This window comes from Nilaparvata lugens, chromosome 8 (genome assembly GCF_014356525.2).
Source record: "Nilaparvata lugens isolate BPH chromosome 8, ASM1435652v1, whole genome shotgun sequence".
NCBI classification, from domain to species: domain Eukaryota; kingdom Metazoa; phylum Arthropoda; class Insecta; order Hemiptera; family Delphacidae; genus Nilaparvata; species Nilaparvata lugens.
This window is the reverse complement of record NC_052511.1, coordinates 43727343-43799431: the sequence shown is the minus strand read 5'-3', so window position 1 is coordinate 43799431 and position 72089 is coordinate 43727343. Positions and strand designations below refer to the sequence as shown.

Here is a 72089-nt window from a genome sequence, read left to right as displayed (position 1 = left end):
ATTATAATATTATTATAATATTGTACCGTACAGATTATGAGTGTTTGTAGAAGACAAGAATGGACTTTCAAATATTTGTAGTCTACTGACTCATGATGTATGGAGAATACAAACATGATCTCTAGAATAGCAATATAGAATAACATAATTTATTCATTCATTAATTTATTAGAGCAAACAATACTATAGTCGGAAAAGAAAAACAGGCTATTGCCCAAAACTTCTTCAATTTCCTAATTTGTCTTAAATTGTCCAAATATTATGTAGGTTATGTCCATTTCAATTTATACACATTTCAAATCATGTTATAATGATAGCATTTGAAGTAGATGAGATAGTTGAATGCAGTTTTCAACGTTTGTCTAACAATCTTTACATTCCAACAATCGTTTATATGTTATTCCAACGACTCTTTTATTCAAAACGATCAGTTTAAAAATCGGGGATCTGACTCATTCATATCACAGATTTCTACACGAAAGTACGAATGAAATATTCAAATATTGCAAAAAACGGAATACCTACAAGTAAACGAGGTTTACCGAGGTTTACCTGTACCGATAGTAAAATAAATAACAGTTACCGAAAAACACAGTTTCTTCGTGATACCTTTTGTGGACTCTATATTACCAAGTTTTGACGGGTTCAAACCCCGGCCCAAGCAAGACATTATTGTCGGGCCACTCCCGGGCAAGACATTTTCTTGGATCACTCCCGTGTTTCGGATTGGAACGTCAAGCCGTCGTTCCCGGCTGTCTAGAAACAGTCTTTAGGTCATGTCGGAGGCCCTGAAATTGATCAGGTGCGACCGGAAAACTCAGACACCAAACCTGAGCCAGCCAGGTCACAAGATATTATTGTTATTATGAGCAGTAACTTGTTCACGAGGAATGACGTACAAACAACAAAGGAATAACAGGACAACGAGAATAATATCATGTTTCAGAGAGTAGAATGCTCGCTAAAATTTCATGGGACTCTTTGAATTTAGACAGAACAAATCCCATCGACAAAAATAGGAGGACCAGTAGAAGATGCTTCAGCTCTGAAGAACCAATGGAAGAATGATTTATGTAGATACATTTATTGATACACATAAATTAATATAGTAAAATCAAATTCAAAGTGAATGGTTGGACACATCTTCCACAACTTTTTCACACGAGTCACGATTATTGGAAAATGTCTTTTGGAGAACACTTCTATTGAATAAAAAAAATCTTTCTGACAATCGGAACTTCAACCGGAACACCCTCTGCATCCACAGTGTATGCATTCCACTATACGACCCTGTCAACAAATAAGAAATATTATCAACTTTGGAAAATGCAATTATAACAGAAGCAATTGAGATGTTACAATAGAAACTGTAAGAAGAGGAAGAGTGGCCTTAGACTGGCCCTTAGACTGGCTAAGTTGACTATCATTCTTTAAATTATCATTATAATTATTAGAATTCAAATATAATCATTTGAATTATCATTATAAGTTGTTGATTTCTGGCAGTATTGTGGAATTGTGACAGCATTATAGACTGTTATTATTTTATGTGTTCTAACTTTATATATAGCACCTATCTATCTAAGTTATCAGAGATTATGATAAAAAATGAAATGACAGAAGTTTTATGCACAAAAATTCTTTGGTTTTGTAAACGATGATGATTTGATGAGATTTAAAGTATTTCAGTATCATTAAGGGGGTGAGTAGCCAACTTAATTCAACTAATCATCATTTGGGTAAATTCAAAAAAGTGTTCTACTTCATGCAAAATTTGCTTGTTCTAGATACAGAGTACGATACTTATGGCTCTATATGAATGTACTGCATGGAGGAGAGATCACTCTGCCCTTCCAGATAAAATCATGTGTTGGTCAGGGTTGTGTGCTATCACTAGTTTTTTCCTTCTGGTATTGGACCGAGTTATGAGTCGAGTTCAAGCAGAGAGAAGGAGAGGACTGCAGTGGGGTGAGGACGGAGGTTGGAAGACCTGGACTTTACTGAAGATATTCGTTTATTAGCCCAATGTTTATGCAGCAACACATCTTCTTTCAATGTAATTTGAAGTGGGTGGTTCTCGTATCCAGACTGTAAGTTCCTTTGTTTATTTGGGGAGTGCAGTGACCAAGACTGGAGGTGCGGATCAAGATATTGGAAGCCGGATTAGAAAAGCGAATGGCACCTTTATTCAAATGAGCAAGCTCTGGAAAAATAGAAGTGTATATACAACAAAAATTCGGATCTATAATACAAATGTCAAGTCAGTGCTGTTATATGGGTGTGAAACATGGAAGATCACTGGGCGACTTGTGGGGCAGTTGCAGACCTTTATAAATAGATCTCCCATTCTTTGAAAAAAGAATAGGGATCTGTATGATATGTACGGCCACACTAATGCACTGGCTATTATCAGAGTAGGGAGACTTATGTGGGCAGGCCATGTTGAAAGAGCTGATGACTCATATCCGGCTAAAAGAATCATGAATTACAACATGGAAGGAAGAAGACCAAGACTGAGATGGAGGGACTCAGTCACTGAAGATGCAAGGAGGCTTGGTGTAAGAAATTGGAGACGAGCTGCCATGGACAGAGTAGAATGGAGGCGATTGCTGGAGGAGGCCAAGATCCGTGGATGATGATGATGATGATAAATAGATATCTACGTCGCATCACTAGTATCTACTGGCCAGAGGTAAACAACAATGAAAATCTCTACCAGTTAACAAATCCATATCCAGTCCAAGAGGAGTTGAGAAGAAGAAAGTGGTGGAGATGGATTGAGGAAAGAAGAGTGGTGCAATAGAGAAGGCTGCATTGAGCTGGAACCTCTAGGGACTGCGTAGATAAGGACACCCAGGATGACATGGGGAATGACACCCACGGTTGAGGTAGAGTGCAGGCAGCAGAGAAAGACTTGGACAGAGGTCAAGAGGCTTGCAGCCAACAGAGAGGAATGGCCAACATTTTCGGATGCCCGTCCTATGATTCTAAAGGTGCGAAAGGAACTAATTCAAGATACAGTGACCCAAAAACCTCTTATTTTCGGTTCATTTTCCAGTTTTCAGCTATTTCCGCCAAATCCAGTCAGCGGACAGAGAAATTCGCCCTCGATTTTTTGTAGATTATGAAATTCTGAAAAAATGAGATCATTCGGAACTCTCTATTTTCAATGAGTACTGAAGTACAATTTTTAAAAAATGAGTGACATTTCTCCTCGAAATGTAGCTTAATCATCTCAGCTCGTCAAGGCGTTTCAAAATCATGCATCATAAGTCAAATTTGGTCGAAAAATGGAGAAATCATCCTTGAGTAAACTTCAACCCATATTTCCGTACACAAAAAATGGCCAATTTATTTAATTCAAAGCTATGTATCTCGGTAACCCGTAATTATAAATAAATCACCTGATCATGAATTGTAGAATAATCTTCTCTTCTATTAGCTGCTAGCGATTCATGAGAAAATATTTGCATATAGTAAGATTCGATTGTTATAAAAAACAAGAAATTGAATATATTTTCCTCATATTAACGTTATTGGCATATTTAAAAAAATGACCAATTTATACATTCAAAGCTGCATATCTTATGAAATTCTTCTGATAAAATATCAAAATCAAGTAAGTATGTGAGAAATCTTCTCCCTTTCTCACTCCAATGAACAATACTTTCGATTTTTATACCATTGGAAAGTTACATTGTTAAAATGGCGATTTTAGTTTTTCCATTTTCTCGCGTTTTTACTGTTAATCAAGAGTCTCTAAAACGAGTCTAATACATAATAGAAACTCATGATTGGTTCCAAAATGTTGAGAATTTTATCCTCTACAAGCTCAGTTGTCTAAAATTCATCTTGAATCACTGTTTCCTATCAGAGAACTGCCGAGACTGTTAATATGAGGAAAATATCTCAAATTTCTTCATTTTTATAACAATTGAATCTTACTTTACGAACATATTCTGTCATGAATCGCAAATGAAAGAGAAGATTCTATTCTACAGTTCAATATCAGGTAATTTTTTATAATAACCAGTTATCTAGATAAATAACTTTGAATATAGAGATTGGCCATTTTTTGTGTATGGAAATTTTGGTTGAAGTACACTCAAGGATGAATTTTCCATTTTTCGACCAAATTTGACGTATGATGCATGATTTGGAACCGCTTTGACGAGCCGAGAAGAATGAGCTGTAGTAGGAGGAGATTCGATCATTGTGTCAAAAGTTATGAGTGTTTGTCATTTTGAACCTTGAGATGTTCTTATGCATGCCTCTCCACTAGAAAATACTGAAATAAAATGTATCTAAAGGGTGATTCTCATAGAGCATGATCCTATGTCATTGTGCAAAATCTCAGTTTGAGGACAATGAAGTTAGTGACGATGGTTGAAGCTAAAAATTAGGTGTTTTTTCAAAATACAAGGAGTATTGTTATCGGGTGTACCTGGAAATATTCATGAGGTAGTACGCTCTACCTGGTCTCAGATTATAGAGCACAAAATTACGCCTAGAGGGATCTTGAATGGTACATTTTAATGGTAACAATAGGAAGATATTGTTGATCAAAAACTGAAATTCAACACAATGGATTTTTCTTCGAATTTTTCTCATTTTATAAAATTGTAACTCATTGGAGAAAGAGAGTGTTCCGAATGCGAATGATCTCATTTCATTCACAATTTCATAACTGAAAAAAGACGAGATCAAATTATTCTATCCTATTACTGGATTTGGCGAAAATACCTGAAAACTGGAAAATGAACCGAAATTTTCGGTCACTCTTTATTTAACACAAGGAAATTTTGCATGAAAAAATTGGTTTTGGACTTCTCTTATATATCCAAAAAGAATATAAGAAAATCAGAACTATAATATAAATAGCAAGCACCAATATATATATATAATATATATAATATATATATATATATATATATATATATATATTGGTGCTTGCTATTTATATCGTAAAGCTTGCTATTTTATACATAACAGAAGACACTTTAAAGTTTGTAATATAAATTAAAACAGGAGACACGATATAAATAGACTGAAAACACTTAAAAACTTACATCAGAAATGGGGGAAATTTTCAGAGACTGTGTCTCCTTTCTCAACCGAGAAGACTGCAGTTTTGAATCCAACGGTTGTGTGACCACCCCCCCCCATTTCTAATGTAAGTTTTTAAGTGTTTTCAATCTATTTATATCGTGTCTCCTGTTTTAATTTATATATATATATATATATATATATATATATATATATATATATATATATATATATAGGGTGATTCTTAATTATGGTAAAATAATTTAATACGTGATAGTAGAGGTAAAAATAAGAAAAAAAGTTCTCATAAACATATATCCATAAACGCTTCATTATCGAGCTATACAGAGTGAAAGATTTCGCCTGGAATTCAGTTCCTCTGGTGAAATACACCGATACTGAATTGTTTGGGGACTAGTTTTTGATAAACTTATGCTGGATTAATATGGAAAAATATCTGAAAAATTGAATAAAACTAGTCTGGAAGCTGTAGTGTGAGTAGTTTTTGAGAAAAAAATTGAAATATGCAAAAAATCCAAGTAGAAAAACACAGACTTGAAAACCTTAGTATACAATACCCGATTGATACCATTGAAGAACTCCAATTAAGGATTTTGAACGGAAAAAAAATGATAAAGCAGACTCCTGGAATATTTGAACGGGTCCGACAATCGATGAGAAGACGTCTGAACATATACATTAAGAACAACAGAGGTCACTTTGAACATCATCTTTAGTCTTTTGGTATAAGATTAATGTCATTTAGATATGTTACTTTCATATAAGAATAAAACTTTTCATAAAAAACCGAATATTTTATTTGCAATCAGCTACAACCTATGAGTTATTAGTTCTCTCCTCATAAAACAGCAAATTTTCGTGGTGTAATGTACTACATAAGAATACATTTTATTCAACTTTTATTTAAATTTAGTTTACACAACTTACATGATTCTTTTGAGAATTAAATTCTCTACAATTTTTATTGCAAAAAATTATTTGTTTACTGTTCATTATAGAAAGTTATTGGGCATCAAACGTAGAAGTCTGTTTTTCTACTTGGATTTTTTGCATATTTCAATTTTTTTCTCAAAAACTACTCACACTACAGCTTCCAGACTAGTTATATTCAATTTTTCAGATATTTTTCCATATTAATCCAGCATAAGTTTATCACAAACTAGTCCCCAAACAATTCAGTATCGGTGTATTTCACCAGAGGAACTGAATTCCGGGCGAAATCTTTCACCCTGTATAGCTCGATAATGAAGCGTTTATGGATATATGTTTATGAGTACTTTTTTTCTTATTTTTACCTCTACTATCACGTATTAAATTATTTTACCATAATTAAGAATCACCCTATATATATATATATAGTGAGGTCCACGTTATAATGGCAGTGTTTGATTAGCAACGGTATTGCTATCCTTGTCTATCATTCAACAAAGCGGATCGCGCTATCTCTTTCTCGCTTTGCTCAGTTGCCAGATCGTCTTTTAACAATGTAGAATTGATAATTAACATATTATTTCATCTTAAATATGAAAAGTCATTATTAAATAATTGAAAAATATAATTTCTTGTTTAATAAAATATAACTGATTATTTTAAACGAGAATGAACAGTTAATATTACATCAACAGACCTGTATCAGCTACCGTCTATAGAAGGCATTGCCAAGACAGAGGTTCGGCAACGTTGCTTTCCTATCTTTCTCCACTGCCAATATAACGTGCACCTCACTATAGTGACTGAACTGTTATTAACATTTCTTAAACAACGAGTACTCTTCAATTGAACCTAGTAAAAACGCCAAACCATCTACATTCAATTCAGATGAACTAACCATAGTTTATAAAGTATTATTGGCTATATTTAATAATAAGATGTTATTATTAACTGTACGGAATAAAATGGTCTTACCTCTTCCAATTTCGACTTGGGAACTCTGCATATGCAACTTGTAGCAAAATTTGTATCTCTTGTTTGAATGCAGCGCAGACAGCAAAGGTTTTCATAGCCTTGTTTCTTCCATTTTGCAATTAAATTCTTGTCCGCTATGTTCTCTTGGAGGCAGTAGTCGTAGAGTTCTGTAAAAAATGTTATAAGTAGTATAATACTATGATGGTAGATTACAAAATATTCATTCTGCATTACGTCTTTCTGATTCTGGAGAAACTTGACTAGGATTGTAAACAGAGTACGCCAAAATGATAAAAATCCAAATATTGAGAGTAAAAATGTGAAATTAATTTTAAATGGATCGACATGAAATAAATATAACACACGCAATATTAATGTCATCCTCAGCAATAACATATACGGTAGTCTGGTTCATGAACCTCTTACACAATAATTAATTTTTGAAAATACATAAACTTTTATGTTTTAATAAAGTGTCTGAAATTGATAAATAACTATAAAAAGTCTTCTGTGTGTAAACGATTAAAGCATGACTGAAGATGTGAATGATTATCTGAAATACACACGATCGAAGCTAAAGTTTATGCTTCTCCCATAAGTTATTAAATATTTATAATCTGATACTATTGTTGTATCGTTTGAATTATTCTACTGATTAAACTTGATGAATATAGTGGTATAGATTGATAGATAACCAATTCATAACCTGCAATGTTCCCCCTCAAACCCCGCTTCATCGCCCGTGGAGGAGAAGGAGCAGCTCGCTCCATCAGTTGTCGCTCGCCAGTGCATCATCAGACCCTCATATTCTAACGCAGTTGTCGTTTGTTTCCCACAAAAGTCTACACCACATAATACATACAAATCGCAAAGTGAATACCGCACGTAATTCACCCAGCTCACTAACTCTTATATGTCTAAACCTCGGCCCTTCAGAGTTCAAGTTACCACCCCCAATATTTTCTAAAACCGATTAAACAAGAATCATAAGTTGGAAATCGTTTAAATCATTATTCTCTGCTGTAATAAATTCAATAAAAATATAGGTTACCTAACATTAAATACGCGTATATTTGTAAAAATGTATAACATTTTCGAAACAGAGTGGAAAATAATAAAAATTAAATAATGAAATACCTATTTCTGTACATACCTCGACTGATCGCCTTCCTTCTGTAGAACAGGTCGTAGATGTATCTGGATCTCTGATGATGAATTTTAAAAATAGGCCACAGGGATTCCACTTTCCTCTTCCCTTCATGAGGTTCAGTCTCAGCTGAAATATTTACCATTTATAATTACACAATTGTATAGAGATATGAGAATTAGAATATATTAATGTTGTTCACAATAAGGATATCTACAACAACACCTTCAAAGGCGACGACTACTGAGAGTTTGATTACTATCATACAGGCTAGGAGAGGATATGACTATCATATACCATATACCCATACCTCTAATACCTTTTGTATTACCCACACTTGTGGGATCGATGGTGTCATAAAACTCAATTTCAATAGAATTAATTACATACACAACTATTCAGATGGCAGATCAAAACAGAGTCTACTTTTAATAAAAATTCAAATCATCACTCATAAATTCATTTACATTATAATATGCCTTGTCACAAAGCAGCTTCCTGACGGTTCACTTGAAGGAGGCCTTATCCAACTGCTTCACACCAGAAGGCAGCTTGTTTAAGAATTTCAAGACAGAAATTTTATAACTGGCCTGTGATCGGTCGAGGCTCCTGGGTATATCCAACAGCTGACGGTGCCTGGTGATGTGGTAGTGAATTTCACTGTACCCTCTTCACATACACCAAGCACAGGCCAGCCCCCCCCCCCTGGGATGAAGTGCTGCAGAACCCTGGTGACTCTGGTTCATTTGGGACTTTTTTTGAACTATTTCCAGAAAAGATTCAACTTTGTTTTCCTGAAAAACTAGAACCATATCGCTCTCAGCAGTCACAGCAGAGACAGAACCATATGAGAAGTCATCAAGAGTGGTACACTCTTGCCAGGGTAAAGGGACTCATGCTTGCTCTGGAGGATAGGTGTGAACATGGCAACGATAGCGACAGGGAGAGATACCGACGTGCCAAATCCATTTATAAAAATAACATAAGCAGAGCAGGCTAAGAAGCTTGCTTTATACCAAATTGCTTTATAGCAGGATGGGATGTATACACTCATATCGGTCCTTGCCGAGGAGACTGCTTGATTTTGCGACTCCTGATGCATTCAACAACCTTTTTGTCGAGTTGGTGAACAACATCGTGAGCGATCTGCCCACAGTTGCTAGTGATCCGGTTGAACTGCTAGCTGCACGAGTTCCACTAGTGCATGATCGTCTGTGTTTCTTCCGCCCCATCACTTCGCCTGGCCTGAGAAACATTGTCCGTTCTTTCAAGCCATATCGGAGCACTGATGTGTGTGGCATGTCTGTATTCATGCTTGGAGGTGGTGAATGCTATTGCGGACCCCTTGTTGCAGCAGTGAATGACTGCCTGAGGTCTGCCATCTTTCCTGACTTTCTGAAGACCTCAAAAACCGTTCTGTGTACAAGAGGGGTGATCACCAGAGCATAATCAGCTCCAGGCCAATATCCATGACTCCAATCTTTGGAAAGGTATTATAAGAGAGGTATATAAGGTATATAAGACAGGAAAAACACTGCTATGACCTTCGAAACAACAAGAATCTTGACTTGCCACAACATAGACTGAAGAAATACAGCTGCTCACCAACATATGCAGGATCATACTTTTTCAATTTACTGCCGCGTGACCTGAAGGATATGGATGACGAGGCAGCATTTGCCAGAGGCCTGAAGTCATACCTATTGGCACGACCCTACTATGCAGTATCAGAGTATGTTGAAGAGCATACATTTCAACATATACAACATGCTCATGGAGGAAATTTCCTGCCGTGAATAATGATGACGACTCCCCAGCCTTCAGACTGTCAGGAGGACAAATACAAGTAACAAGTAAGTAAGTAAGTATTTGTAGCCGTCATCAAACCCCAACTTGAGGAGTTCTTTGAGAGTAACAACCAACGAGTGGCGCCATGTTGTTGACGACTCGGTAGTGTGATTACAAACCGTGCTCACTAATAAAACTATTCACCATTCAGCTTTCAGTTTTGTTTCCGCAGCTGACCGGAGTAAACGTCGAAATGTTGTGTTATTTTTCATCAAGTTAGGAGCCGTTATAAAATAGTTATAGCGATTTATTAAATTAGTTTTAAAATAGTTATGTTATAGTGATTTTGTGGAATATCCTCCGTAGAACTAGCATTTTTACAATGTCACAGACTGGGGAAACTTCTCGCATAAAGAACAAAGTTGTACACAGTGAAGGTAGGGAAGTGATTCGAAGTGTGAATTCTGAGTTGAAAGTTGAACTTGAATCTTAAACTTTATTATTTTATGTAACGACTAAAAACGTTAGGATATAATTTTACTAGATCGCTGGTTAAATTACAAATTTGATGGGATGGAAATTGTTCAATTACATTTAGCGAAGGCAAATAGACCACAGCTTTTGTGTACTCGCTACCTGGCTCTCCAGTGCCATATGTCACGCCTAAAACTAGATCGACTGTATTCCTTCCAGAGGTCAAGTTACGAGCGGTGGACAGTACAGACATATGCGCCGCGAACATGAGCAATTCACTTTTAATCAGCTGATGCCAAGCTTTTCATATCTATATCTTATACCGTTTCTGTAAAAATACAGATATAATCAGCTGATTAAAAGTGCTCATGTTCGCGGCGCGTATATCTGTACGCACCTTTAAGTATGCAATTTGGTTTTCGTAGAGGGAGGTCAACTGTTGATGCAGTACAACAGTGAATCAAGTGGCTAAAAAATTCGTTGTGTTTGAGGATGGTGAGACCATGGCACTTACATTGTGTGATTAGAGCAAAGCATTTGATTGTGTTGACCATCAAATACTGATCAAGAAGTATCGCTATTATGGGGTTGTGGACTCGGCTCTGAACATCGTGGAATCATACCGTACCTAGCTGGGAGGACACAGGTGATATCATTGGGTGGAGCTGCTTCCTGTCCACTTCCTTGGGGTACCTCAGGAGTTTTGGGTTACCTCAGGGTTCAATTCTAGGGTCAACCATGTTCAACGTGATGATCAACGACCTGGATGACAATGGTGCAACTCTCCTGCTTGCTGATAATACATCGTTGCTGTCATCTGGCATTGACCTTCAGCGGGTGTTGGAGAGGTCGGCAGAGCATCTGCGGTCTTCAATCTTATGGTTTCTGGTAAATCAGTTCCAGCTAAATGAGAGCAAGACACAAAGAATCATCTGCAGTTTGTCGCAAAGTCTGCCTCATGATCAGGAATCTGTGAAGCTGTTGGACTTCATACTGGATTTAAAGCTCAGCTGGGCCAGCCACATCCAGCAAGTGACCAAGAAACCCGGTTTACTCATGTAGGGCCGTTTAGCCAATGTTATGGGTCCACATACTGGAGTTGCAAAACCGGGCTACCAAGATCATTACAGCGAGCAAAATAGGTTTTTGCAGTGGACAAGATAATCGCTGCCTGTTATGATTTTCCCTGACAGCCCTATTTGCAGCCACAGGACATCAGCAGCTACTACAGAGTGCCCAACAGGAGCAATTCACACGAATCGGTACCTAGTAGTCTTAAAGCTAAAAGAAGATTTTCAACACCATAATTATTACATATCGCACTCCTTTTAGAACAAAGTTGAATTCACTAGCATATATTCATGTTTGATAATATTCATGGCTATTTTTAAAAACATAATTTGTTTACTGATTGGAAAATGTTGGGAACCCCTACCAAAAGCAATAGCCGGCGTAAGATTACACTGATGGTGTCCTATTCTAAGAAATATTAGGCTACTTTCAACAATAAAAATCTAGTTGATATTCGGATTTCTTAAAAACAGATAATTCTCCAAGAATGATGTAAAGTTTTAAATAAGCAAGTTTATTGATTATTTAAGCAATAACTTATTAACATCTTATTGTTGATAAGTTAACAATAATACTTGACTTATAGTTGAGTATTGTAAGTTTACTTATTGTTAACTTAGTCGGGTTATTGCACGTTTTAGCAATGATCGAGTAGTAAGTAATCAAGTTATAACTCACTAAAATTTTTATAAGTTATAGTGAGTAGGTTAGGTAAGTTGGTATTTTGAAATTTTATTCAAATTTATAAACAATTAAGGCCAAATCAAGAAATGAGTTTTCAAGTATTTGGGTTTAATGAACATACCTTCTCTCATTTTCTGTTCCAATTCTTCTAGCGTAGGCTCTATTAATTCCCATCCTTCTGGAGGAGACTTCTTACTTCGCCGTACCTTGGGCATTGCAGCAGAGTATATCTAAAATCTGACTCGAACGGACACTACAAACTGAGAATTTTAATATGAATAAGCAATAGTAAAAAAATGGGTAAACTTATAATTAGTTCAAATAAAATTTTTACTACACAAATGTTTTGAGTTTTAATGTTTTCTCTGAGACGAAAACATAACCTATTTTACTGGTCAACAAGCTCAACTCCCATCCCCATGAGCCATGACCACGTTGATCGCATGATCGATAAGTTCATATCGATAAATGTAGTTTGATAAATTCATATAACAGAAATTGAGAAGTAATTAATTTTCTCTGTTATGATTCTTTTATAATAATTATTTAACCAATCAATCCAATATTTAATATTCTTCATGAACTTACGTCATTATTCACTGTCGCTGTCATAGATCAGCTGACCTGACACCTGAGAAATTCAAAAACCGAAATTGCGAAATGTTTAATTTTACTTTCTAGGTTATATTCACAAAAAATATTTGAGCTGGGCCTATTAGATCCATTGATTACTGATAAAATTAGTGCTTCTTTTATATTATTTCCATCATGTTAGATGGAGTGAAGCATATCATCCTTATTCTTTCTGGTAAAGGTGGTGTAGGTAAAAGTACAGTAAGCACTCAACTAGCATTAGGTTTAAAAGAAAGTGGTTTCAAGGTTTGTAAAACGTTGTTACATTCAGTCTTTAGACCTTACTAAACTTCTAAACTGCTAATTGAAGATGTAAATATCAAAAGTCATAATTTGGCATAAGTGCAATTGTTAGGCAACCGCTGTTATCTAAGTTATTTTTAAAGATATCGACTTAAACTTACATTGCAAGAATAATATTATTATAAGATTCAATCATGATTAAAATGTGATTAATATCATTAGAGTTGCTCTTTCTTTAAAATAAGGTTAGTTTTTAATCTGCTATTTATAGTATTAAAACTATCTTGAATTGTTACAAAATAAACTAGCGCACTTTATTTTTTCCTCCTCTTTCATTTAAACATTTTTTTCTAGCATTAAAAAGAGTCGGTATCTTTAATAATAACTGAAATAACAGCGGTCGCTCAACTATAACACTTGAGCCAAAAATTATTTTTAATGCAAAATTATTTTATAATTAACTTTTAGTATTTTCTCAGATTTTGCTCTATTGACACTAGGCCGCCAACGTGTGTCTTACTCGGATTGCCATCCCGGCCAACGCTGGGATACCAGCATTGGTTTCTTTGGCCACTAATTGTGGCTCTCTGATGTCCCACTGGCCACCTAGCTGTGTGTCCTAATGTAATACGGGCCTTGGACTCATACTAAAATCTAATTATCAAGCAACCACTCTACGATACGGCTAAACAATAAGTTCTCCACCAGCAATCTCCTCAGTGCGCCTTGAATTCTCTGGTCGACAGGTCTCTTGCTTGGACCCTGCTGGCCCAGGATGAGGACCCCCAAACTGCTGTTGAACAGTCTAATCTTCTTATAGAAGAGGCTTGCCAGTGGTTTAAATCAAACAAACTGTGTCTAAATGAGGGGAAAACACAGAACCTGTTGTGCACCTTAAGACGTGGTCAGGCTCATGGTGGGGCGGAGGTCAATCTCTTGGGTTTTGTGATAGACCCCACTCTATCGTGGGATCGACATATTGGCATGCTGTGCAATCGACTGGCCAGGGTGACGTTTTTTATGCGGAAGCTGAAGCAACATGTGCCTGCCAACTACTTAATTACAGCCTACCATGGGCTGTTCCATAGTCATATAAGCTACGGAATAGTACTATGGGGCCATGCGGGTAGCTGTAAAAGGATTCTCCTTCTACAGAAGAAAGTTCTTCGTGTCATCACGTCATCGCATTACCTGGAGCACTGCCAGCCAATCTTCAAACGCCTGAAAATACTGACAGTGTACAGTCAGTACATGTATAGCTCCCTACGGATCCTGAGGAGTGAGGTTCATGCCTACCAGGAGAGGGGCCAGCTGCACCACCACAATACCAGGAGACGAGGCAACATTGACCTGCCCTACACCAGACTACAGTAACTATATTAGCCACAGTATGGCCATTGGAATTTTTTTTCCCCGCCGCCGCCATGAAGATTCCAAATATTTGAATTTTACAATGGAGCTTATAGGCGATTATGAGTAAAATCGCTTGCCTTTACTTATTAAAGCATATTTTTGTGATTATTAACTTCGATATAATTTCTTTAATGTTTTTTCTATATTCCCAATATAGTTTTGGAACTTGAAATAGTGATTCGTAGATAATAGCGAGTAAAAATGAAAGGTAGGTAAAGTAACCTGAAACCTGAATCTCCAAAAAGCTTTTGAAATATGTCATGATATTGTAATACATTTTGTTCCATTGACAAAAAATAATGAAGTTCTCATATCTGTCTGTAGAAATATGATGGAATTCTCATCTCAATAGATTCCATAACATTAAAATATTTTGTTTTATTAGTTGACAGCCAATAAGTCTGACGAAAATATTGTAAACACAACATTGGATATAAACTGTGAAAAAGCCAATAGTTCTACTTAATGATTTTAATAAACATGTAAGCAATTGAAAAAGAAAACACTTAGCCCATTATTATACCATTATTATTCTCATTTAGTGATATTTCAAATCTTAAGCTCGTGGTAATGCAACTGTAAATCCATATTATATCAATAACTATTGACCAATTATTGAACATGTTTTGGGTAGGGTACTCAGTACTGAAGAGAATCAATAATAGAAGTCAAGATTTACTTAATCAGCACGGTTAAAAAATTCATAAAATGTTATATTTAATTGAGCCGCAAAAAGTATTTTGAAATTGAATTATTTGAAGTTCGATCCAATAAATTGGATGAGGAAATACAATAAAATTGAAATTTATCTTTCTGCATATTTATCTAGATCACTGGTTCCCAATAAGTTTTCCGCGAAAGCTCTAGAAGTGGTCTGCGATGAGTCCGAAGGAAGAGAAATTAATGTTTCAAGCTTTATTAGTGTTTTTAAAATTTTCTTTATTGCCTATATTGAAGTCCAATCAGTTTCCCTTCGAAAATGTTATATCAAACTCATCGTGAGTTCAAAATATGTTTACAATCAGTAAAAGAAGTGATAGGTTCCAAATTTCTAATGCTATAAGATAGGACTTGAAAGTTTGTTTGGAATCTTAATGGCGGATTTGTACCATGTGACCGGGCTAACCAATCAGAAGCGTGACAGTCAATGGCCATACTGTGGGTAATACAGTTACTGTACACCAGACTATCAAAAGCAAACGAATGCTACCCCTTACGGATGCTAAAAATGTTTAACAGACTGCCAATTTGTGTTCGTGAGCTGGAGTATGGGAAGTTTTGTAGGATGGTACGTGAAAAACTCATCAACTACCCTCTCTACTCATTGAGAGATGATGAGACCAGTAGACTTTTAGACCTGTTTGAGATTGTTTCATGAGTTACTATGGCAGTCCATCTACAGAGCCACACGAAACAACCTATCTGCAGCCATCTCTAGTTATTTGTGTATTGATTGTTTTATATTTTGACGAAGTCTGTCTGGCGACTGCCGGTCATGGACTGAATTACTGAATCACTCTTGCTGCTATTGGCAGCTTGTTGAAAATTCTTGTAGATAGGTGGCCAAGGCCAGTTCTTGTCCTGCTGAACCTCTGATATGGCACATCCAAACTATGTCTCCCTTTTGTATTATATGCATGAAAACTCTGCCTGGTGGCAAACTCATCTACATTCGCATGGGTCCTGCAAAGAGCATGAAAAATATAGAGAGAGACTACTGTAAGTATCCTCTCTCTAACAAAGAGAGGACGACAATGAGCCAGTCTGCCAGCTCCACAGATGACCCGCAAGGCGCATGCACAGCATACTTCCAACATCCGCAGCTCCACCCCAGAGTACAATAGAAGATGCTCTGAAAGAATGCGAAGTGACATACCTTGAAGTAGTGCATGGGAACACTACCTCTCAGACCTCTCAATAGGAAAACTACCCTGCACAGCCTACAGCAAAACTACATTTCAACTTATTTCGTACTTCGACGTTTGTATTGAAATTTGTTGACGATGTCTTATATTTTTGTAAATGTTCTTGAAAGATATTTTGGATACCTTTAGATATTTAGATTTGATATATTCTAGTATTTTAGGTATTAGATTCAGATATATAGATTTCAAAATTTAATTTTGGACATTCACAGTCATTATTTTTCAAATTGAAAATTTGTTCTTTTTTGTTTTGAACTGTAATTCTTTGAAAAAAATACACAGTACATAACCTTCATCTCTCTTCTCCATTAATGAAATCATTATAAATGAGAATGTTTGTATTATCATTGATCCCCTCTTCATCACATCTGCTTAAAATACTTCTAGAAACTTGCCTTTGTAGATGAATGAATAAAAGTATTAAAAAACGTACGTGTTTTAGCATTGTTAAAATAGGCTTATCCAAACAGCCAATACCGTTCTTGTGGCTTCTTTTTATTTGAATCATAATTTTTCAGGTAGGTCTACTAGATGTGGACATCTGTGGTCCAAGCATTCCTTACCTACTGAAACTCGAGGGACATGAAATACACAAATGCCCTGAAGGATGGGTGCCAGTTTACACTGACGAAGATAAAGCTTTGGCAGTCATGTCTATTGGTTTCTTGTTGAAAGATAGAAACGATGGAATAGTTTGGAGAGGGCCAAAGAAAACAGGTAACAGAAAACAGGTTCCGGATAAAACTCCATCTTACAGCGATCCTTCCTCTAGACTTTCTGATTGATGTTGTATAATGTTTAATGCTGTACATTTTTTTGCCTTATAAACGTAATGAAGAGAAATTCTGTACATTTTCCCACCTTATCAGAGTGACCAGTAGAATAGTCCCGTCACTTACTCTCATGAAGATACTTGGATTATTATTTCACTTGTATTCGCTTTTTCAATTAAATTAAAAAGTTCAACAACTTACTATGCATTTAAGAATTTTTTGGATAATTCCACTTCAAAATCATTTGAATACAGCTTTAAAATATCTTTTCATCATTGTTCAGAGTTTATTACGCCTTTTATAATGTGTGTATTTTCACAATTACACCTCAAACTACTCACCACCAATCAATCACTACTCACTGCTCAATCTACTCTAGAAACTCACCATTTTTATAAATAAAATTGATCGACAATGCTTATGTACAATCATATTTTGTATGAGAACGCATCCAATGTGAGTGCTGCTTTGGAGACGTTATATGTGTTCAGTGTAGTTTAAGACATCTTTACCAAGAGTTTAAACCATAGTCCGAGGAAAAATATCTTACCATTGTTAGGAATCCATCAACTACAATAATTGATTGAAAATCTAGATTAAATTTGCTAAAACTAGCATAACCATAAGTTATTAAAATGATAGCTTAAATAGTATTATCATTCATTTGAAAACAATTTTTCCTGTTGCAGCAATGATAAAAACATTCCTGTCAGACATTTACTGGCAGGACGTTGATTACCTTATTGTGGATACTCCACCTGGCACTTCTGACGAGCATATAACAGTCATGGAAAATGTCAAGTAAGATTACTCTAAATCAGTTTAGATAGTGTGTAATTAGACTCTCATTTTAGCACTACATTATTTATAATTAATTTTGGCCTCTGAAGGGGTTTTAGGAGTTCTTAGGGGTTTTACCGCTTACTCTCATTTTAGCACTACATTATTTATAATTAATTTTGGCCTCTGAAGGGGTTTTAGAATATATGTCTAAAGGTCCCGAGGTTACTGAAAGTTACTGAACCCCTACAAGGCAAATTATCAACTACATTGCCGTGCTAACTGTGTTATGATTACACCGCTGCCTGATTACTGAATCGTCAAGGAATTTTTGAAAAGCTTATTGTGTGATCATTGTCTGCTATCCTTGTCTACAATTAGACAAAGCAAATACAGTAGCTCTATCCTCTTCCAGCTCCGCAGAGTTTCCAAATTGTTTTTAGACTATGTAGAAAAATTATGGAACTACCAGAGAGTCCAACGTCTTTTTGTGAGTGTGGCGCTGTGCAAACCATAAGACACATTGTAGAAGAGTGCACAAGAACAGCTTATGAGGGCAGGCTGGATGACTTCCTGGTTCCTACGCCAGATGCAGTGGCATATTTAAATCGACTAGATATGTGTTTATAACTTTCAAAAATTATTTTTATTTGTATTCCACCTTTTTTTAAAAAAACTTGCTTCAATTCTTCCCATAATTTCCACTGACTTTATCATTTCAACTCAGATGTAGTGACCCAATTTAATTGATTTTTTCAAAACACAAGCAAATAAAACCTGTACATATAGTGTTGCTTACCGCTGTTTGGCTTTTGCTAAAATGTTTGGTTGATCAAACATCTTACACAATAAGGTGACGACAAATTTGAACGAAGCAAATTTTGTTGGCGCTTTGAGTTTAGAATATAAATATTATCATATTTACGCAGCCTAGTATATTCATATATTATAACTTAGCTGAATAGTATTCGATTGACCTGGCTGCGTGGCACAACCGGTCTTGTTCTGAAGTTTCTGTCATGTGTTATAATAGTCTACAATAATTTTTATTTTCCCTTGGAGTGAGTCAACACCAGATCGACGGAACAAACGACAATCTATTAATTCTAGATTCTAGTATTTTCATGTTTTGTTCAGATCATAAGAACTCTACTTTGGTAATATTAGTTTGACAATTTTGTGTTGATTAGGTCTCTTCCGTGCGATGGTGCCATATTGGTGACCACTCCTCAAGCCGTTGCCATTGAAGATGTGAGGAAGGAGCTGACATTCTGCCGTAAAACCGGCATACCTGTTCTAGGCATTGTGGAAAATATGAGCGGCTTTGTTTGTCCTTCTTGTCAGGTAAGAATTATTCTAAACTTATTCTACTCTAAATAATTATATATTTTATTAAAATGTATCATGTTCTAAATGAACAGGTATTGAGTGTAGCTATATTCTTAGCAATATGATAGATTTTTTATTGGCATTATGTTATGGTTCATATTTTGCAGTGTGTATGTTATTGACATTAAATAATTCTCAGTAAATTGCTTAAACAACACACTGATTAATCTATGAAGATAATGAAAGGAAGTATAAAAGTAATTCAAGAAATTAGAGTTTCACACTATGCACAGAAAAATAAAATAAACAAATACAATATTGATGAGAAACTTCTATTCCTTATTCTGAATAGTACCTTTTGTACTGTTAGTAGATTACTTATATTATCATTGTATGTATCAATTGATAGACATTGATCTGTTATTTTGTATCAATATTCCGTAGCTCAATGTGTGTTGAGGCAGGAAATTCCATGGGATTGGTGCTATGTTATTTAAGTAAAGCCTTTGATTGCTTATCACACACTTTGCTGCTATAGAAACTAGAGTGCTATGGAGTTGAAGGTGTAGTGCTCAGTACTCTACAGTCATACCTGCAGAACAGAAAGCAGATTTTAAAGGTGGAAAAGGCTCAGTCGGCTAACCTTGATGTGCTTCATGGAGTCCCACAAGGTTCAGTGCTTGGTCCTCTGTTATTTCTGATTCTTTCCAATGATTTGGACTTGGGAGCTCAGTCTCTCTTGTATGCCGATGACAACCCTGTTGACAAGGGAAAGAAGTTTAGAACAGGTTCAGGTGGAGTGTGAGAGACTCCTTGCTGTAGCTAAAGGCTGGTTCAGAGAAAATAGGCTTCAATTGAACGAGGACAAGACACAAAGTCTAATATGTACATTGAAAAATACTAGTCCTGTAAGTACAAGCTCAGTTAAATTACTTGGATTCTGGATAGATCCCAAGCTGACATGGAACGAGAATATATCACAGTTGTCACTTACCTTCTGAGAAAATTGAAGACATCTGTCCCATCAGACTATTTGGTTACCGCCTATCATCCCCTATTCCATAGTCATGTAACCTATGGAATTCTACTGTGGGGTCATGCGGCAGGGACGAGAAGAATATTGCTGCTGCAAAAAAAGGCAGTTAGGATTTTGTGCACTGCAGACCACTGTTCTCGGCTCTTAACATATTGACCGTCTACAGTCAGTATGTATTCGACTCCATTGTGTCACCTGGTCATATTCTCCTCTAGCTTACAATTGTGCATGAAAAGGATAACATTGGAAGATATGAACAAAGATGTGTGACTCACTATCACCACATCAGCTCAGCAAGGAACTTTGACATCCCAAGGTGTAGGCTTTCAGGGACTCGGGGATCATTTCCAATGTTGGCGCTGAAGCTCTTCAATCTTCTGCCTGAGGAGATAAGAAGCCTGGATCCACTGATTAAAAATAAGGCCTAAGCAACATTGGCACAGCCTATCCAGCGACAACTGGTCAACGGCAACGTAGCGGTAATAAGGTACTTCTTTCGACTTGTTGTCTGTATCGTATAATAAAAAATTACTCTTAATAATTTAATGCTAAGAGAATACTTGAATAGTTCAGATAGAAACATCATGCCAAAAACCCTAAGCTGAAAAATAATGTATAATTTGAAATTAGGATGCTATAAAGACAAGCCATTGCATATTAAGTTGCCAATAACCGCTATAAGTTTTTTTTTAATTGCAGGACTGTACAAATATATTCTCAAGCGGCGGAGGTAAATCTCTCAGTGAGCTTGCGAATGTGTCTTTCCTTGGAACGCTACCAATAGATCCAAATGTATCGAAAACGCCTGAACAGAGCATAATTAAAACAATGCCAGAGTCGCAAACATCTGCTGTCTTCAAATCGATCATCAACAATCTAACTGCACATAAACCAACGATTGCCGAATCTTGAATTTTGTACTAGTTTTATTATAAGTTGTTTGTTAATTGAAACTTTGTTTTTAATTTTAACGTCTATCGTATCCAAATACCAGATACCAGGTTAGACCTGGGCATTACAACATTCAGTCTGCTAGCAGCAAACTTTGCCTGGTTGCTTATAGGAATGGTTGATATATAAATTGAGATTTACGTTATAAAGTCATTAGGATTGATAAAAAGGTATTGTTGCCACTTCTCCTTTTCCATCGCCTTATTTTATTTATTCATACAACAAATGCACGTGGCAAAAGCAAAGCTTAAGATGTATGAAATGTTAACTTCATTCAATTGGAATATGTCTTAAATTACATATGAATTTTTTTCGCAAAACTTGTCGATTTTATATGGACAGATGTTTAAAAGAATAGATGCTGTGCTATTTTCAAATTGACTATGTTCAGATTAAATATGTAAGTAGGGTTTACAATTAGTCAAGTTTCCTTGAATTAAAGTTCTTTAACGTTTGTATTGAATGGGCGATTTTAAAAGCTTAAAGTCAATTTTACTTGATTTCAAGTATTCATAATTTTAAAAGTATTTAATTATCAAGTGAAAAATTTAATTAATCTCTCAGTTTTCTTCTTACTCTTCATACTTTCGGATTTACATTACGTTTCTACGGTTATTCAAGGCTTAGGCTCCGCCTTGGTTGCAGATTCTATTCTGAATATTTACTTGTTTTTATACATTGACTGACAACTGTTTTCATCTCATTTTTCCTATTTGTAGGTTGGTTTGTACCTTCAAGGTTCAAGTTCAATCCAAAAATCTGACATGTTCAGCATTCACTTGAATTTACAAAACTTGAAGAATGGTCTACAATTGGTACTGGTAGAGTGGAATTAAGTTTCTGTTCTTGTAAACTTGATTTCAAGTTTGCCAAATAAATTTATTTCACACAAAACATGAATTCAAGTAAAATTGACTAATGTAAACGTCCCTTGAGAGTGACACTATCCTGAATCCTCTATGGCAAGGCATTAAGTATTTTTATTCCTATGTAGTATGAACCCTTCTCGAAAAAAGAGAGTCCATGCTCCGCGTAAATGATACCTCTAAAAGTGTGTTATATGAATGTATCACCTGTCCATCCCCGAAGTGATACTTATTTCTAAAAACAAAAACAGCCAGCCCCAACTCATAAATATCTGGAGAAGGAGAAGTGAGAAGGCTTCCTTAAATATGGGTCTGCAAAAACACCTATGAGATAGGCCAAAGACCCGTCTCAAAGCCTTAAAGATAGCCTCAAACTCTGCTGCCATGCCCCATAAAATAATGCCAAAAATAAGTTTGGATAAAAAATAGGCATGATAAATTATTATACGATATCACCACACATGCATAGACTTGGAAAATTACAACATTTGTTGGTTTGAAAGTGGGATCTGAGTCAAATTGCACATTGAAATTTCCTTGAGCAACTATAGCTTGAAAAGGCTCTATAACTTGGGACTCTATGGAATTCAAATGGAACTTAAACTGGAATTCAAATTTAAGCGATAATAACTGAACCACTTATTCAGCTCAAACAGGTTTCTGCCTTCTCTATCAGAGAATCAAGACTGACTGTCACCCGTTAATAAATGAAGTTGTATCTCAGAAGAGAGTGAGATCATAATTCAGAAATCTTGAGATGTCATTGACATATATTAGATACTGCAATGGTCCCAAAATATATCCTTTTTGGATACCATGGTTCACCGGCAGCCAAGATGAGCTGAATACAATGCCATCAGCCATAAATTAAGACCCTATATGATATCTACAAAGCAACAAGGATCCGAGCTATGAAAACCCAACCCTCTTCACACTGTAGTAGATAGCTCTGATTCAAGTTATCCCTGTAAATCTAATATTATATTAATAAAGCGTTCAATTATTAAACCTTGAGAAGGGATAACAAAATATATAATTTAATATAGGAGGTCCACGTTATAAAGTGAAAGTCAGTGGAAAACATATAGAACAGCGTTGCCACTGCTTTCTGTACTGCTCAGTAAGCCTTTATACCTTCTCTACTGTTTTCAGTTTCTTCTTTGAACTCAATAATATAAGTTATGTACTTTTTCCTTTTCATGTATTGATTTTCAAATTGTACTGCTCAGTGTGTACGTTATGAGGCAATAATAAGATTGAGCTCCTGGTGCCCTCAAATATGTATATTTTCAAATAAATGATCTAGAAGATAGCTGATTCCGTTATATCTGTTGTAATATTAACTGTTCAGTCTTGTTAATGATAATAATCAATAAATTATATTCTATTCGTCAAGAAAATACATATCTTAATAATTTTATAATTAATTTTCATAATTATTGAGATGAATGTTTTAGTAACTAATCGTATTAGTACATTGTTCAAAAAAAATCTGGCAACGTTGCCGCGCTAGAAAAGGATAGGTCTATCTGCTTTGTTCAGAAAATGATACAGTATCTGATTTGTTTCTAGAAAAGGATAGCTCTCTGCTTTGTTTTGCTTTTTTAGCAACACCAATATGTTAATAGTGCTGACTAGACAAACCAGATAGCTTTTTCCTTTTCTACCCCGTTACTGTTACGGTAAACCTTTAAAAAAGGTTTCACAAAAAAAAATTATGAGAAACACAAATTAAAATACATAAAATGAAATTTTAAAAGTTGATAACTAACCATCCTAGACTTCATCCATGCTTCAGTTAGCCTACCCGTATAGGTTAGACCTACTCCTACCGGTATTGTAACATTAAATTGATTGAACTGTGATATCCATCATTTGTAATAAATGATTGGTGACCGGTTTGGTAAGAGTAATAAAAGGGGGCGATCCACCAGTTCCCATACGGGAACACTGTAATATTGTTGTTGCGTAGCATTTGATGGTAGAGCTAAAGCAGTTGGTTTTTTTTTATATTATCAACTAGATGTTCTTTGGAATTTGAAAGGAAAACATTTATATAGGAGTCAGATTTATTTTATTGAAATGAAGAGATTAATGTGAGATTTAAATGTGAATTTTAACATATTTTGGTTTTATAAAATTAGTTATGCTACAACTATTCTAATACAGAACAGTTAAGGAAGGTTATGAAATTTTGAGCATTTAATCAATTTTAAAAATTCAAAATAAACTTTGTTGCCAATGATTTTTCAAAACGTTAGACAGAATTGTGTTGGACAGATTATTTTGTTTCTTATTCAAACAAGTTATATGAAAGTTTTAAAAACATGATTCAAGGCATAATTAATTTGGAATTTCTAAAAATAAAAAAACAATATGGACGAATAAATTGAAATGTGGAACGATACCGTTATACTGTTGATGTCCATCCTAACTTGCCATGGTCTGAATGGAGAACCAGGGGATGTCCATCCACGGGTCAGCTCGGTCTGTCTCAGGAGGTAGGCGATGAAAAAGTGTGTGAAATTTTACAGAAAGAAAAGTGGAAACCTTTTTCCACTAGCTGGCTGGAGGGGAGACTAGAATGCTAGCCCCACTTCTACCTCTCCTCAGCGTTTTTAGTCTGTCAGCCAAAACTGTCTGATCAGCTTTTAGTTTTTAAAGTTGGAAAAAATTATTTCTCTTCTTAAAGAAGGAACTGATGTTTGGGGGTATGTCAAACCTTGTGGTTCATGACAGTATAAATAATATTGAAAAGTTATTTCAGAATTAATCCATTGAAATCACTTATTTTTAAATAGGATTTCTATTTTTCTATTACTAAAGGAAATTGGAATAGATTACCTACCAAATAACTCAATTTCTGTTGTTTTGAAATTCAGATTGTTGTATCACAGCTTTTTAAATTAGCTGTCATTCAGGTTTGTATAAAAATAAAAATCTGATCTCAGTCATGAAAGCAAATTTTTGAATCAAATTATGAAAAAATACATTTTCTTGATCAATTTGACATTAAATTAATTATTTTATCAAGGGAATGATAATTATTATTAGATTAAATTTAATGGGATGAATTGAGTAACAGCTCTGTACAGTCAGTGGCAAAATGGAGAGACTTGGCAACGTTTTTTTCCTATCTTTCTTTCACTGACATTTTACTTTCACTGACCTCACTGTAGTGAGGTCCACGTTATAATGGCAGGGGATGGAGATAGAAAAATAGCAATGCTGATTCTCTACATTAATTTATTATATTTCTATACCGTCAAAAACATAATTGGTATCGATGTGGACCTAGAAAAGGATGGTACCACCGGCTTTGTCGGAAGATAGACAAGGAAAACAAAACCAAAGTTGATCAAATACTGTTATTGTAACGTGGACCTCACTATAGTAATATGTATTACAGAGAAGAAGTAAGAGTGATTCATAATCTGGGGGCGCGACAGTCGAGACCGACGACATTCGAGGCCTACGACCGTAGAGGACTGTTTTACAGTCCTCTACGGTCGTAGGCCTCGACTGTCGGGAGTGTAAGAAAATTAGAGTGGCCTCAACTGTCACCTAACGCAGGCGACATTTGAGGCCACTTTTTCAGGAGTCCTCTGCCGTCGCAGGTCTCGACTGTCGGGGCTGTACAAAAATTAGAGTGGCCTCAACTGTCGCCTAACGCAGGCGACATTTGAGGCCACTTTTTCAGGAGTCCTCTACCGTCGCTGGCCTCGAATGTCGCCGGTGTCTACCGTCGCTGGTCTCGACTGTCGCAGGACTCTTCTGTCGTTTGCCTCGTTTGCCATCGACCCCATAATCTTCACAGAGAAGAATGTTCTACCAGAGACAAGAATAATATACTTATCCTTCATCTATGGTTCTACTTTGTGTAATCTTACATATTCTTCTACTCAAAAATATTACAAGACGGCCAAACATCACAGCGGAGAATTTTTGAATTCATTCTTTTTTTATTTCAAATACAACGCTATAAAAAGTTGACTTATGGATCGAAGTCTGCAAAGGTTGGCAGTGCTCATTCATTGACTGTTGGTACGTTACGTTTTTGTTTGATTTTAAACAAGAGTTCAGTCAACAAAACTTCATGAAAGTAAAGTTGAGGAGGTAACATGCAAAAGCGAACATATCACAAGTAAGAGAATTTTCAGGAATGTGAAAAAGCTGATTTTTCAATCAATTATCAAAATTTGTCTTCAAATAAATGCATATATATTTATTAAATAAAGAATATCAATATAGAACAAGAGTTTTTGATAGAATTCATAGGATTACTTTGTTATTTTCAATTTAAATATGGATAAGTTTTTTTTGACTGAACCAGGAGGATATGTATTTTTTTGCTTGATTCGCATGTGGATATGTTTTGATTTGTTTGGGCACAATGTTCCAGCAAAAAAGAGTCTATCGAAAGAGATGTAAGCATAATACACAACATAAAAAAGTATCATAAGTAAGAATATAAATTCAATTATGCAAATTTCAATTAATATAAAGTATCTTCAAAATGTGTAAATAAGTCATCACCTTGTAATATTTGGATAAGAAAATATGGAGTCCACAATCTTCTAAACAGTCATATGGATCAGTATCATACACAAAATAAAAAAGAATCATAAGTAAGAATGTAATTAAATTATGCAAATTTCAATGAATATAGAGTATCTTCAAAATATGTAAATAAGTCATCACCTTGTAATATTTATTTATTTATTCTTACAAAAATCTAGGAGTGCAACAGGCATAACAGCCCAAAACGCACTCATGAATACAGGAAATACATTATAAAAAATTATTACAAAAAAATAGATATATATAAATACTAGAAAATTAATAAAAGAGAATGTTTAAATGGTACATGTGAAAAACAGAAAAGAAAAATAGTATAATAGCTACTCTGAAAAAGAAAAGAACAATGTTAAAGGTAAATGATAAAATTTGAATTTTGATTATTCAATAAGGTCAATCATAACCACATAAAATAACAACATATAACCTACGTATTACATATGGTTCTAAGAGAAGTGATAGAATAACTAGACAAAAAGGGATCAAAAGGGAAGTGGAAAAAATATTAAAAGTTAGTTAGTGGAAAAAGGGTGACCATGGAGAGAACAAAAAAAAGGCCATTGTGAACCAGAGTAAATTAAGAACAACAGGTCTATATTACTCTTCAATTGAAGAATGGCGACATTTTTCTCTTGAAGCTCCATTTAGACAAGCAAAAGAGATCCACCTGACCATCACAGCAGAGGAATATACGAGGAATACGATTCATTGGTGAGTAATAATGACCAACCGTGTTACATCTACAGATTGAGAACTCTTGCCGATTACGATTATTGAAGACAGGAACCTTAAAATTCAGCCTTGCCAACAGATTAGGACTGCTCACAGAACCGTTCACAAGACCATAGAGGAATAAACAAGAAAGTACCTTCCGTCTGGATGCCAAAGTCTCAAAGCCGAACATGCTGCGCAACACACCCGTTGGAAACCCCAAAGGACAAGGACGATTCTGTTTTCTACAAAATAACAATCTCAAAAATTTATTCTGAACAATTTCAATCTCATGTATCAGACCCACCAGATGGGGATCCCAGACCACCGCGCAATATTCAAGCAAGCTCCGAACAAGGCTAGGAAAGAGAGCCATCAAGCCTTCAACATCTCTGAACCCAGCCGTAGATCTCATGATGAAACCCAGCATCCTATTAGCCCTACCAACCAAAGAATGGACATGGGGAGCAAAACTCAGAGAAGAATCAAACAATACACCCAGATCCTTGAAAATATCGACTCTAGAGAGTTGAAAGCCGTTAATTCTATAATTGAAAATAGGATAATTCAGCTTACGAGTGAAGACCATAAATTTACATTTGCCAACATTGAGATCGAGGCCGTTATCCGTGCACCACCCCGAGACAGAATCCAGGTCACTTTGCAGCAGAACAGAGTCATTATGGCAATCAATCCTCCTGTAGATCTTCAAGTCATCAGCAAACATCAAACAATTGGATTGCAACAGGCAGCCAGGTAGGTCATTAATAAACATTAAGAACAACAAAGGACCCAAATTACTACCCTGAGGCACACCAGAAGAACTGACATAAGTGCTAGATTTCAAATTCAAGACAGAAACATAATTAAGACGATCACTCAGGTAGTCAGAAAAGAAACTAACAAGCTGAGGCACCAAACCAAAAGTAGATAATTTGCAAACAAGCCGCTTATGACTGATTCTATCAAAAGCCTTGGAAAAGTCAGTGTATACTACATCCACTCTACCCCCAACATCAAGCGCCTCTGAAACATCAGCTGTGAACTCAAGCAAGTTAGTTGTGGTTGAGCGACCCCTCAGGAAACCATGCTGACTATTAGATAAAAAGGGACTAATATGACAAATCACACAATCATAAAGCACTCTCTCAAATACCTTAGCAAAAGGTGACAATTGAGTTATTGGGCGGAAGTTGGATATGTCATTCCTTCTTCCAGACTTAAATATGGGAATAACCTTACCAATTTTCCATCTGGTGGGGAACACTGAAGACCTCAAGGACAGATCAAAGATGAACTTCATGGGAGGACCCAGTATTTCAGCACAACCCTTTACAATAAATGGAGGAACATTGTCAGGGCCACAGCCAGAACTAGGTCTCAGATTACCAATTGCTGCCAATATTGTACTCAGGTCAATAGAACCAATTGAAAGGGAAGGGATATTAATTCCAGGATTGATGTTGCCATCGTCGACATCAGCCAAGTGTGTGTCATCAGAAAAAACTGAAGAAAAATATTGAGCAAAGCCATCCGGCAAATCATGCAAACCAAAAACCTGGTCACCCAAATGCATACCTTCATGAGTAGAGCCATTAGTTCTCCTTGAGTTGAAAAACCCCAAAAGCTCTTGACATCACTTTTGATACCCGACTCCACCCTGGATATATAGTTACTATATTGCCGAGCAATCAACTGCTTGACCCGAGTTCTCAAGCTTTTAAATTGTTCCAAGTGGTATAAAGAGAAACTCTTCTTTTTAGCACACCTATCCTTCCTTTTCATTAATCCTATTATTTCAGCATTAAACCATGGTGGATATTTAGTGCCTCCCGGCCTGACCCTCCTCTTTGGCACACAATTATCAAAGCACTCATAGATGAAGTTGTAAAATATATCAACAGCTTCATCCACACCAGAAGAATTATAAATGAGTTCCCAATGACAATCTCTCAACTGAGTATAAAGCATGAGATAGTCCGCCCTCCTGAAGTCATACAGTTCAATACAATTCGAACGGGAATTAGGAAATGTGGACAACATCTGAACTGTAATGACAAGCGATGGATGGTGAGCATCCTCTGGAACCAGGAAATAATCACAACGCTCGACATTAATGTCAATGCTGGAAAAGACCAAGTCCAAGATACGATTATTACAATTAAGAACTGTATTACAGAGAGCCAGCTCATAAAAGTTAACGAAAGAGGCCAATCTTCTGGCAGAAGGAGAGCCCAGCTCCAAACAATACCTATCATTGGTAATTTCAGGTAAGTTAAAATCCCCCAAAAAGATCAACTTATCACCAATAGCTGCATAACAAGATTCCAGGTGACTCAAATAGGTATCGAAGTACTGAAAGCTAGAAGAGCAAGGAATGTAAACAGCGATTACTGTATGGCTAACACCCTCAAAGTTGATATTGACACCAAGACTCTCGTACGGATCAAGAGTTAAACAGGGACATAGATTAGAGCGAACCCTACGATTAACAGCAATCAGGACCCCACCGCCCATACCTTGTGGCCTATCTCTCCGATAAATAATATGGGAGTCAGTGAACAACTCACTGTCCATGATTCCATTACACAACCACGTCTCAGTGTTAACAATAACATCATAATCAGAAGCCAGGAGTGAAGTCAGAAATGAGTGTGTCTTTGTCCTCAAACCTCTAACATTTTGATAGTATATTGATAAATATTTATGCTGCTCATTCACTCTCTCCATGACAGTAACAATTTTTAATAAATAGAAGAAAAACAAATAGAATGATTGGATGGTAATAGTACTATTAAAATTGAAAGTACAAATTAAAATAGAATAAAAACAGTTAAGATATGGAATAAGATGAACGGATAAACCCATTCCGCACTCATCACCGATAATTAGTAAACAAAACTAAACTAAATCTAGACAAAACAACCAAAAATGAATTCCAAAATAAACAGAAGGAATAGATGAGAAAAAAAAACAAAATAAAGCAAGGGTTTGCTGACCCAAAAATAAATAGCTTGATAGATAGAAACTCAGCGATAACTAAGTACCCCAAACCATGTACACTCTCTCATACTCCTTTCCTCGCTCACTCACTCACACACACACACACACACACACACACACACACACACACACACACACACACACACACACACACACACACACAACACACACACACACACACACACACACACACAAACTCACAACCAGACATAGCTAGCGCTCAATAGAAAAATATTTAAATCATGCAGAATTCAACAAAATAAAAAAGACAAAAATTTCAGTACGGTATTTAATTATTCATTGTTAATGCAGAAGATGAAGGAAGAGGCAATAGTAATAAACAAAATTGTAAAGCGAGAAACGAGAGAAAACTTATAGAGATAAACTTAATATTTGGATATATTAAATATGGAGTCCACAATCTTCTTCTAAACAGTCACATGGATCAGGATCGTTGTGTGCTTCTTCAGATTCCTCTTCATTTTCTAATACATTCTTGTACCACTGAAGAGCTTCATCATTCTTCCAGTCATCACCATAAAGTGTCTTCAAAAGAGAATCGACGTCCTTTTTCTTGGCTGAGGAGATAGGGTGACCGAGAGGCAATGCTTCAATTGGCTCTTGAAAACATCTTCTGTGCGTCCATCCTTTTTTGTACAACTTCAAAAATGCTTCATTCTCATCCTCAAATCTGAAATTTTCCATTGCTTTCACTGTAACAGCTTTTACTGTCTTGTTCCCATCACTTCTGACAACACACTCCTTCTTTATAATGATTCTTTTTTCTGGCTGATTAACTCAATATTTTTGAAACGACCTGACAAACATTTTGAGTCTAGCAAGCTCCAGTTTTCACCCAACTTTCTCAATTCTACAACTTCTTCATATATCGAATAGTATTCTTCTTTATTCTGAATGACAGGTTTCTTTCGTAGTTTCTTTTCAACTTGGCCAAAAACCCTATCAGCTGGTAAGAAGCTGTGGCCTCTTACTGGAAACATTATTAGGATCTCTTCAACATTACAACAGTGAGTCCCAAGAAAATATATCAGTGTGTGGATCACAATGTTATTTTGGTTTTGAGCGCCGCATCCATCACAAAATAACCGCAAACGCCTAATTCCTGTTAAATCTAGATTCTTCAAATAGTTAGAAAGAGCAGATGACACCTCTGTTGATCCTCTTCCGGACTCAGGCTCAGTCCAAGTGTAGAATACTGGGGATTTTGCTTCAATATCAACCATACATAAAGCATAGAGGCTCAATTGACGCAAATAAAATGCTTCTTGAACGGGACTTCTTGGTAACGGTTGCACTTGTAGATCAAAGCAGACAGATAAGTCATTTGGGCACTTCTCTCTCATCAGTTCATAAAAAGCTTTTGCTCGAATCTTATGGACTCTCTTTTATAAAATCAGGCTATTAATAGTGTCATTACATCGTGGGTTTGCACTCTTTTCCTTTGCCATCTGTATATCAATTTTGTTGCAAAAACTACATATGTCACTTGCTGGTGATTTAAAACCTATATTAAACCGACAAAATTCTCTTCGAAACATAGACTTTGTCACTTGTAACTCCAAACCAACTGAACTATTGTAAATTTTAAACAATTTAATTATGTTCAGATCGGAATCTAAATAAATTCGCTTGGATTTTCTTCGGTTGCTTTTTCTCCCTTTTAAGTTACCTATGAACTGCCGCACCGATTCTTTTTTTGCAGTTGACTTGTGGCTAACGTGATCACCTCCTCGAGTCTCCCTCAAGCTCCTGTTTGAAGTAATTTTATTGGCTATGTTATTCAATCTTGTTGGTTTCACTCTTGTAATGTGCAGAAACAGTTTTTTACAAATTTTTATTACCCTCCCATTCACTTTAAAAACTTGATATTCCACATTGTAACTGCGGGGCTTGGGCTTACCGGTGTTGTTCTTTTGGTTTGGTCGTCTTCTTTTAACATTCTTGAAGCTCATGAATGAACTTAATTTTGAATATTGATGATATTTATCAGGAAACTTGTAAATAGCTTCTCGTAGTTGTTTAGCATCCGCTGGCCTCACCTCAAAGCACTTGAAACGTTTGTTATTATGTGAGCACAGAATGAATGTGTTGGATCCTGAAGGAGCACTGTACTTTTCAATCTTCTTTTTTCCACGCGCACCAATAGTCTTTTGTTTCTTTCTTGAACCAGAATTGCCGTCTTTCACAGAAATTAAACTTTCGTCCATTTTTAATAAACTGTATACAGAGAAACAAAATTAACTACAACTGTAAACTGTATTTTCGAACTCAATACCGGTAATCATGCACTGAACTAGAAAGCTTTGTACTGAACATAACCAAACTTTTGTAGTGCATCATGGGATTCAAACAAGTCACATGACACTGAATACTGCCCTCTCATTGGCCAGTGGGATATGTCGTTTTTTGCATTGAACATAGTGATGGGTACGTTCGTTTTTGCTTGAAATGCTGATCTTTGAGGACGGAAAACTATGGGATATAATTTTTTTTGCTTGAATCTGATATCATCTCGAGATATAAATGAAGCCGTAGAATGCAGACCACTAATAATCTCAATTTTGATTTTTTTGGATATGTTCGCTTTTGCATGTCACCTCCTCAGTTATAAAGTTTGCTTATTTTGGTCGAGTCTGAACTTGATTTGTTGTTTTTTTTTATTCTAAAAGTTATGAAAAACAAAACTTTATATTGCTGGGCCAGTAATTAATCAAAATCGTAAGTTTTACAGATTCATAACATGATCATATTTTTCGAAGAGATTTATTAAAATTTCTCCATATTTTATGTAATGTCTTTTAACTTTATACAATAATATGATGTTTATTCATGATCAAGGATGAATATGCTCAGCCCATCATTCAGCCAAAATACATGATTGTGTGTGGACTAATTTATAAAGCTGCATACACATATGCGCTCTTCCAACCCACACCAAGCACGCTCCTCCCTCGTACCGCCCTCGTTCCTCCATCGAACCACAGTCGCGCCGCCCACGCACCCATCATGAACGTTACGGAAGATGTTAGATCTTCTCGCGTTCCACGGTCGAACCATTTTTGCTCCCCGGTCGATCATCAATCGCTCTGCTGAAGTGACGTTCGGTTGCGGAGCAGAGCGACAGTCTGTACGCACCTTAAGATCAAGTAGCCTACCATATAAAACTATACTATAACCTCTATGTCAGGTAGCTGCATGTCATTTAGGCTATTAACTTTTTGTATCCAGTAATCTATCTTACCTGGTTTTAATACAAATCACTATTATGCCAAACATATCTTAAATAGAAAGAATCTAGGCTACAAAGAAATATACCTATATTTATCTTGAACAGGCCCACCAAAAATAACAATTTATTTGAACATGCCTTCCTTAACAAATGTTGTTTTAATTAAAATAATTTAGGTAGGAAAAGTTTTCAAAGCTCATCCAGTGATTCACTAAATATTGTGGTTGGTATTTTTATTTGAACTTGGCAGCTACCTAAATACGAGAGTGAAAACTTATTATTATTTATTAATGCTACTGATTATTTTTAATTACAAATCATAAAGAATGACTAGGAAAGAGCAACACAATCAGCCCAAAAATGCTCTTCTTCCAAATTTTACAAACAGTAACATTTCCAAAAGATAATAATTACATTTCACTTTCAAGAATTTGTCCAATTTTTATTCCTATTTATTTTAGCAATAAATTGGATAAAATTATCTGAGCACTACTGCCTTAAACTTGTAAACCTACATTAATCAACGTATTCGTGCAAATTGCCGTTCAAATGAATTATGTATATATCTCTAAGATCTCTCTCATCAAACCAGCATTGTGAATAGAAATAGGACACAAGCTATACTTCAAATTTCAAGTCTCTTACTGATAATATATTTTGGTTGAGAGAAATAATGAATTAGGAACTTGAAACATCTATTGTAAACTTTTACTATATTTTAATATAGTACTTGGCACATGATGACGTGAAGGCTGTGTCACAACTGTCATAAAAAGTTATGATTATCCAATGTCGTGATCAAGGCCAGTTGTTTCAGGATCGATCGTGTCAAGTAATTAAAAACAATATTCACAAACTTAGGCAGTATCACAGTCCAGCAAATCTCTCACTAAAGAAGTCCTCCAACTGGTAGAAGCTCCTTCTATGAGCCACCGTGACAATATAATCCTGAATACATTTACAGGGCGCGCCTAACTGAGTTCTGGCAGGCAGTTAAACATTTGCACAGCCAACACTGGGAAACTATCCTTCACTCTTGACAGGCGATAGCACGGCACATCCAAGTTGACCCTCCCTCGAGTTCCATGTGAATGCACTTCCTCTCTTCTAGTGAATGTGTAGATGTTTTTTCTGACATGTAGGAGTGATGACAGTAAGTAGAGGCCATATACTGTATGGATACCCAAACGCTGAAATATGGGCTGGCAGTGTGCATCATACTCACTACATGTCATTACACGGAGTGCCTTCTTCTGGAGCAGGAGAATGTTCCTCACATGCGCTTAGTGCCCCCATATCAAGATGCTGTAAGGGGAAGTGCACACCTACAATACTCGGGGAAGGACCAACTTGGATGTTCCACGCTGTCAACTGTCTAAGGTTAGGGATTGTTTTCCGATTCTGGCAATCATGATGTTCAACTGCCTGCCACATTCAGTGAAGGGGTGCTCACCTACCGCGTTCAAGAACACCCTATTAAGGTGGCTTATTGGGAGGAGCTTTTATTCTTTAGAGGATTTTTCAATGACGACTATGCTGGTCTGTGACGCCATGTAAAATACAGTTTCAATTTTTGACACGATCTATCCGGGGAAGCCTGGTCATCGATCACGATATTGGATAAATTGGATGCCATACTGAAATGTGGCTGGCAAATACCGCATGGTACAACATCAGCAGGTGATCAACAGTGAGCCCCCTCATTTTCCGGAGCAGATGAACAACACTAGAAAGCCTTTTGCAAACTTTGGTAATATGATAGTTTGGTATCAATACCAAAACCAAGTAATGTCACAGGCTCAGTATCAAAAGAGCGTGTAAGCATTGGATTTGGCATCATGGGGCCGTCTGCCCTGACCAATGATTGTGGTATCATCAGCAAAAAGCAAGCTGGAACCACCCACGTGCAAGTCATTAATCACCTCCAGAAATAACAGCAGGCCAAGTACTGAGCCTTGGGGCACACCATGGGGTACATCTTCATTTGATCTGGCACTCATTATTGAAACTACCTGCTTTCTGTCCTTAAGGTAGTCGGCGAGGCGACCATCTTCCACGCTCTTCCCCGGAACCCATATCTAGCCAGCTTTCTCAACAAGATGACATGGGACACACAATCGAACGCCTTTGAGAGGTCGCACAATACCAACTCAATTGATCCATGTTCCTCAAAGACTTCTTGTATTCTTTGGACAAGAGAGAGCACTGCTAATTTACTGGACCTGTCCCCTCTAAAACCATGCTGCATATCACCAAGGAGATTATTACTTTCCAAATACTCATTCATTTGCCTCAACATAGCAGTCTCTATAATTTTACTGATGACTAGCACGATAGAAACTGGCCTGAAATTGCCAATATCATCAGGATTGCCTTTTTCATGTAGGCTATGGGCACAGTTCTTGCAACCTTGATGCAGTCTGGGAATATTCCATCAATGAGACAGGCATTGACTAACAGAAGGAGTGGAGCAATTATCACACCAACAACTTTTTTAGGACATATGTGGATAGGTCATAAATGTCTTAGCTGAAGGTGGTTTCTTCTACAATGTTTTCCAGCTCCACGGCATTCAATGGCCTGAAACAATGAAACTCATGAAGAGTTTAAGGCAGTGATGAGGCTGGATCGTGGCCAGAGTGTGGAATGCTATCCACTATCTCACCCACGGTGTTCAGAAAAGCCCTGTTAGCTTCATCAGGACTGGGCCTACACTTTGTCAATGAGTGTACCTTGTAAGAGTCCTTGATGAGATTCCAAGCTGCTTTTGTGGGATTATGGGATCTGTCAATGAAACTGGCATTGTATTCTTTTTTGCCCTATCTCCATTCTGTAGATCTGCTTGGCTCTTCTGTAGTTCTTGTACTCCTCTCCCTGCAATGATGGGTTAGTCTTGTAGGCAGCATACAACATGGTAACATGGACTCTGATATTACCCAACTCTGGAGTATACTATTCATTTGTGTGGCGTTATTGATTTTTAACAATTCCAAAATTCGTTTTGTAGGCTACTGCTGGGCATGACAGGTTATATGATTCTGTCAGTTTTACATGGAATAGATTAAAGTTTTCCTCACTTGTGGAGATTGTGTCCAGTAAATTCCAATTTATCCCTATAAGGTGTTGTCGAAAAGCTGCTACACTATCCTCTGTAATTTTTCTTCTGCTAAATTCATACCTTTTCACCCAATCAGGAACATCCACATTTCTCTGGAGTTGTTGCAACACATCAATCAGCACAGCACAGTGATCTGCCACCAATGGGTTCACAATCTTAGCCCTATTATATAATTTTTTGAGCAGTCATTAGTTGCTACAGTATCTAGGCAGTTCTGTCCTCTTGTCGGTTCAAGGACAGTCCAGAACAAATTGTGCATCTTTAGTACGTTATTGTATTAGGCCGCCTCTCTGCCTTTAAATCACCACTGTTAAGATGGACATTGAAATCACTGCCTATATAGATTCTTTCAGCCAATTCAGTGATAAACTCAAGACACAACTCGAGTTGGACAATAAATTGCTCAAAATATGCCTGGTTTGAACAGTAAACACAAATAACTACCAGTGAGCAGTTGCTGATAACAATGTCTACAACCTCAAAAACAAGCTCAACACAAAAGACTCCAAGATTAATTTTTTCAAAACTCAGATTTGTATCACCGAAAATGGCTACACTACCATTTTTAAGGGCAGTATGACAATATACATTTGCAAGACCCATTGTAATATCTTCCAACATAATTTTATTGTAGAAGTCAGTTTCGTCCTGTTCGAGCCAGTGTTCACATGCACATAAAACATGTGGTTTCGTATTTCCAAGGATAAGTCAACAAATTAAATTTTGTCTTAGACATTGAACATTTATAAAACAAAATTGTAAGCTATCATTAGAAACTGTATCTTTCATTGCATTAGCAGAAGCTATTTTACTGGGTGATGAGGCTTTGCATGCCGAAAAGGCTTCCTAGTACTGTTTCTGTTTTGAAATCTAAAATTGGCTACAATAATTCCATTGGGCCAACAAGCAGGCTGGAAAATTTTCTTTATCTTCAATTGCAACTCCACGATTGAAAGACTTGTTATAATGAGAATTGCTTCTTACTTCTTCACAAGAAACAGGCTTAGAGCTGAACTGATTAACAAAGGTTTGAAAATCTTCTATTAGAACATCAGGGGACAATTTAGACAAAAACAGCCATTCCCTATCTTCAGCCGACTTGACTTCATGATTATCTGATTTTGAAGTGCCAATTATTTTGTTTCCACTGCCTTTAATGCTAACATTTGTCTTAGTGCTACTCTTTTGTTTATCAACTTTTGCATTAGCCAGTTTTCTATTCATAGTTTTATTATTACTTTTAATTTCAACTGATTTTTCAAACAGCATTTTTGTCTTCGTCAGCACTAATTCGTGAACATTATCAGACGAAACACTTACGTTGGGTTGGTTAAGCATGCTTAGAATTTGAATATTCTCATTACTTACAGTAGTTGCAGGTTGGCTTAATTTTGTGACCCCGAGATACTTTTTTAGTTCCACAACGATTTATTCTTCAGAATAAAGTGTAAAAGTTCCATTGGTTTCTTCAGTTTGGTCGTTGGTTAACGCATTTTTGTCGCTACAGCTACATGTTCACATACAACTTTTTTCTTTTCGATCACTTCTAACCTACCACTCAAGTTCAGATAATTTTCACCCAGTCTTTCAAACTCGTCAAGTATAACTCGTAACTCACAGTTCTCAATATTTTGACTTGAAACTGTATTATTTTTACCATTTGGACTGATTTAAGTTTTTGAAACGGCATGGCTGATAAGAATTTCGGGAACCCTAACCTTGCAAGCATGACAGTACCATACGAAACCACTACTAAGTCCTTCTATCACGCGATATTCTGTGATTGGCATTCTACATTCGATATTCTATGATTGGCATGATTCCACTCCAATCATACAGGCGGACTTGAATGGGGCAAGCCTCACCTGTTCTATCACCACCCCTCCACCCTACAATATAATATTGACATGAGTGTGACAAATAATATCGGAACACTGCATGACAGGTGTGTCCCGGCCTTGATTGTGATCATGATGTTTCATACTAACTTGTTGATATTCCTGATCAACAATATTTTTCTTATAAATTAATGATACTACTTGGAGTACACGCATAAAAGGTATGGATGAATTTATGAAAACACATAACGTCTACAGTTTACGGGTTGGATATTCTTAAAAACAGTAAGTTACTGTAGTTTTATAGTTATTGAAAAAGTAATTTGATTTTTTGGGGAAGATCTCCGTTAAGGCGTGCTCATGCTACTTTCTTTTGTTTGTGTTTTTAATGTTGAATGTTTATTCACAGATTTCCTTTCATGCTCAAACCTTTGCAATCATGGCTAGCAAAAAGGGATCAAGTTTCGGTTTCAAGTATTCGGCTCCCCTTGCTAAACGGAAGTTCAATTTCAGCGAAGTGGAAGAATCAGCTACAAAGGAAATCGATTCTATAAAGGTTTACCTGCGGGTAAAGCCTCACGATGGGAGGCAAATAAATGAAAGTGTAAGTACTTGGTTGTTTGAAACATGATTTTTTTGAAAACATGGATTCACACTACTCTTTCATGTCTATTCACTGCTATGAAATACATGGTATTGATTAGTCGTATCTGCCGACAAATTGGAAATTTATGTCACGATTTATTTCTACATTATGCTAGTATTTCTTTTCTTATTCATACAGAAATCTTAGAATTATGTGGAAAATATAGATAACTATAGAATTCAATAGATTATTCTTTTCTTTGGTTCCCTTTAATTGAGTATTCTATATTATTTTATCTATTCTGTATTGTTTATAGCTTCTTTGTCCATTACTCACATTTGAGGGATGGATGTCAAATCATGTCATTATTAGAAAAAACACCAATTGATCAAGATGGAAGTAATTTGAGATCCAACCCTCAATTTAGTTTACACTTAGTTATAACATTTGAACTGTTGCTCTTCAAACTGCCAATACAGCAGAAAATATCAAGCTTCTCAACAATCAGTCAAATAAGAATGCGCTTGGATCTAACACTCTACATTTCAATATTACACAGTATTGGAAAATTTATATTATTTTAAGATTCAAGATTCAAGATTTTTATTCGCCATTAAGTACAGTACAAGTTTATCTTATACTAGCGTACAATAGGTCGGAGTCACTAATCTAATTAAGACTTATATTACAGTCGAGTCAAAAAGAATTAATTAAAATGAGCATATTATTCAATAAGCTGTCAAATAGTCATAAACATTAAGTATGCAAGAAACATAATTAACATGTATGCATGTTGAAACATAAATTACAAACATAAAAACATACTTAAAGTATAAATCAGAAAACATTTATTAAAAACTATTGCTGATACATCAACCATACCGGTACGTCAAACTTCTCAAGTCATGGGCGAGAAATTCTTCAATTGAGTAAAATGCTTGTTTTTTCAGCCAGTATGATACAGTAAGCGCAAATACTTTATATGGCAGGTTTCTGATTGATTGAGGTAGTTTATTGAACAAAATATATTGCTGATACTTGTGACTTCTGTGTGACTTACGTGTAGCCTGATACTTGGAGTTACTAGGTTTTCTCGGTGTCTGGTCTGATACTCATGTTGATGGCTATGTCTATGGAAAAATTTCATATTTTTTTTTACATAAATTAAATTGACATAGATATACATAGATGGAAGGGTCATTATATTCAAATCTATGAAGCTGTTCCTACATGTTTCCTGACTCTTCAAACCAGCAATACAACGAATAGCTCTTTTTTGCCATACAAATGCTTTTTTCACCTCACTACTATTACCCCAAAGTCCAAGACCATAGTTTAGTTGCGAGTGGAACAAACCATAATAAGTAAGAATCAAAGTATCACAACTAACGCAGGATTTTAGTTTTCTTAAGAGAAAAATGACTCTTGATAGCTTTTTGCATAAGTGCTCAATGTGACTACACCAGCTTAATTTACTATCCAATACAATGCCTAATAGTTTGACAGGTTTCATACATGTTTGGTGGATATCGCTTAAGTTATTTCTAAGTGTGAAAATTATATTTTCTGTCTTTCCCTCATTGAGAACCATGCAATTCGCACTATACCACTCTTTACAACTTGCAATTGATGCATCTAAACTGTCCACCACATTGTCTACACTCTTGTTGGCACTAAGAATGGTGGTGTCATCAGCATATAGCACAGAAAAACAAGGTACATTATCATTAAAATCATTAACAAAGACCAAAAACAGAAAAGGTCCAAGGACTGAACCTTGCGGCACTCCAGCCAATACTTTCTTTGCTTCAGATCCTTCATCATTAAGTTTAACAATCTGATATCTATTGCTAAGGTAGTCTTCGATCAATTTAAGCTCTTTGTTTCTGACTCCATAGTATTCAAGCTTCCTACAGAGAATATTATGTGGTATAATGTCGAAAGCCTTACTCAAGTCTAGCATTTTTCCCCCTACAACCATTCTCTTTTCAAACTCATCCAGGATGAAGTTGACTAGTTTTTCAACGGCCATTGCAGTTGAACAGTCAGGTCTGAAACCAAATTGGTTTACATTCAGCAATTTGTTGATTGAGAAGTATTCGTACATTTGATAGAAAATACAGGCCTCAATTATTTTGCTTATGATAGGTACAATTGCTATTGACCTGTAATTTTCTGGTAATTCTCGATCACCTTTCTTGAAGATTGGGCTGAGCAATGATAGTTTCAAACAATCGGGGATTGACCAGTGAGTAAGACTATATTTATCATCAGAGTTAATGGTGTCAAAATTGATTCAATTATATTTTTTAAAATAAAATTCGATAGACCAAAACAGTCTTCACTTTTTGAGGAGCTTAAATTATTCACAATGGATATCACAGTTTCAGGTTTGACCACTTTAAATGAGAATTCAAGAGTGCTGCTATTAATACCCTCAGCAAACTTAAAATTATGCAATAGTTCAGCATAGGTCACCGAAGATTGGTTTAGATCTTTGGATACAGTATTTGGCACATTAACAAAGAAGTCATTGAGTATGTCTGGTGAAATATTAATTTTTTGAGGAGCTGAGTCATTTCCTATTTTCTTCTTTACAATTTTCCATGCTGCTCTACTCCTATTAGAGGATTTACAGATAACATCATCATTTGCCATAATTTTCGCTCTATCAATAGCTATACAATATTGTTTTTTGTAATTCTTAAATATAACTTTGGCATTTTCAGTATTAGTTATCTTCCAAACATTATACAGCATCATTAGGTGCTCCCTCATGAGCTTTAATTCAGGCGTGTACCAGTTTTTCTGACTAGATTTAGACTTTGGCTTATAATTAATTACAGGACAGTGTATATCAAAATAGGACTTTAAAACATTAATAAACATAGACATCACAGAATTTGTATCACAGACATTGCATATGTATGACCAGTTATAACTAGAGAGACATTTTTGTAGTTAAATTCATATTAGATGGGTTTTCCTTAAATTAAATTAAATGGTTATTACCTTAACTTAAATTTTGATGGTTCTCACTCTTGTTTTTAAAACCCATTAATGTTTGTGTGCTATTTTTGCAGAACGATGTATTTGAAGTGACCGACTCCAATACTTTGTTAGTAAAAGCTACTGAAGGTTCAAATAAAGTCAGCAGAGGCAACGAGACGTACAGGTAAACTTGGTTTGGCTCTTCTTCTCTTCAATTTTACTATTTGAATCCTGTTGTTGGAACCTAACTATCCCAGTTAGAAGTTAAATACAAACAGGGATCATTAATAGACCTATTACTTTTCAAAAATTGAGCTGAGATATTGGTTTACTTGAAAGATGATTTGACGAATGTTCAATTTAATTGTATAGTTAATAAATTACCGTGACTTTGTCCACCCCGGGGTGACTTCATCCCACCTCGCGGAAAAATATTCAATTTATTGAGATATCCGATCTCTATCATCCTAAATCGATGTTTACCCGTAGCCCTGATCATTTTCGAGGTTCCACAATCAATATATTGTCGAATCTCGATATATTAGTTGAATTTAACTGCCTGCTTCATCTTTTTGTTGTTGGATAACTTCGTATTAGAAAACTTATTTCTAAAAGACTTATGACATCGTCGAGTACATTTTGTTTTTGCCTGTTTATTATATTTCAATTGGTATTTCTATAACATCCATAGTTGAACTGGTTAGGGTTCTGTGACTAGTTAGATACAACAAGGTCATTCTTAGGTTAAACTTGGGGTGAATTTGTCCCAGTATAAAAATTGTGATATTATGCAGGATATGATGCAAATACAATTCAAAATATGATAAATATAATGTATTCTACATAATATTCACCTTACTCAAAGTTAATATGTTCTCAATATATATTTATATTCTTTGCTGATTCTGCAGCTGGAGCCAACATGCCTTGACGCTACAATAGATTTTTAGGCAGCAGAAACTCAAATATTTTTCAATAAATTATTTGTGATTTTTTTGATGTGGATTTCATTTGTTTTCAATGTCATTATTTACTTTAAAGGTTTAACAGTTAGTTTTACTTTGTCTAACTCTTAAATATTAACTTTTTTTCATATATTTTTCAAAGTGAGACAAAGTCACCCCAACCCCTGGTTGACATTGTCTCTTATTTAAAAAAAACTTTGTTAAAGTTAAGAAAAATACTAACTTTTTATAATGAAAAATACTCTTCAAACATTGCAGAACACAATAAAATATATTGCAAGAGATTTGTTCTAACTTAAATATTAATTGCAAGCTGTTTAAAATCTCAACTCTCCAAAATTGGGACAAAGTCACCCCGGTTTACCGTACTGATTATGCATATATTCTGAGATCTCCGCCTTGGAGTTTAATGGTGCAGTGTGCGGATTACAGCATGAATAATAATTATAATATAAAGGTCATATTCACTGTCGTCAAGACGAATTTATTTTGTTTAAAAAATAAACAAAAATTATAAATTGATATTTCAATTTGTGCATCTTCTTCGATTAGAGAGGTGGTTCTGTCCCAAGTCATTCTCAAAACCAAGATGTCTACTTCATCTTCTACTAGATTTTTATAACATAAAAATTGTATTATATTTTCAATTAGCCTAATCTTAGAATGTAGTTTCAATATGAAAGTAGAGTATACTTTACTTCACTATATTGGTATTTGCTTGTACTGGTGTGTCTGTCCAAAAGTAGCTTCATCCTAGCATGTTGAAAATTATGTTTCTAAATAATGGAGCTGGTTCAGGTTCATTGTTTATTGCTAATCAATTTATTTCTTATTCTAGTTATACATTCACACACATTTTCCCTCCCGATGTATCTCAGAAAGAAGTGTTTGAGAAAAGTGTGAAGGAGTCAGTGATGGACTTTGTGAATGGCTTCAGCTCTCTCATATTCACCTACGGCACGACCAGTGCTGGAAAAACGTTCACCGTTCAAGGTAACTCCTTCTTACAAGTATCTAATTGATAATTCCACTTCTCAAAATGCAAACAATATTAAATTAAAAATATAAAATCAACTTGAAAAAACAAATCAACTTCTTAATTTTCACATTATTTTATCTGTGGAAACATAAACCATGTCAAATTGGGATCAAAGTTTCTAACATTGAAGAAATGGAACAACTAATATAAAATATTGAATTCTCAAACAACTATGTATACAATTGTCGACAACTATAAGTGATGATGTAAGGCGTAATAGGTGATTACAGACAATATTTGTAATGTCCCCTTCTTTTGGAGTGGTTGTCCTCGAAGTGGTTATTAGTTGAAAGCCACTAATAAAAAAGCTTGAATAAGCGCTGTGCTCTCTGTTCTCTCATTGGGACGTTGCTTGATTACATCTTCACAAATAGCCAGTTATGAGCTACAAAATCACTTCAAGGTGGTTTTGGATTTCACCCTAAACTGTGATTTCATTCATCTCTCATCATCCTTCCCAATATCAATACCACCTATTACTAGCATTACCACCAATCTTAATATTATGACCACCAATAATTCCTATTATTTTTATCCAATAATAGGAAGATTGGGATGTGACCTAGTTCTCCGTAATTTTAATTATTTTAGATGTTAATAATAAGCTCTATTTTTCTTTTTCTATTGACATGTTTATCATACCTAGTTAATGGAACTGCCGGCGCACAAGTTGCTCTTTGCCGGTAGTACCATATTGAGATTATTTATTTTAATAATATGTATACAGTATAATTTTTATGGCCAATAAATGAATTTGAATTTTGAAAGTAGAATATAATGATGCGGGTTGAATGGACCTGTCGTTTTAAACTTCCGGGAAAGTGATGTTGATGATAAGTAGGCCAAATTTATTTATTAAAAATTTAAGCTCGTAAATAGAGCTCTCATAGAAGAGAAAAGATTTCGAGGATGCATTCTAATCCGACTTGAATGCTGTCTCACTCTTAGCATTTTCTACTTCAAATACCTCAAATGAAGTCAATCTCCGACTCATTATATTCGATCCATGTATGCATTATATTATAAAAGTCGAGTAGGCTATACTATTTCCTCGATGAGTGGAATCAAAATTAAACACGTTTTTTCTCAGGAACGAGTCAGCTTCCAGGGTTAATACCGCGTGCCTTTTGCCTTGTCTTCAAATCAATCGAAGACAGACAAACTGATGCCATGGAGTACATGCCTTGCGGACGAATAGTCAAACGAATGACGGAGCAGGAGCTCAAGAACCACTCCGACCTCAAACAGACCATCATAAATCACTGCAATATTGATGATTCACAAGTAAGCCCACACAATTACCTAGGAAAATATTTATATTTTCATAGACGTTTTGGAGTAGATACAAGTTTTTAAATGCTCTATTCGGGAAATTATTTTCACAAAATACTATCGAAAGTAGCATTTTACTCCGAAACATATAACTAAAGTAGTCATTTTTCTTCATAGGGAGTAGATTGATTACGTCAAATGAAAATAAAATATTAAAAACAATATAAAACATGAACTACCCTTTTATTTAAAACATTTCCCAAACAACTAGTTTCGGCCTACTTTGGTCATTTTCAAGTTTAAACATTTATTTATTTCAAACATTAGACATTACACAAATTTGAATGAATTCCTTAAGTAGAAGAAAGTTGACATGCTTGGATAGGTGGAAACAAATAATACAGTAATTCACTTACACTTCTTCTAATAATACTGAAGCTCCGAATCATAGCATGGCAATAATTGTGTTTGTGATGACGTTTATTGTTTTAAAGTAGGCCAAAACTAGTTGTTTGAAATGTTTTAAATAATAGGGTACTTCATGTTTTTAATAAAGTAGCCCATACAAATGAAGGGATTTTATGAAATTGAAATACTAGGCTATTGGCGGAATTAAGACTTTCAAGTTTTCTCTCCAAAGACTGAATGGGCCCCATTCAAATAACATGGGTGGCATCTCTAGTAGCTTATGTATCTCAGTGTCTGCCACTGGAGATAGGTATCAAGGTTGTAGCACACATAATAGAACTGGGCTCAGATTAATGACTAGTGTTGTTCAATAATAATGGATTGTTCTATTATCTGGGAAGGTAGGTTTTGCTTGCGGCAGAGGATCATGGTGAAGGGAATTTGAACAATAATTTATTTTTATAAATGCAGATTGAGTGAAATGTTTGGTAGGATAATTCAAAGACCTTATGTAATATCTCGCCCTGGGCGACAAACGGTCATTAAAACAGTACATATTTGTACAAATAGCTACTGTTTAAATAGAATGTTCACTCCAAGTTTAAAACTATCCAGTGAATAAAATATAAATGTGACGAGTTTTAGCTACGAAAGCTGTTGTTTCGCCAACATGCAAGCCTATAGAGAATAGCATGAATATATTACATTTTATCAGTAACAATATTACACTTATACGTGGGCAGTTTGAAAAGTTTCCCACCATGAAGATGGCAAATCTCGTGAACAAAATCTGGTGTATATTCTTGGTCATATTTTAGTTGCCACTTACCAATATTCCAACCATTCTAGGCACTTAGGATTTATCTTACAATACTTTTGAGTTAGAAGGTGTCGGGTGATGCCTATTTATTACTTCACATGATATTTGGATGCATTATTGACCATTCCGGACTGGAAAATCAGTGAACTGGTAAGTCACATAAGGACCTGATGTGAGTAAACGCGAACACCCATATTCGTCTTAGTCAAACGACTGTAACTAAGAGTCCCTAATGATTGAAATTATTGTGAGTAACTATAAAATTATGATAAAAAAATACACCAGAACTTGTTCATAAAGGTTTTTATCTTCATGTATGTCGTAAACTTTTAAAACTGCCCTTGTAAGTCACCTATGCTAATTTTCAAAATGGCAATTATAGTTGTTCAGTAAAATTTCAATAACAGCTAAAATTAAAAGCAATAGCTTCTATAATTTGACTAACAGTCAGTACCATCTATATAAACATGTTACATAAGGCTAGGCACACACCAAGACATGACAAGACAAGACATGATTAGACACAATACTTCACATAGTTGCTTATGACGCAGCACACACTGATTAGTCATTGCAATTAGACATGTCTTCATAAGCAACTATATGAAGTATTGTGACTGAACATGTCTGATTATGTCTTGTCTTATCTTGACTAACTGGTGTGTGCCTTGCCTAAGAGGGCAGTTTGAGAAGTTTCCGACCCATCAATGAAGATAACCTTCGTTTACAAGTTCTGGGGTATCTTTTTGGTCATTTGGTATCTCTTTTTAAACAAAACGTATTCATAGCTGTGAAGTATAAGTTATTATGAGTGTAGCATTTTATTCAGATCTCATTCCAAATATCTAATTACCAATATATCATTGTTTATTCTCTACTAATAATTTTTTCTGTTCCAGAGCTTAACAAAAAACGTCCACAAATTGAGTCAACATGGTAAGATATTCTACTTTTTTTATTCTTGAAAAGTGTGAACCTTTAAACGATCTATTTTTCACGGTTGTTTATGAAGTCAGATTGCTTTAGTTAATAATGTGTCATGATTTTAAACGCCTTCACTTATATTTTGTTACGTAAACCTAATGGTTCCATCAACCTTTTAAATATGAATTGGAATATTGAAGAGTCCCCTACTATTTCTGATATGCTTTTAGAATGATTTCATGTATCTACTTTCTCACAGTATTATTTCTGAAAAAAAATTTACATAGTAATTCAAATTGAAACAGGTGTGATCATTAACATAATGATCTTCATCTGATCTAATATAAACAAACAAACTATTGTAAGATTCACATCAATGTGTCAGCATTAAAGGGGAGCATTGATGCTGACAGTATGAAGTGAATATCAACAAACTGTTATGCATAATATTATCCAATATTTTTATCGAAAGCTACCTTCTATTCTCGTTGGTAAAACAATCAATGTTTGGGAGAAGCGCCAATGATTTATGGGAAAAGCGCCTTACTTCTATGGAAGATATTTTTACATTTGAAAAAGCAACAGCAGCTATTAAATTTTGGCCGTTTTGATGAATAACTTTTCCCTTCCTTTCCCCAAGTTAAATGTTGGCCGAATTTCCTCATTCTTTGCACACAGATTCCGCAAAGGACACTTCTGAAGTTTTAAAAATACCCTCCATAATATATCATTCTGAATTATAAAAATTGCATCGATATAGTTTAAGTAGTTTTCGAGATATGTCGGATATACAAACAAAATGTGTCTTTATAGAATCGGATTAATTGATAAAAGCAACTCCTGTCATGAAATTCTATGTTTTATGAAACATTGAGATTCGATAAAAATTATCTATACTCCCAGGAAAAGCTCTGATAGAAGCAACAGTGCCTAATCAAATTTTTGAACAATAAATGTATTTTAAATAAGTTCTCCAACTTTGTGCTAACCTAATAAAGAGACAGATTCTCTATGTTCAGTTCTACTGAAATCTTGTTTATAAACCATCCTCAACTTTATTAAGAGATTGATTGATTGATTAGCTGCCTTTATTAAAAACCTAGGAGGACAAAGTTAGGGCGCAGCCGGCCCTCTCTTACACATAACCCTCACGAGATTGAAAGAAGAAGAATATAAATGCTAGAATACGAACTTTGAACCCTTAAAAACCCACCCGTAGAGTTAGAATATCGCCAACAGATTTCTTAGTGAGCACTTTTAGGACCCATAATAAAGAAGCTATATTCTAAGTTTTGTTGCAATCTATCCAGTAGTTTTTCAGAAATCGTGATCAGTGAGTGAGTCAGTCAGTCAAGAATTTTATAAGTATAGAAGAAGAATAAAAGAATGAATTTGTCCTTGAAATAGAAACATTGAATGGGGAAAGTTTTTCAATTAATTTTTACCTTTACAATTATCGAAGTCAAATGTCAAAATTTGGAATGAAAATTTTAAGACAAAATTAAGAAATAGAAGAAGTTTTGGGCAAAGGCTGTTTCTTCTTTTCTGACTATGTACTGTTTGCTCTTTCCAATACACAAATGAATGTAAATTCTAAAAAATACTATTTTGTTCATGAATTTTAATTGTTGTAAATAATCATATGGTTTTGATTTCAGAGAGTGGACTCAATTTTGAAATAATGGATATGATTCTAGAAAAAGAGACAAATTCTCTGGTTGTGTTGAAGCCTGAAATTACGTACTCGTTATGGATAAGCTTCTACGAGATCTACAACGAGTGCATATACGATCTACTAACAGCGCCGCTCACATCAAACAGTCAACGGAAGCATTTGAAAATCGGCGAAGACTCTGCTAAAAACAGTTTCGTCAGAGACGTGAACTATGTGAATGTGACGTCGATCACAGATGCGCGAAAAGTGCTGATCTACGGCCGCAACAACTTGCAGGTGGCGATGACCGGTCTGAATGCGCACTCGAGCCGCAGTCACTGCATATTTACGCTGACTCTGGTGCGCAGTCCAGAAGCTGCTGAAACCGGTGATGACATCGTCATCAGCCAGCTGTCCCTTTGCGATCTAGCGGGCACCGAGCGTCAGAAGAAAACACTGAACGTTGGCGAGCGACTGAAGGAGTCGCAACACATCAACTGCTCTCTGCACGTCCTCAGCAGGTGCTTCGATATTATCCGCGAAAACCAAAACAGAGCTGAAAGGAGTGTGATTCCCTATCGAGAATCAAATCTCACTAAACTCTTCCAAAAAGCACTAAGAGGTGAAGAAAAAAATAGTAATGATGGTAAATATAAATGTGGCTTTCTCGTTAGATGACACACATCAAGTGTTGAAAACATCAGCGATTGCACGGAAAACGACGACGTCGATAAAGCCGTGGCAGCAGAAGAAGCGTCGTTCGCGATCAGTGATGCTGCGCAGGTCGATTGCCGAACATTCGCGCGGCACCAAGTCGACGCTAACGCGAAGCACTCTGACCGAAGTGGACGTCGAGGAAGAAATCGATGACAGCGATTACGGTGACGTCACCAATGTTCACGACCAAAGCAAGCAGATTGTCGAGTCGCTGCTCGCTACAATCGACACCCAGAAAAAGAAAATCGCCTCATACAAGAACCGAGTAGAGGAGTTGGAGGAGATGAATGCAGACTTGGAGGACGATCTGAGACAGGAGCTGGCGGTCGAGTATGGCAAACTCATCAAAACAATCGAAGATCGGCTGAAGCAGCGCATCGGAGACAAGGAGAAGGTAATCGAAGAGAAAGACAGAATGATAGCCAAGCTGGAGAGTCGTATCAACTGTGAGCTCGATGCTGAGACTGGTCCTGGCCAATCGGCTAGAAAGAAACGAAAGGTTTTTGATTGTTCGTTGTCGATGATTGAATGTGTAGATGACGCCAACAGCTCTCAAGTTGAAGATGATGTAGCTATTCTCAGAGAGGAGAACAACTTATTGAAAAACGATTTATCAAGCCTCAAATCGAATTTGGCTCACTACAATAATGAGAATTTAGAGCTAAACAAGAAGTATGCTGAGATAAAGCTGATGCGCAGAATCGAGAACATTGCGACGTTGAGGGAAGCGGTGCAGGATGAAGATATACAGCGTATTTTAGATGAGATGGACAACATGAAGGAGAAGTTTGAAGCGGAAGTGAGCAAAAGAAATGCACTGATCAAGGAGGCAATGGATGAGATGAAATACCTCGAGGCCGACTATAACGAAGTGCGAACTGAGAATGGAAAGCTGGAAGGCGATTCACTAGTCGCCAGAGATGAATTGGAGGATGCCAAGCGCTCTTTAGACATCGCCAACCAGATTTCTGCCAAGAAATCAGAGGAAAATCACGAACTGGAATTAAAGCTCGAACAACTGGAAACCGACAATGAGAAACTGAACTATTACATAGAACTTGCACAAGCTGAGATCAAGTGTCTGCAAGAAAAGTTAATGTTGTTGGAACGAAATCGGACTCAAAGTGTTGACATCTTCGATTACAATAGAAACAGCAACAGCATTGTGATGGATGCGCAGAGCACTAAGCTCGACGACAATACACACAACACATTATGTAAGCAGTTGCAAAAGGTTTCGCTGGAATTGGGCACTCCAGGGGTGGCAGATGAGCACTTGGTTTCCATGCAACCGAATTGCACTTTTGATGCGCTTTCAATTAACTTATCAAAGGAACAGACAGCTCAAAATTCGTTACAATCTACCTTCACTAATGAAACTGTGCCCGAAAATGTTTCGGTTCCCATGCCACAGAATTGCACTTTTGATGCACTTTCAATGAATTCATCAAAGGAACAGACTGTTCAAAACTCATTGCATTCGACTTTCACTAATAAAACTGTTCCTGGAAATATCTCTAACAGTTTATCATTCTCAAGGCGACAATTCTCAAAGTCGCTAGCCTCCAATGTGAAGTTATCTGACAAGTTAATGACCAGTAAATCAAAATCTTTTGAGAACAATTCAGAGTCAAAGTCATTTTGTAAAGGAAATACAACTTTTGAAGTTGATGAAATTGACGATGATGATGATGGATTGTCCACTCGCTGTGAAACAGAAAGGGATGAAGAGGGAATGAATCAAGAAGAAGAAGGGGACGAGAAGAAAGAAATTGAACTGAAGATTATTGAGCTGACTAATGAAATTGAAAAACTTGAACAAAATAACCATTCTCTGTTACATTTTGTCGAATAGCATAAAGAGGAGAAAATAAATTTGGAATTCAAAATTGTTGATCTCACAGAAGAGATAGAACGTCTAAAAGATGAAAACGAAGCTCCTAAGTCACAATTCAATAGAAAACTCACGGAACTGTCACTTGAAATCAATGAAATCAAAACGTTCCATTCAAAAACCGTTGATTTGATAGATGATTTCGAGAAAGAAAAGGCACTCTTTGTAAAAGCAATTGAGAAATTGAACGTAGTCAATGAAATGCAGGCAGAAGAAATTGAACGGCTGAGAGAAGTAATAGACGTGAAAAATGTAGAACTGGAGCAGCGCAAATCTGCATTGGGGAATAATCAAAAGCAGCTTAGCAACTCAGAGAAAGTTATTCCTGAATTGCAAGAAATGGCATCAACCTTGAAAACTTCAAATGCCCAGCTAATCACTTGTAATAGGGAACTCGCTGACAAAAATGAACAATTAGTCAAACAACTTGAATCAAAGGATGAGGCTTACGAATGCTTAGCGCACAAGTTAAGTGATTCTGAAGCGAAGCATGAAAGTTTGTCGAACTTAATAGACACTAGAGAACGTCGAATCAGAGAGTATGCAGAAGAGAATAAGCAATTGATTGAGCAACGCGAAAATCTATTGCAGAAATTAAACGAGCTGCAAATAAATCATGATTGTTTGCTGAATGAAGTAAGCACTTCCAACGGAGAATACGCCGAGAAAAATAAGCGATTGGTTGAGGAACTGCAAACGACAAATGAGAAATGCGAGAGTCTTTTACAGAGAATTGTTGTAGTTGAAGCTGATGAAGAGCGTTTGATAAATGAAACAGGTGTCACTAACAGGGAACACTTGCAACGAATTGACCAACTTATGAAAGAGCTGCAATTGAAGAGTGAAGCAGATGATATTCAATTTCAGACATTGAAAAATCTAGAATCAAATAATGAGCGCTTAGTGATAGAAGTAGGTAATTTGAAACGTAGCAAGGAAGAGTACGTCGATAAAAATCACCAATTGGAGGAAGAGTTGAAAACCAAGAACGAAAAGTACGAAAGTATTCTACAAAAGTTTAACAACTTGAAAGCAAAACACGAGTGTTCCATGAAAGAGATGGATACAAAAGAAAGCAACCTTCGTCAAGTTGAAAACGAGCTTATGACTGTTAGGAAAGATTTGGAGCTGAAAAATGGTGAAATTCGAAAACTTCAGATATTGAGTGAAACTTGTAAGAGCCATACGACTAATGAAAAGCCACGCACCTCTTCCAACACGAAAGTGAAGGCAATCGAGCATTCAGACGGTGATGCGGACGATGCCTTCGTCTCTCCACCGCACCGTGAAAACAATCGACCTGCAGCTAATACTAAATCCGAACGCCCATCGAGAATATCCAGAACCAAAGTGAGTTTCTTTTTCATTTGTTTGATTCATTATCATTACTAAATGAAAAATCAAGACTAGAATAATAGTGTTTTAGAATCTTGGACAACTCTCCAAGGTTTACCCGTCTATTGACAAAAATTATCCTTCTCTGTATTATTAATTAAAATAGCTCATAGAATCATGAAAACAACTTGATGTCAAAACCACTGCGTTATTAAACAATTTGAAACTTCAGGTTGAAATTACTGAGATATTGCATTCACCCCCAAGACTTCTGCTACTGCAAATATTGACAACAGGGTAAACAGCTAGATGGAAATTCGATAAGCGCTACTATTCAAAAATTATTTGTCAGCCCGGGAATCGAGCCCAGTACCTCCTTATTGCCGGTCAGGAATGCTTACCCTTACACCAAACTGACAATCTCTGGATTGTATACAAAGCCATAGCGGCCAGCCAGTCTACAGATGGAAATTACTGAGATATTGCAATTATTCAAATGCTAATGAATTATTAAAGCTAACTATTATTAAACGAAAATCCAAATTAAATACTGTAATTCCATTAATTTGAATTTTCATCTAGCTGTTTACCCTGTTGTCAATATTTGCAGTAGCAGAAGTCTTCGGGGTGAATTACAGTACAGCATTTAATTTGGATTTTTGTTTCATAATAATTGTTATTTTGAATTAGTCCAAATATAGGTCATTTATATCCACCCTAAATGATTGATCCTGAAAATTACAAATCTGGATAAAACTATACATTTTATAGGTTCTTTGCTTGTTTATTCGTGTTTTTAGTGATCAATTTCTGTTACAGATTGGTGAATCGGCTCAAATGAAAACGCTTACCATTTCTGCTAGGAAAACTAAGAGAGTGTAAGTATAACAACAAATTCCCTCTTCTCGCATTTTCTTCTCTAAAATTTCATTACATTGTAAGATGCGTCTTGTAAAGTGTCAACATCATGTAGTGCCTGCACATGGCTTGCCATAGTGGAGTAGGACAGTAACAATTCCCATATCAACATATTATATTTCTTAGAAAAATATAATTCACATTGAAATGATTGTATTAGATTATCAATTACCCTTTTGGTTAGGGCTACTCTGAATAATTATCAAGAAATAAAAAATCCAAGTACCCTTTTTAAAAAAATTACTCAAAACATGTTTCAACATTAATGCCATTTTCAAGTGAGTGAAATATTCAAATTGATATCCACACTTAATGATTTATCCTGGAAAAAGTGAAATATTCACTCACTTGAAAATTACATTAATCTTGAAACATGTAGTGAGTGAAAAAATTTAAATAGGGTACTTGGATTTTTATTCTTATTTCTTGATAGATTAACAATGTATCCAGTTTGCTTTAAATAAACCAATGGATTTTTTTTGTTTTAACAAATTGCTCTAAGACCATATTATTATAATATAACTATATCTAGTTATATATAAGTTCTTGACTGTGAATTCGGTTCCATCACGTCACCTAAGTTAATAATATATTTTGTAGCGTCTATAATAACCTTCTCTTAATACTCTCTCTTCTGTTTCACCTTGGTCAAAAACATATTTTTTTCATTTGCTTTTGTTTCTATTTATTCATTTTGTAATGAACCATTTTTACTTTTAGCACTCGATCGGCGGCATCTACGCAAGCTCAGAGTGTATCATCATCGCCACCACCTGCCCAGATTCAGAGTGAGTGTTTGTTACATCAATCAACTTTAATCTCAGCACTATTTATAGATAACGAACTCGTTATAATTTTAAAGTCTCCACAGTCTGTGGAATGTGGGTACCACATAGCCTGAATCCAATCTAGTTGTTTATTGATGTGAATGCATGAAATAAATCTCAGCTTCCTTATAATTTTGTTCACAAAAACAATACGATGGTTCTTTCTACACGTTGGCAGGATGTAAATGTGTGATCACTCCAATAAGAACCAATGGTATATCACAAATTCACTTCAATACAGAACTCAAGTCTACATAAATATAAAAATACTACAAATTTTTTAAATGTAATATATGAAAACCAGAATTCAATTACAGAAACCCATCAATTTTATATTATTTTACCTACAACAAATAATTCATTATTTAGGCAACAATAATTCTTGAAAATAACTTGAATAAATTAACTGTTGATTAAGGCTCAGCTTACACTTACGGGACTCAGGTCGAGAAGAGACTCGACTTTAGTCGAGAAAATGTTTCCAAATAGTGACACTCGATTGTCGATTCTAGTCTCTGCGACGTCACCATTTGAAAACACATGCTCTCGACTAGAGTCGAGTCTCTTCTCGACCTGAGTCGCGTAAGTGTGAGTTGAGTCTAACTAAAGGTGCGTACAGATATACGCGCCGCGAACATGAGCACTTCACTTTTAATCAGCTGATTATATCTGTATTTCTACAGAAACGGTAAGATACAGATATAAAAGGTTTGGCTTCAGCTGATTAAAAGTGAATTGCTCATGTTCGCCGCGCGTATATCTTTACGCACCTTATATAAATCAATAGTGCCTTAAGGGTACTAGTTATTAATACTTTGTAATTAATATTCACATACAATTGAACAGAGTCAATACATTGAGATACCTTATACCAGGGTGCACCATCATAATATCCTTTTTTCAAGACTTGTTGAAACGCATTGTAAGAGTTAGAAAAGTTTTGTTTTATTTAGTTTTGAAGAGGTATATCATGCAGGTGACGTTCCTCACTCTGAGTACCTATTTCTAGTATTTGATGTCACCCTTTTAAGCATTGCAGGCGTAATTTTGGCAATTTCCACCTGCATGTTCCTCTTTAGATCTTGAAGAGTCTTCGGACAGTTCACAGAGACACGGGATTCCAAAAAACCTCACGAAAAAAAATTACACGGGGGCAAATCAGGAGATCGATCCGGCCATTGCAAATCGCCTCTCATTGAGATAAGGCATTCTAGTATGTGTTCCTACAAAACAGCCATTTTCTATATTATATCAATTTTGTATGGATGGAAATGAAGGTCTTCGTCAAGAATTCTTCTCAGAGAAAGATCGAAAAGTTCAAGGCTGAACGCCTTGGTGATTGCAAAATTGAAGCTATCACCGTCTCGATGTTTTACGTGATCTAACGCAAACATTAGATCTTCGTTTTGTTCTACTATATGTTCTCCTGAATTAGTAACCCATAAAACAATATTGATTTCTGGTCTGGAACACAGGCTAATAGGGCTAAAATAGATTCCAAAAGGCGTGCTGTGCTGCAACCACTGAACAGTCATACGAAAAGTAGGCCTTAACGGCGAGCGCACGCTCCTCGCTGTTCCATCGCGCGATGGCGACTGAACTGTGCTAGAACAAAACTTTGGAAACATGTCTCTCGAATGTGATACTAGCACTCCACTATGTCATCAACGTATCAACGTAAATTCAAATATAAAAATCTGTTAAAGTTAGCAAGTTATGGATATCACCAAACTATAAACACTTTTAATATATAAAAATATATTATTCATATATATTCATTTAACATATTCATCAAAGAATACTCTCATAACCATCTCTGGGATTTCCCAAATCAATATAATGTAACAGTAATCAAATCAGTATACTGTAATTGCTTTACAGTTATGTTTTTCTTTCAAATGTTTAATGTTTGTATTTTGGTGATATTCCTAACTTGCAGCTTTATAAACAGTTTTGACAATACCTAGTTAGTTTTTCAGTTCACGAAATAATTATAAATCCCTTTACCGCCTTACTAAGATGTTTGGCCGTTTTCACACACACCAATTTCTCGCCGAAACGATATGACCACGACACTCGGAATGTTTTCTGATTGGCCAATACACCAACCCAAACAACCAATCTGAGGACATTATTTATTTATTTATTATGAGTGTCATGGTCGTGTCGTATCGGCGAGAAATCGCTGTGTGTGAAAACCGCCATTAGTCTGAGATTGAGAACAAATCGGCTCAGGCAGATTATATGTCAATCCATTAAATGCACAGACTGTTAAATGTCTATTTTTGTTGTTTCCATTTTTTCAGAGTGAAAACTAACAACTTCTGTCAATAATTGTTACTTTATTTATTATATGTTGATTAATTTACTGGAATGAAGCTCTATTGGCTTGATTTTTATAATTACTAATGATATATTTTGTTATGACAGAGAATTTGCAGTCAGACATGAACATGACAAGCCCCGCAGTGAGCGTTAGTAGACGTCTTCTCGCTCAACCAAACGCGATGCCTCAAATTTCCATGGAAGAATTTCCTGATGTGAGTAGTCAGTCCGTTATTCGAAAACTTTTTACAGATGGTATTTATCAAAATAATTCAATTTGATACTATCATGATCTCTAAGAAAAACTTTTTGTATTGAGTAATTTTATATTTTTGTGATGATTATCTTTGGAATGAGTTTGAATCTTAGAATTTGTGGCAAATAAACAAATCCTTCACGCACTCTCCATTATCCACCAACATGTTAAAAAAGCTCATGTGGGCATTATTTATTTCTTAATAAAAATCATTAAGGGCCAGTTTCCGAGCTCGGGATCTATAAGTTCTGGACTTACAGAGTCCAGGACTGAAATAAGCTCTCGGGTCTAAATTGACTTTCTGAGTCACGATTTTATCTTCTAAACTCCGGAGTCTATCAAGTTCTCGACTTATTTGAGTCCAGGACTTTAACGCATTTAACGTGAGGGAAATTCACAATATTTTGCTGTTGTATTGTTGGCATTATAGCAAAACGGAAACAGCTGATTACAAGCGGGACAATTCAAATGAGCATGCTCTCCAAACTATATTGTAAAAATACGTTTCGATTTCCTTGTCGGCTTATTCAAAGCAAAACCTTTGAAAGGTGAAAGTGTGTCACCAAATTTTTCGTTTGAACGTTGCTCGCTTTAAAAATAAGGTTCTGTTTCTTTAAAAAACAATTATCAAACTATCAATAAACTATGGTGTTTTGGATCTATCAGCCTTAAGATGATCCATTCGCCAATAAAACTACCACCATCCGCGCAGCTAGAATACGAGGAAGAGAAGGAAAAGGATGGAATGAATATGCCTCCCGAATTGCCACCGAAAAGTAAAAACGATAGCGGAATACGTTTCGAGGTACGTTCTCTTAGAAATATAAAATAGAAATTTCTAAAATGGGGGAGTGAAATTATCATGAAAAAAAATTATCCAGAGAGGACTATGATTCGTTTTTAAATGTGTGCAATGAACTTAACATAAGTATCGAAAGAATAGACGTTAAGCAAAATATTCAAGAAAACAACGCGGAAATGTTTGGAAAAATTCACACTCTGGAGCAGAGTGTGAATAAACTAGCAAGTGAAGTTGCAAAAAGCCACAACAAGCCGATCTCATTTGCTGAGGCCGTGCAACTGCCAAAGAAGAGGACCGCACCTTCTACATTGTCGAGTGCCGCCTCCACTGCTGCAGCCAGGGAGTCTCCGCCCCGGACCAAGAAGCTGTTACCCAAGGAGAATGTGATCATCCTGAAGCCAGCAAAAATAAATGGAACGGAAAAGGAACAAAGCGGAAAAATTCGAGAAAAAATAAAGAAGAACATCACCCGTGAACAAAATTTGAACATTAAAAAAGCCGTTGATGTCCGTGGTGGGGGTGTGCTGTTAGTGCTTCACCCAAGGGCCAATAAAGAAAATGTTTTGGGTGATAAGGTCCTGCAACATCCAAACATAAAGGTAAGCGAGCCACAATCCAAATTGCCAAGAATAATTCTGTATCACGTCGCTGCAGATATAACTGCTGCTGAATTGGCAAACGATGTATTTGAGAGAAATCTCGAGTCATCGTCATTAAGTAGGGAAATTTTTTTGAAAAACTTCAGGCCGATTTTTAAAATAGGACCGAAAAACAAAAACACCGTGCACTGGGTAGTGGAGTGCACTGATGAATTAAGAAAAGTATTTATTAACAAATCGCGGATTGGTATTGATTGGAGGGTGTGCCGAGTTGGAGACTATGTTGCCGTCTCTCGTTGCTTCAAGTGCCAAAAAATTGGACATATCAGTAAGCATTGCACTCAAGCACAAAACACCTGTGCTCACTGTTCCACTACAGGACATGATGTTAAAGAGTGCCCTAATAGAGACAAAAAGCCCTCATGTTTAAATTGCCGCAATGATAAAAAAGCTTTCGATCACAAAGTAGGTGACAGAGAGTGCCCTTCCTATCAAAAAGCGCTACAACAAATAATTGATAGAACTGATTATGGAATCTGAAAGAAAAATATTTAATATACTGAGGATAAATAAAAATAATAGTGATAGTAAAATCAAGCAATCAACCCAACACAAAATGATTACTTTAAATTCCATCCTTAACAAAATTGATAGTTTCAACGTAACAACTAATACTGATAAAAGTAAGATAAGTCTGGTTTATAATTTTGGTGAGAGGGTTGAAGTTATGATATCTTTTACAAAAATAGGAAATATTATTAAAACATCCAAAGGTCTCTCTCTGCTTAGAAATAAAAAGTATTTTCTCTCTTGATAGAATAACTCTTCCCAAAGTTAGTGTAAACTTCCCAAAATAAAATGGTATGACGGTGTTCCCGGCTGTGGTAAATCTTACTTTATAGTCTCGCATCATGAGCCTGGCAAGGATCTAGTACTCACTCAAACACGGGCAGGTATTAAAGCAATCCGTGAAACTGTCATTGAAAGGTATGGTCGAAAACATTGTAATCGTCTTAAGCTTGATTACAGGACAGTTGGATCATATATAATAAATCATAATCAGAATAAAACATACAATAGAGTTTTTATTGATGAAGCTCTACTTATGCATGCGGGTTACATCGGTTTTATTGCTAACTTGAGTAAGGCCTCAGAAATAATTGTAGTTGGTGACGCAAACCAAATACCCTACATTGAGAGAAGTAATTATGCCACAAGATGGCATAAAATTTCAGAATTCTGCGAACCTTTTACAAAACAAACGGTAACTCGTAGATGTCCTATCGATGTTTGTTTTGTCCTTTCCACTGTCTATGAAAATATTACGCCGCTTAATGAAAGAGCTATCTCAATTCTGCCTACTTACAGAAATTGGGAATACCATCTGATACAACCCGACACTTTGATATTAACATTCACCCAAGAAGAAAAACTTATGGTGGGTGATACTATAAAGTGGAGAGAGGATGTTGCACTTCACACAATCCACGAAGCACAAGGGCTAACTCATAAACATGTTATTCTAATCAGAATCAAGTACAAGGAGAATGAAATCTATAACAGCATGCCCCATGCGATTGTTGCCTTGTCTAGACACACTGAAACTTTCAGGTATTTAACAACCAGTCTGGTAGATGATGCTGTGGACAAACTAATTAAAAAACTTAAATTCATAGATAGTGAGGGGCTTGTTGAATGGAACAAGGAAAAGAGAAGTGGACCTGATGATATAAGTTATGAGTGACACTGAAGAGGTTCTTAATATTTTAGAAACAGAAAATGAAACAGATGTAATCGACGATTATTTGAACTATCACTTTCACGAGGACAGAAATAAAGATGCTGAGTGTTTCAATATTATGTCTATGAATATACGTAGTTTGCAAGCTAATTTCGATCAGTTTATTTGCTGCCTCAATGAATTGAAAACTGATATTCACATTATAATATTAACTGAGACCTGGTTGACTGCAGATATGCCGTTCATTTTCAACATTCCTGGATATACGGCAATAAATAAGTACACTAAACAGAATAAATGTGATGGATTATGCATGTACATAAAAGATTGCATAGGATTCAATGAAGTTTCACTCGATATCTCTGATGCCAATGTAGTTAGTGCTGACTTAAGAATTGATGATTTTATTGTGAAGGTGATTGGGGTTTATAGATCACCAAGTAATCAAAATATTGATAATTTTCTTAATAGTCTGAGTAATGAAATCAGTAAAATTCCTAATGGAATAAATGTATGTGTGGCGGGAGACATGAATATAAATACACATTCAACTAGTGTTCCTGTTCAAGATTATCTGCATATTTTCAATAGTAATGGCTATAAGTCTTACATAAATGGTGATACCCGAGTAACAACCACAACAAATTCTTGCATTGACCACATTTTTTATAAAAATTCAGGCAACCATTCTATGTCCACTAAAGGAGTTATATTTAGGACAACCATAACTGACCACTACGCGGTTGTACTGAACTTGGTGAAGGTCCCTATCAATAAGGATAATATAAACGTATTGATAAACACATTAACTAGAACCAACTATCATGCACTATTGGAACGCATAAGGAATGAAGATTGGGGAGAAATCTATACCGTGAATGGAAGCATTGACACTATTATGGATAAATTTGTCGATCGTTTGACCAGTCTCATCAATCAATGCAAGAAGGTAAAAGTGATACCTAACAGACTTCGTCCCCTGAAGCCCTGGATATATGAAGGCATCATAAGATCAATAATCACGCGGGACAAAATGCATTCTAGACTCAGAAGAGATCCTAATAACAATATCTTAAAGAATGAATATAAGGCTTATCGTAATGGTTTGAATAAGATCATAAATCATGCAAAGGAAGTCTACTATAAAGGGAAAATTGAAAATTGTAATAACAACAGCATGAAGTTGTGGAAGTGCATAAACGAGGTTATAGGTGAGGCCAGTATCAAGGAAAATTACTGAACTTGATGCTCACTCCCTCAACAATTATTTCACAAATGTGGGTAAATTACAAGCTCAAACTATCAATATCCCTGATAATACTGGTGATCGATTTCCTGCAATACAGATCGATAATACGTTTTTTATGAGACCAACGTGCCCAGTTGAAGTTGAGGCAACTATTAAAAATCTAAAGAACAACTGCAGTCCTGGTATTGATGGTCTAGGTAATATTACGCTGAAGAAAATAGCCAATTTTATATCTCAACCTCTCGCTTTCATTTTTAATAGATGCTTTGAGGAGGGATATTTTCCCGAGCACCTCAAATCAGCCAAAATAAAACCTCTATTCAAACAAGGTGACCCGACTAATCCCTGTAATTATAGACCGATTAGTCTTATCAGCAACCTTGCTAAAATAATGGAGAAACTAATAAAGTCAAGAGTTGTTTCTTTCTTGAATCTTAACAAAATGATCAACAAGAACCAATTCGGTTTCCAAAATAGTAAAAGTACATCTGACGCTCTAATAAAATTCATCAATACTTTATCTGATAAAATAAACTCCAATAAGAAAACTATTGCGGTCTTCCTGGATATACGCAAAGCTTTTGATACAATACCTCATAATACTTTGTTCAATAAACTGGAGTCCTATGGTTTCAGAGGAGTCTCGCTTAAATTGTTCAAAAGCTATCTGAGTAATAGAACCCAGTCCCTAACCATAAATGATCAATCTAGTGTAACTAACTTAACTTCTTATGGTCTTCCTCGAGGTACTGTACTTTCTCCCATCCTTTTCATACTCTATGTAAATGACTTTTTAAATTTAAGACTTCTAAACTCAACTGTGATATCCTTTGCAGATGATACTGCAGCTATTTTTCACGGAAATTCATGGAATGAAGTTCATACTATAGCTGAAAATAATATGCTTTCAATTAAGAAGTGGTTAGATAAGAATACCTTAAGTTTAAATATTTAAAAAACTAATTACATTACTTTCTCTGCAAATAGAGTAGGGCAGCCTAACGAGAATCAAGATTTGAGACTCCATTCTCAGTGCAATTTAAACTTGGGTAATTGTGATTGTCCCACCATTAAAAAAGTCAATAATACTAAGTATTTGGGAATTATAATTGATGAAAACCTTAAATGGGATGTTCATATTAAATACATATGTAGAAAAATTAGATATTTATCCTTTAAATTTTACCAAGTTAACAGAATTCTTAATAAGAACCACCTGAAAATGATGTATCATGCTCTAGTCAAGTCAATTCTGCAGTATGGCATAGTTGTTTGGGGAGGCTGTTTCAACTGTCATATTGCTGAATTATTTGTAGCACAAAAACTGATAATTAAAACTATATTAAACAAACCCAGGCTCTATCCAACGGATATGGTTTTTAGTGATTTTGAGGTCATGACTATACGTCAATTATACATAAAAACCGTAATTGAGTACTTAATAAAATATAGATCCGATTTTCCTCTCACAATAAACTCTACTATTAATTATTATAATCTAAGGGCCACTGCTAACAAATATGTAACCTATAACACTAATATTGAATGTATAAGGAGGCAATTAATTTACATAGGTACTAAAATAATAAACCTCATTCCAAATCACTTTCTCATGGACAATAAGATCAGTGGAAAAATTAAACTGGATATAAAAAACTGGACATACAGTAATTTCTTCTTCCATTTCGATATATGACTCGAGATTTCTGCTCCAGCATTTTTTTTTTCATTAGTTTTTTCATTTTTCAGTGGACTCGCTTACCTCTATTTTAAGTACCTATTCCTCTGTTTTCTTCCTTCCCCCCATTTCTCCCTTCCTTTTTTCCTCATTACTTCTCTTCTCTTCTTTGCCTGCCTATTACATGGGAAACCATAGTTGGCTAGGTATCTTCCTCTCTTTTTTTTCTCTTCTCCAACACACCCAAACACTAAGCCCATGGTTTTTTTATATTTGTAACATTTTATTGTGTTTTATTTGTTTTGTAAATCTTTGTAATTTTGTTTTGTCTTGTTTTGTGTGTTTTTAATAAATTGAATTGAATTGAATTGAATAAACATTTCATTTTACGTTATGCTATTATTGATCATTGATCCTAACTATAGTGCAGTCCACGTCATAATGACAGTATTTGATCAACTTCGGTTTTGCTATCCTTGTCTATCTTTTGACAAAGCCGGTGGTACTATCCTTTTCTAGGTCCACAACGGTGCCAATTATGTGCCAACAGTGTAGAAATATGATTAATTAATGCAGAGAATCGGCATCGCTATTATTCTATCTTTATTCACTGTCATTATAACATGGACCTCACTATAGTGATTTTGGAATAAAAATTTCATTAGACTATTGAGTTTGAAAACGTATTTGTTTTGAAAAAACTGGTGTAATAATTTATTATTATTAATATGTTGAATATGACATTGAATAATAACATTCAGAAATCAGATTGGAATATGAATTCCAAGGCAATCCTTGTATTATTTGCTTGAACATTTTTAGGTTATGTTACAGTCGTAACTCGTAAAATGAGGTTAGTTTCTTACGCATATTTCTGATACAATTTTATTCCAAAATGAACTTGCAAACTATAAATTATGAATGTAGATGGACTAATCCAAATAATTTAGGTATTCCATGGTATCTATTTGGCTTTCTATCTACTCCAAAACAATAACTGAATTGTGTTTGCTCAGTTAAGTCTAGAACTTGAATTTAAACCCTACCCCAGTCGAGGGTTTAAAATTACGCTGTTTTAAATCCTGGACTTGACGATTTTTGATAAATCCTTGACTCAGAAAGAGGCGAGAATCTAATTCAAGTCCTGGACTTACAAGCCCTTCACTCAGAAAGCGAAATTATAAACTCCAGAGTCTAACATGATCTCTAAACTCCAGAGTCTAACATGATCTCTAAACTCCAGAGTTTATTCAAGTCCTCAACTACGTTAACGCTCTGACTCGGAAAGCCAATTTTCTGACTCCAGAGTTTAAAACCAGTTAAAGTCTTGAACTTAGCTAAATCCCGAGCTCGGAAACCGGCCCTTAGTTTCATTAATGTTTTGGGTATAATTCCATTTGTCAGTGCTAATACTATAATATATACAATAAAAAAATAACATATTTATTCAGAAAGTGACAAATATCATTAAGGATGGTAATGATATATAAAAAAATCAATTTTTATGTGAATAAAATTCTATGGTTGCGTATAGGCTTTTCTCTAATAACATTTTTTTTGACTGCCTGTTTGAATAGAATGACTGATTCAATGTTTCGAATGTCTGTTGTCAGAGATGATACAGGATTATTTGCCATAAAAATGCAATACATGTTCTTGCATCAGTAATAAATGAAAGTACCTGTTTCTGACTTTCGAAAAATATCATTATGTTATTTATTTGTAAATAATGTCACAAAGTAAAATTGTGACGGGAAAATATTGCTAAATAATTAATAATATTATTGAAAGACGCTCGGCTATCAGCAAAGCTAGCTGACCGCGGAGATAAGGAGGGTACCGATGGCGCACCATCTTCCGCGCATCGAGACGATTCTTACCGCCTCTGGCGGCGGCGAAACTCCATCCCCTCTACTTTGGGAGAGTATTTAAACGCCGGACGAGCCCCAGACCACAGCATTTCGCTCCCAACCTTCCTCTCCTGTACAGCGGCCCGTTGGCTGCCGTACGTCCCTGAAATCCTGTCCTTGTACAGCGGCCCGTTGGCTGCCGTACGTCCCTAACCCTCCATCCTCCCAGGGCACAGCGGCCCGTTGGCTGCCGTCCCTAACCTTCCATCCCCCCAGGGCACAGCGGCCCCTTGGCTGCCGTCCTTAACCTTCCATCCTCCCAGGGCACAGCGGCCCGTTGGCTGCCATCCCTAACCGCCATCCTCCCAGGGCACAGCGGCCCGTTGGCTGCCGTCCCTATCCTCTCACCCTCCCAGGGCACAGCGGCCCGTTGGCTGCCGTCCCTAACCTTCCATCCTCCCAGGGCACAGCGGCCCGTTGGCTGCCGTCCCTATCCTCTCACCCTCCCTGAGCTAAGTCATCCAGGAGCAACACCTGGGTATCAATCACCCACCTCTGAAGCTACTCAGGGTGTATGTGATAGATTGGCGCCCGCACTTCGGGCACGAGGCAACGAAGTAAGAATCATCATGAGTGAACAGGGCGAGGCTGATTTAGATGCTCAACACCAGGAGCTGACAGAGGATCAGTCGGTTGAGGACGAAAACCCTGAGGTGATAGCCGACCCCAGAGTCTCCTGGATCTATAGATTGAAAAAGGATGAAGCATTCAATCTTCTACAAGATTGGGGCATAGTGTCATCTGGAACACTTGCTGAGTTGAGAAGGTTGTTAGTAGAACAACATAAGAAGATGGCTGTACGTTATCACAGCCCAAGACCCGGAATAGTGAGCGGAAGCAGTGAGGAATCTGGACACTCACCAAAGGTACTCATGCTGAAGTTGGAACCAACATTCACACAAACCCCCTCATGGACCCAGGGGCGGTATGTGACAAAGTAAGAAGCTGGAGACTGTCATTCGACGGCCTATCAAATGCTCTCAGCTTCTTAGAATGGCTAGACGAGCTACAACAAGCCTATGGGCTCACTGGCAACCAACTACTAGTCGCGCTACCGGAGTTACTTGTTGGTAAAGCTACCCTATGGATGCGTAATCGTCGTGACCAGTGGAAATCATGGGACAATTTTGTGACAGATTTCAGATCACGCTACTACCCACTTACCTATGAAGAGGACCTCGAGAATCTAATCCAGACAAGGAAGCAAAAGGAAGGTGAGTCTTTTGACGAATTTCTCGAAGATGTACTGACACTCATGAGGCGTCGAGGAGGTTTCACAGACGAAAATAAATTACAGAGGGTGTATAAGAATCTCCTCCCACGGTACAAATTGTATATTCGGCAATCGGATGTTTATAGTATCGACGAGTTAGAAAAATTCGCGAAAGAGTATGAACAAATCAAAGCAGAGGAGAAACAGAATAGACAGAACTCGAGAGTTCACAAGACTGAGGACACAAAAACGATTACAGGACCCAAGGTCGGGACAGTGATAACCCCTAGAAGTAACAGACCCTCTCTTAGCGAGTCTGAACCCATGTGTTGGCAATACAAGAAACAGGGGCACTGGAGATCACACTGTCCCGAAATCCTGCCATGTAAAAGATGCGGGAAGAGAGCACTCAAATGTGTCTGTGATACGCAAAAGGAAAATAAAACTTCAAACAAGACAGCAGTGATGCGTACGGCACAGAGGATTCCTGTAATTGAAGAATCATCAAGGGACAACAGACTATTCATTACCGTGACAATCGGTGGTAAAAAGTGTCGGGCATTGCTAGATACTGGCGCTGAAGCTAATTATATGAGTAGCGAGGTTTATGAAGCTATCCGAAATATAGGGATGATAAGGAAGATACCAACTCATCACCACGCGATATTAGCTGATGGACGATCTACCCCATTAAATGGGAAGCTGACAACTAATGTAACTATAGAACAAATCACAGTTCCACTAGCGGCGTCTATAATGGAAGGACTTGGACAAGAGTTGCTATTAGGCATGGAATTTATGCGTGAAAACAGTGGATATTCACACATTCACGAGAGAGGTAGAGTGGGATCCCCCCAATTGGATCCTCCAAGTCAGCGAATTATGTCGCGATCACTCTTATTGAGGACTGAGACAACATCAGTCCCAACAATAGCAGCTGTAGACTCCAAAACTCAGGAGAACAAGAGTTGCAACAGAAGGATGTACAAGCAGGTTGTTTGGAATGGAGTCAAACTCAATGACTTGATTAATACCAGGGCGGAATTGTCATATATTCCAGAACAAGCATCTTGGGACAACACAGTTCATCACTGTGATGAGATGACCGACTCTGAACGACAGGCCGCGATTCATGCTCCAACCACCAGAGCAAACATTTCGAGCTCCAAGAAAGTTGTGGAAATTAGGATGGAACAAAAACCATCTCATGATGAGTCAGAATCTAGCTCAGCACTCCCAACAAACAGGAAGGTGGTGAGGAAAGAATTCAATTTCAATTCAATTCAATTCTTTTTATTTGCCATCAATACAATTTACAATGAATTATTCAAGAAATTCATAGAAATAAAAATAAAACATAGCTTACAATCAAAACAAAAATTATAAATTAAATATATTTAAATCAAAATCTATTCATTAAGGCAACAACCCAGCAAGGAAAATCCTGTCCGCTGGGCGTGAGCATCAGTTCAATATTATTATATCAAATATTCTTTTATTATTATAAATAAAAATAAATATGGCAAAATTTTAGAATCACGTAAGTAAACCAAAAAAAAAATAAGGATGATAAAAAAATGTATATTATAAAATATTATCGAGAGTAAAGAAAAATGTCTCAATTATCCATTTATTTATCTGTGCCCCATGTCTATCCTCAGTTAAAAATTGCATACCATTTGGGATTAAATTAATTAATTTTGTGCTTAAATAATTTAATTGTCGACATAATATTGTTAGGTTAGTGTGATTTATGTTGAATAAATTATGAAAATTTAACCTGAAATTATATGTGGCTAGATTATTCCTTATTGTAAATTTATCTTTATTTTTTCTTATGTAGTAGAGATTTTTTTTAATATATAGTTGGCGTATGGTCATTACCTTGAATTCATCAAAAGTGTCCCTGCTTGGATGAATTCTTGGTCTATTCAGAATAGTCTTTATTATCATTTTTTGAATGACAAAAATCCTATTTATTATGTGATCATAAGTTCCCCCCCATACTCCTAACGCATATTGCAGAATTGACTGAACGTATCCATGATAAATTAGTTTTAACTCCTGTATATTTAATAATTTACGGATTTTGTAAAATATATAAGATATAAATTTTAGCCTTTTACAAATGAATTCTATATGCATGTCCCACTTGAGATGACAGTCTACCATAATTCCCAAATACTTGACCACTTTTTCCTGTTTTAGTTTCGGGCAAGCACATTCTCCCCACGTCTCCGATTCACAATTCGTGTGTATTTTAAGTACAATTTCCTCTGGTGATTGTCCAATCACAGTGGGAGAAAAAGCAACATATTTAGTCTTAGTAGTATTCATACTCAATGTACTCAGATCAAGCCACTTTTTAATATTTGACATAACTTTTTCTGCTTTTAAAGAAGTTTGGGTCCATGACTTATCTTTAATTATTAAGGCTGTGTCATCAGCAAAGGAAATTATTCTTGAATCTTCAATTTTTACTTTGAATATATCGTTCATATAGAGTAGGAATAGAATCGGTGATAAGACGGTACCTTGCGGCAATCCGAAATCATTCAGCTCTACAATATCTGATGTATAATGGTCATTCTCAGAAATCAGTTGTGATCGATCATTTAGGTAACTTTTGATTAATTCAAATGAGAGACCTCTAATCCCGTAGCTTTTTAATTTATTGAGTAAGTTATTATGGGGAATAGTATCAAAGGCCTTAGCAAGGTCAATGAATATGGCAAGGCACTTATTTTTATCAGAGGACATACTATCAGATACTTCATTTGCAAAATTGGCCAGGGCATCCTCAGTATTTTTGTTGCTTTGGAACCCGTATTGATCTTTATCAATTATATCATGCTTATCAATAAAATCCATTAGTCTAATCTTTATAGTTTTCTCCATTATTTTAGCCAGGTTGCTAATCAAACTTATGGGTCTATAGTTTTCAGGAAGTTTGCGGTTACCGGATTTAAATAGAGGCTTGACTCTAATTAATGCCACCATTGACTGACATGGATACGGAAGAGTCAACAACCCCTTTGACTGTCAAAGAGATAGTCCCACAGGATCCCAGACCAGGCTCCTCTCGAAATAAGGATCCGGTGCTGTGTCACCGCAACACAACACCAGGAAAGCGCAGACGAGCAGGTCGACCACGTATGAAAGTCCGGTTACCAGATGGACAGTGTAAATATGTACCTGTGGACCAGGTATAGATGACGCTCATAGTGAGTGGCATACACCTCTAAAGGTGATGCCTGGGAGGTGTACACCTCTTAAGGTGATGCCTAGATGGCTCACGCCTTTTAAAGTGGTGCCATAGAGGGCTCTGAACCAGGGCACAGCGGCCCGTTGGCTGCCGTCCCTATCCTCTCACCCTCCCAGGGCACAGCGGCACGTTGGCTGCCGTCCCTAACCTTCCATCCTCCCAGGGCACAGCGGCCCGTTGGCTGCCGTCCCTATCCTCCCATCCTCCCAGGGGGCAAAGCGGCCCGTTGGCTGCCGTCCCCATCCTTCTATCCTCTCCGGGCACGCCGTCCCTCCTGTCTATCCTTCCTCTTCCTACTATACTGGAGCGGAACCGAGGCCATAAGGCCAATACAAAATTACCTCGAAGTGGTGTCATCAGAGAAGAGAGCGACCTTCACGCCATCAGAAGCACCAGGAGGTGCTGTCCACGCCAGCTGAGGCACAAAGAAGAAAGAAGAGGAACTTCGACTTGCCTCCTTTCCCCGCCCACATTACGACTGAGCTAAGTCATCCAGGAGCAACACCTGGGTATCAATCACCCACCTCTGAAGCTACTCAGGGTGTACGTGATAATAATAGTGAACACTTTATAAGAAACCCTCATTTTTTTTGAAACCGTGACATTTTAGTAGAAAAATTAATGATGAAAAACCCCCAATTATTAAACTCGTACACAAGAATGTTAAGATTATATCAAACAAGTGAGTAAATGTATATTCTTGAAAACTATAGAAATTCACAGTAATTAATATGAAGAGTATGTTGACGTGTAGCACACCCCTGTGTTATATTTTGTTTATAGGTTTTATTATCGAAAGGTTAATTAGAATTTATTTCCATTTTCAGGAGCCTCAAATGGACAGTGAGTCGCCCGTGTCAATATTGAACAGTTTGACCGGAACCCCATCACCCAATCGTAAACTCAGAACCAGAAGGAAGAAACAGTTCTAGTCTACTTTCATTGTAACTTGGCTCACATGATCAATGTCTTCTACTCACATTTATGATTAGTATTTCGATCGACGTAGCCGATTACTGTACAGTAATATAATATGATTTTAATTAATTCATAAGTTCTAGAGGTGATCTCTTATTAGAAGATAATAAGAGTATATTGTTATCGTTAATAGATACTGTTTACAATCTGTGGCCTGGTGCATGAACTACCAATGTAAATTGAGATTGACCTTGTCAATAACATTGATAGTTTTTTCACCAAGTCACAGATATTTCATATCGTTGAAAAAAATTATTTAGTGCTAAGACGTATTTACGAGTCAAAAAACGTTGTTCCATGTGTATGTGTTGAGTGTTTGTTTACCAATAAGTGTATTATGTTGTAAAATGAATTCAAGGAGAAGTGTGTTGCAACATCTTGTAAAGATTAAAAGAAAATTTGATTAAATAATGGATAATATGAAATATAACCTGTGCTCATTTTTTTGAATGATAAACTATTTTTATGTTAGAAGTTGTTAATGTGCCATTAATTTTCTGGGCAACAATCACTCATTTCAATTATTTGTTTTTTTTAGGAAATTAGTTCAATCTTAAAATTATCCAAAATTTTGTTACCCAATATGTGACAAATAATATATTTTTTAAATGTGATTAATAGTATGTGTTTCTGCTCAATTTAGTTTCAATCTCTTCTTCGCTTTTGAACATATTTGTGCTGTATTAATAAATACGTTTCGTTTTGCTTTGTTGTATGTACAAATGTATTATAAATATAATAAATGAACGTCGTGTTGTACAAATAAATGACCTAGGTACTAGATTCTTATGTACAAATTTACTTCATATTAGAACAACATTTTACCGTGAGACAATATTGTTGCTGTACCTGCCAAATAAAGTTGTATTTGTGTAAATTGTTGAATAATTGACTTGATTTCAATCCTTCAATTTATTTTGAACTGTCAATTAGTTGAGAACCTAATAAACTTGAAGACGATTTAATTAAAATTTAAGATCCGGTTCAAGCCCGGCCCCAGGGGTGGGCCGACCGGGCGGCCGTCCATGGCGGCAGGGTTTGGGGGCGGCAAATTTAAAGGAACGGAAAATTTCAAAATACAAATAAATAATAAATTCATAATATCAAATGTGAATGGTAAAAGTATATAAGAAGCTTTTC

At 36.1% G+C, this 72089-nt stretch overlaps 4 protein-coding genes across 6 annotated transcripts; 3 read left to right on the top strand and 1 right to left on the bottom strand.

The window, feature by feature from the left end:
• Window positions 1-1063: 1063 nt before the first annotated feature.
• On the bottom strand, window positions 1064-12743 carry LOC111054001 (protein BUD31 homolog). The gene is made up of 4 exons (XM_022340959.2): window positions 12258-12743; window positions 8126-8248; window positions 6973-7139; window positions 1064-1290 (listed from the first exon to the last, which is right to left on the bottom strand). The coding sequence occupies exons 1-4, from the start codon at window positions 12349-12351 to the stop codon at window positions 1240-1242; spliced, it is 435 nt and encodes a 144-aa protein (XP_022196651.1). The 5' UTR covers window positions 12352-12743; the 3' UTR covers window positions 1064-1239.
• Window positions 12614-21221, top strand: LOC111054005 (cytosolic Fe-S cluster assembly factor NUBP2 homolog). Its single transcript, XM_022340963.2, has 5 exons — window positions 12614-13015; window positions 16869-17067; window positions 17813-17924; window positions 19094-19247; window positions 20968-21221. Exons 1-5 carry the CDS (start codon window positions 12905-12907, stop codon window positions 21178-21180), a joined length of 789 nt encoding a protein of 262 aa, XP_022196655.1. The 5' UTR covers window positions 12614-12904; the 3' UTR covers window positions 21181-21221.
• Window positions 21222-33007: 11786 nt separating this feature from the next.
• LOC120352755 (kinesin-like protein KIF20A) lies at window positions 33008-50031 on the top strand. 3 transcript variants are annotated; one of them, XM_039434857.1, is made up of 7 exons: window positions 33008-33116; window positions 38993-39187; window positions 42253-42344; window positions 43964-44118; window positions 45255-45448; window positions 47564-47600; window positions 49247-50031. In XM_039434857.1, exons 2-7 carry the CDS (start codon window positions 39023-39025, stop codon window positions 49918-49920), a joined length of 1317 nt encoding a protein of 438 aa, XP_039290791.1. In that variant the 5' UTR covers window positions 33008-33116; window positions 38993-39022; the 3' UTR covers window positions 49921-50031. The 3 variants fall into 3 exon arrangements, with proteins under 3 accessions (XP_039290791.1, XP_039290793.1, XP_039290792.1); XM_039434859.1 differs by lacking the exon at window positions 33008-33116 and adding an exon at window positions 38289-38690; XM_039434858.1 differs by lacking the exon at window positions 33008-33116 and adding an exon at window positions 38664-38804.
• On the top strand, window positions 50015-71820 carry LOC111054003 (myosin-11-like). The gene is made up of 6 exons (XM_039435157.1): window positions 50015-51238; window positions 51815-53203; window positions 54008-54066; window positions 54827-54894; window positions 57364-57473; window positions 70799-71820. The coding sequence occupies exons 1-6, from the start codon at window positions 50015-50017 to the stop codon at window positions 70901-70903; spliced, it is 2955 nt and encodes a 984-aa protein (XP_039291091.1). The 3' UTR covers window positions 70904-71820.
• The last annotated feature ends 269 nt before the right edge of the window (window positions 71821-72089 follow it).

Bases quoted from the DNA above. Each gene is read 5' to 3' on its own strand.
- LOC111054001 (XM_022340959.2), bottom strand. From the start codon at position 12,351: ATGCCCAAGGTACGGCGAAGTAAGAAGTCTCCTCCAGAAGGATGGGAA. The intron at 7,140-8,125 runs GTATGTACAGAA...CATTTTTTACAG, and splicing joins AAGGAAGGCGATCAGTCGAG to AACTCTACGACTACTGCCTC. The intron at 1,291-6,972 runs GTAAGACCATTT...ATTTGTTGACAG, and splicing joins CCAAGTCGAAATTGGAAGAG to GGTCGTATAGTGGAATGCAT.
- LOC111054005 (XM_022340963.2), top strand. From the start codon at position 12,905: ATGTTAGATGGAGTGAAGCATATCATCCTTATTCTTTCTGGTAAAGGT. The intron at 17,925-19,093 runs GTAAGATTACTC...TGTGTTGATTAG, and splicing joins ACAGTCATGGAAAATGTCAA to GTCTCTTCCGTGCGATGGTG. The intron at 19,248-20,967 runs GTAAGAATTATT...TTTTAATTGCAG, and splicing joins TTGTTTGTCCTTCTTGTCAG to GACTGTACAAATATATTCTC.
- LOC120352755 (XM_039434857.1), top strand. From the start codon at position 39,023: ATGGCTAGCAAAAAGGGATCAAGTTTCGGTTTCAAGTATTCGGCTCCC. The intron at 39,188-42,252 runs GTAAGTACTTGG...CTATTTTTGCAG, and splicing joins GGAGGCAAATAAATGAAAGT to AACGATGTATTTGAAGTGAC. The intron at 44,119-45,254 runs GTAACTCCTTCT...GTTTTTTCTCAG, and splicing joins AAAAACGTTCACCGTTCAAG to GAACGAGTCAGCTTCCAGGG.
- LOC111054003 (XM_039435157.1), top strand. From the start codon at position 50,015: ATGCTGCGCAGGTCGATTGCCGAACATTCGCGCGGCACCAAGTCGACG. The intron at 51,239-51,814 runs GTTTCCATGCAA...TTTGTCGAATAG, and splicing joins GGGTGGCAGATGAGCACTTG to CATAAAGAGGAGAAAATAAA. The intron at 54,067-54,826 runs GTAAGTATAACA...TTTTACTTTTAG, and splicing joins GCTAGGAAAACTAAGAGAGT to CACTCGATCGGCGGCATCTA.